This window comes from Pongo abelii, chromosome 17 (genome assembly GCF_028885655.2).
Source record: "Pongo abelii isolate AG06213 chromosome 17, NHGRI_mPonAbe1-v2.0_pri, whole genome shotgun sequence".
In the NCBI taxonomy this organism is placed as follows: Eukaryota; Metazoa; Chordata; class Mammalia; order Primates; family Hominidae; genus Pongo; species Pongo abelii.
Genome location: NC_072002.2, coordinates 13,109,585 through 13,181,673, shown reverse-complemented (window position 1 = coordinate 13,181,673; position 72,089 = coordinate 13,109,585).

Sequence of the window (72,089 nt, the reverse complement as noted above, 5' to 3'; positions counted from 1 at the left end):
AAGTTGAATATAATGGAATGTGGAATGGAGTGGAATGCAAAGTGGAATGGAATGGAATTGAATGTGGAATGGAATGAGGAATGGAATGGAATGGAATGTGGAATGGAATGGAATGTGAAATGGAATGGAATGGAATTGAATGTGAAATGGAATGGAATGGCATGTGAAATGGAAACAGAGTGAAATGTGAAATTCAAATAGAATGGGATATGGAATGGAATGAAATGGAATGTGGAATGGAATGGAATGGAATGTTGAATGGAATATGATATGAAATGGAGTGGAATGTGGAATGGAATGTGAAATGGAATGGAATGGAATGTGGAATGGAATGGAATGGAATGTCGAAAGGAATGGAGTGGAATGGAATGTGGAATGCAATGGAATGGAATTGAATGGAACGGAATGTGGAATGGAATGGAATGCAATGTGGAATTGAATGTGGAATGGAATGGAATGGAATGTGGAATTGAAAGTGGATTGGAATGGAATGGAATGTGGAACGGAATGTGGAATGAAAACGGGTATGGAATGGAATGGAACAGAATGGAATGAGGAATGCAATGTGGAATGTAAGATGGAATGGAACGGAATGGAATGGAATGGAATGTGGATTGGAATGGAAAGGAATAGAATGTGAAATGGAATTTGGAATGGAACGTGGAACGGAATTGAATGGAAAGGAATGTGGAATGGAATGGAAATCAATCTGGAAAGGAATGGAATGGAATTGAATGGAATGTGAAATGGAATGGAGTGGAATGGAACGGAAAACAGAATGGAATGCAGTGGAATGTGTAATAGAATGGAATGGAATGGAATGGAATGTGAAATGGAATGGAATGGGATGTGGAATGGAACGGAATGCAATGTGGAATGGAATGTGGGAAGGAATGGAAAGGAATGAGGAATGCAATGGAATAGAATGTGGAATGGAATGGAATGGAATGTGGAATGGAATCTAAAGGAATGTGGAATGGAATGGAATTGAATTTCGAATGGAATGCAATGTAAAGGAAAGGAAGGTGGAATACAATGGAATGGAATTTGGAATGTAATTGAATGGAATATGGAATGGAATGTAACGTGGAATAGAATGGAATGGAATGTGGCAAAGAATAGAATGTAATGTGAAATGGAATTTCAAAAGGAATGGAATGGATCGTGGAATGGAATATTGAATGGAATTGAATGTGGAATTGAATGGAATGTGGAATAGAATGTAGAATGCAATGGAATGGGGAATGGAATGGAATGGAACATGGAATGGAATGGAATGGAACGTGGAATGGAAAGTGGAAACGAACGTGTAATGGAATGTGGAATGGAATGTGGAAAGGAAACTGGAATGGAATGAGGAATGGAATATGGAATGGAACGTGGAATGGAATGTATAATGGAATGCTGAATGGAATGGAATGGAATGTGGAATGGAATGCAACATGAAATGGAAAGGAACGTGGAATGGAAAGGAAAGGAAAGTGGAATCGAATGCAATGGAATGTGGAATGCAATAGTATGGAAAGTGGAATGGAGTGGAATGCAACGTGGAATGGAATGTGGAATGGAATGGAGCGAACTAGAATGCAAATTGGAATGGAATGAAACGTGAAATGGAAAGGAAATGAATGTGGAATAGAATGTGAAATGGAATGGAATGTGAAATGGAAATAGAATGGAATGGGAAATGGAAATAAAATTGACTGTGGAAGAGAATGGAATGGAATGTGGAACGGAATGGAATGGAATGGAATGGGACATGGAATGGAATTGAATGGAATGTGGAAAGGAATGTGTAATGGAATGGAATGGAATGTTGAATGGAATGGAATGGAATGTTGAATGCAATGGACTGGAATAGAATGTGGAATGGAATCAAATGGAATCGAATGAAATGGAATGTGGAATGGAATGAAATTGTGTTAGGAATAGAATGGAATGCAATGTGGAATGGAAAGTGGAGTGAAACGGAATGGAATGTGGAACGGAATGTGGAATGGATAGTGGAATGCAATAGAATGGAATGGAATGGAATGTCGAATGGCATGTGGAATGGAACATGTAATGGAATAGAATGTAGCAGACTGGAATCTGGAATGGAATGCGGTATGGAAAGTGGATTGGAATGGATTGGAATGGAAAGGAATGTGGAATGGATTGTGCAATGAAACTTAGAATGGAATGGAAAGGAATGTAGAATGTAATGTGGAATAGAATGGAATGGAATGCAAAGAATGTAATGTGGAATGGAATGGTAAGGATTGTGGTATGGAATGGAATGTGGAATGGAAGGGAAATGAATGGAATCGAATGGAATGGAATGCAGAATGGAATGTGGAATGTAATGTAATGGAATGGAATGGAATGTGGAATGAAATGTGGAATGAAATCTGGAATGGAATGTGGAATGGTATGAAATGGAATTGAATGTGGAATGGAATGTGGATTGGAATGTGGAATGGAATGGAACGTGGAATGGAACGTGGAATGGAATGTATAATGGAACGTGGAAACGAATGGAATGCAATGGAATGGAAAGTGGAATGGAAAGAAATGCAATGGAATTTAATGTAGAATGAAATGGAATGGAATGTAGATTGTAATGTGGAATGGATTGGAATGGAATATTGAATGGAATGTGGAATGGAACGGAATGTGAATTGCAATGGAATGTAAACGAATGGAAAGTAATGGAATGTGGAATGGAATGGAATATGGAATGGAATGGAATATGAAATGGAATGGAATGGTATGGAATTGAATGTGGATTGGAATGGAATGTGGAATGGAATGGAATGGAATGTGGAATGGAGTGGAATGGAATGGAATGGAAAGGAATATGGAATGCAATGGAATGGAATAGAACGGAAAGTGGAATGGAAAGGAATGGAATGTGGAGTGGAAAGGAATGGAATGGAATATGGAATGCAATGGAATGGAATGGAATGGAAAGTTGAATGGAGAGGAAGGGAATGTGGAAAGTAATGGAATGTTGAATGGAATGGAATGTGGAATGGAATGGAATGGAATGTGGAATGGAACGGAATGGTATGTGGAATGGAACGGAATGGAATGGAATGGAATGTGGAATGGAATCGAATGGGATATGGAATGCAAGGGAATGGAAAGCAATGGAATGAGCAATGGGATGGAATGGAATGTGGAATGGAAGGGAATGGAATTGAATGGAACGTGGATTGCAGTGGAACGGAATATGGAATGGAAGATAGGATGGAATGGAATGGAATGTGGAATGGAACATGGAATGCAATGAAATGGAACGTGGAATGGAATGGAAAGTAATGTGAAAAGAAATGATGAATGGAATTGAATAGAAATGAATGGAATGTTGATTGTAATGGAATGGAAAGTGGAATGGAATGTGGAAAGGAATGGAATGGAACGTAGAATGGTATGCGGAACGGAATGGAATGGAATGTGGAATGGAATGGAATGCAACGTGGAATGGAATGTGCAATGGAATGTGAAATGGAATGGAATGGATAGTGGAACGGAATGAGGAATGGAACATGGAATGGAATGGAATGAAACATGGAATGGAACGTGGAATGAAACGTAGAGTGGAACGTGTAATGGAAAGTGAAATGGATCATAGAATGGAATGCGGAATGGAACGTGGAGTGGAATGGAATGTAATGGAATGTGGAATGGAATGGAATGGATTGTGGAATAGAGTGGATATGGAATGTAGAATAAAATGAATTTTAATGTGGAAAGGAATAGATTGGAAGGGAACGAATTGGAATGTGGAATGGAAGGGAGTGGAACGTGGAATGGAATGTGAAATGGAATGTGGAGTAGAATGGATTGGACTGTGGCATGGAATGGAAAGGAATGGAAAGTGAAATGGAAAGGAATGGACTGTGGAATGGAATTGTGTCGAATGTGGATTGGAATGTGGAACGGAATAGTATGGAATGTGGAAGGGAAAGGAATGGAACGTCTAATGGCATGTGGAATGCAATGGGGAAAGAAATGTAATGGAATGTGGAATGGAATGAGGAAAGGAACATGGAATGGAATGGAAAGGAACGTGGAATGGAATGTGGAATGGAGTGTGAATATAATGGAATGGAATGGAACGGAATGTGGACTTGAATAGAGAGGAATGTAACCTAATTTGGAATGGAATGCTAAGAAGTGTGGAATGGAATGTGGAATGGAATGGAATGGAATGAAATGGAATGTGGAATGGAATGTGGAATGGACTGGAAAAGAATGTGAAATGGAAAGGAATGGAAGGTGGAAGGGAATGGAATGTGGAATGCGTTGAAATGGAAAGGAATGTGGATTGCAATTGAATGGAAAGGAATGTGGATTGCAATGGAATGGAAAGGAATGGAATGTGGATTGGAATGGAATGGAATGTAATATAAAAGGGAATGGAATGGAATGTGGAATAGAAGGGAATGGAATGGAAAGGAATGTGGAATGGAAAGGAATGAAATATGTAATGGAATGAGGAATGGAAAGGAAAGGAATGTGGAATGGAACGTGGAAAGGAATGGAATGGAACGTGGAATGGAATTGAATGGAATGTGTAATGAAAAGAGGAATGGAATGGTAAAGAATGAAATGGAATATGGAACGTAATGGAATGGAATGTGGAATGCTATGGAGTGGAATGTGGAATGGAATGTGGAATGTAGTGGAATCGAATGTGGAATGGAGTGTGGAATGGAATAGAAAGGAACGTGGAATGGAATGGAATGGAATCTGCAATGGAATGGAATGGAATGGAATGAAGAATGGAATGTGGATTGGAATGTTGAATGGATTTCAATGGAATGTGGAATGGAAGGGAATGCAATGTGGAATGGAATGGAATGAAATGTGGAATGGAAGGGAATGGAAGGCGGAATGCAATGGAATGGAATGTGGAATTGAATGGAATCGAATGGAATGTGGAATGGAAGGGAATGGAATGTGGAATGGAATGGAATTTGGAATGGAATGGAATGGAATGGAAAGTGAAATGCAATTGAATCGAATGTGGAATGGAATGGAATAGAACGTGGAATGGAATGGAATGGAACAGAATGTGGAATGGAATGGAATAGAATGTGGAATGGATTAGAATGTAATGTGGAATGGAATGGAATGGAATGGAATATGGAATGGAATGGAATGGAATGTGCAAAGGAATGTGGAATGGAATGCAATCTGGAATGGAGTGGAATGGAATGGAATGTGGAATGGAATGGAATGGAATAGAATGTGAAATGCAATGGAATTGAATGTGAAATGCAATGGAATGGAATGTGAAATGGTAAGGAATGGATTGTGGAATGGAATGGAATAGAAGGTGGAAAGGAATTTGAAATTGAAGGCAATGGAATGTGGAATTGAATGAAGAATGGAATGCAATGTGGAATGGATAGGAATGGAAACTGCAATGGAATGGAATGGAATTCGGAATCGAATGGAATTGAATGGAATGTGGAATGGAATGGAAGGTAATGGAATAGAATGGAATGGTATGTGGAATGGAAAGGAATGGAATATGGTATGTAAAGTGTAAAGGAATTGAACGGTATGTGGAATGGAACGTAGAAAGAATGGAATGAAACCTGGAATGGAATGGAATGGAATGTGTAATGGAATGAGGAATGAAATGGAATGGAATGGAATGGAATGTGGAATGGAATGGAATGGAATGTAGAATTGAATGTTGAGTGGAATGGAATGGAATGTTAAAAGGAATGTGGAACGGAACGGAATGGAATCAGAAGTGGAATGGAATGGAACGATTAATGGAATGTAGAATGAATTGTGGAATGGAATGGAATGGAATGTGGAATGGAATGTGGAATGGTATGTGGAATGGAATGCAATAGAACGTGGAATGGAATGAGGCGTGGAAAGTGGAATGGAATGGAATGGAAAGTGGAATGGAACGTGGAATGGGACTTGGAATGGAAAGTGTAATGGAATGGAACGTGCAATGAAATGGAATTGAAAGTGGAATGTAATGGAACAGAGGGTGAAGTGGAGTGGAATGGAATGTGGAATGGAATGTGGAATGCAATGGAATGCACTGTTGAGAGGAATGGAATAGAATGTTGAAAGAAATGTTAAATAGATTGTGGAATGGAATGGAATGGAATGGAATGTGGAATGGAATGTGGAATGGAACCTGGAATAGAGAGGAATGGAATATGGAATGGAATGTGGAATGGCATGGAATGGAAAGTGGAATGGAATGGAATATGGAATGGAATGAAATGGAATGTGGAATGGAATGGAATGGAAAGTGGAATGGAATGTGGAATGGAATAGAATGGAAATGAATGTTGAATGGAATGTGAAATGGAATGGAATGGAATGTGGAATGGAATGGATTGGAATGGAAAGTTGAATGGAAAGGAATGGAATGTGGAATAGAATGGAATCGAAAGTGAAATGGGATTGAATGGAATGGAATGGAATGTAGAATGGAATGGAATGGAATATGGAATGGAACGGAATGGAACGTGGAATGGAATGGAATAGAATGAAAATTCGAATGGAATGGAAAGTCGAATGGAATGGAATTGAAAGTTCAATGGAAGGGAATGGAATGGAATGGAATGTGAAATGGAATGGAATGGAATATGGAAAGGAATGTGGAAAGGAATGGAATGGTATGTGGAATGCAACGTGGAAGGGAATGGAACGGAACGTGGAATGGAATGGAATGGAATGTGTTATGGAATGAGGAATGGAATGGAATAGAATGGAAAGGAATTTGGAATATAATGGAATAGAATGTGGAATGGAAAGTGGAATGGAATGGAAAGGAATATGGAAAGGAATGTGGAACAGAATGGCATAGAATGTGGAATGGAATGGAATTTATCGTGGAACCGAATGTGGAATGAAAAGTGGAATGTAATGGAATCGAATGTGAAATGGAATGGGGAATGGAAAGTGGAATGGAGTGGAATGGAAGGTGAAATGGAATGAGGAATAGAGTGGAATGCAATGTGGAATCGAATGCGGAATGGAATGGAATGAAATGTGGAATGGAATGTGGAATAAAATGCAATGGAACGTGGAATGGAATGAGGAATGGAATGTGGAATGGAATGAGGAATGGAACATGGAATAGAAGATGGAATGGATCGTGGAATGGAACGTGGAATAGAATGAGGAATGGAACATGGAATAGAAGATGGAATGGATCGTGGAATGGAACGTGGAATGGAATGTGGAATGGAATGGAATGAAAAGTGGAATGGAAAGTGGAATGGAATATAGAATGGAATGGAGTGGAACGTGGAATGGAATGAGGAAAGGAAAGTGGAATAGAATGCAATGGAACGTGGAATGCATCATGGAAAGGAATGAGGAATGGAACGAGGAATGGAAGGTGGAATTGAAAGTGGAATGGAATGGAACGGATAATGGAGTGGAATGGAACCTGGAATGGAATGTGGAATGCAATAGAAAGGAATGGAATGTTTAAAAGAATGGAATGGAATGGAAAGTGGAATGGAACGGAATAGAATGGAATGGAATGTTGAATGGTATTTGGAATAGAAAGCAATGTAATGTGGAACAGAAGGCAATGATGGAATGGAATGGAATGGAATGTGAAATGTAATGGAATGGAATGGAATGTTTAATGGAATGAAATGTGGAACGGAATGGAATGGAATGTGGAATGGAATGGAATGGAACGGAATGTGGAATGGAATGGAATATGTAATGTGGAATAGAATGGAATGAGGACTGGCATGGAATAGAATGGAATGTGGAATGCAAAGGAATGGAATGGAATATGGAATGGAATGGAATGGAATGTGGGATGGAATGTGGAATGGAAAGGAATGGAATATGAAATGGAATGTGGAATTGAATGGAAAGGAATGGAATGGAATTTGGTATGGAATGGAATGGAAAGTGGAATGGAATGGAATGCAATACAATGTGAAATGGAATGGAATTGAATGTGGAATTGAATGGAATTAAATATGGAATGGAATGGAAAGGAATGGAATGTGAAATGGAATGTAATGGAATGTGAAATGGAATGGAAAGGAATGTGGAATGGAATGGAATGGAATGTGGAATAGAATGTGGAATGGAATGTGGAATGGAATGGAATGTGGAATATGGAATAGAATGGAATACAGAATGGAATGGAATGGAATGTGGAATGCAATGGAAAGCAACGGAATATGGAATGTGGAACGGAATGGAATGGAATGTGGAATGGAATGTGGAATGAAATGTGGAATGGAATGTGGAATAAAATGGAATGGAATGTGGAATGGAATGTGGAATGGAATGGAATGGAATGGAATGCAAGTGAAATGGAATGGAAAGGAATGTGGAATGGAATGAAATGTAATTTGGAATGGAACGGAATGGAATGTGGAATGGAGTGGAATTTAACGCAATGTGATATGGAATGGAACGAAATGTGGAATGGAATGCAATGGAATTTCCAATGGTATGAAATGGAATGTGGAATGGAATGCTGAATGGAATGGAATGGCATGTGGAATAAAATGGAATGGAATGTGTAATGGAAAGAAGAATGGAACAGAATGGAATGTGGAATGGAATGGAATGGAATCTGGAATGGAATAGAATGGAATGGAATGTGGAATGGAAGGGAATGCAATATGGAATGTAAAGGAATGGAATTGAATGTGGAATGGAATCTTAAGCAATGTAATGGTATGTGGAATGCAATGAGGAATGGAATGTAATGACATGTAGAATTGGATTAAGAGTGCAATGGAATGGAATGTGGAATGGAATGGACTGGAATTTAGAAAGGAACGCTATGGAATGGAATGTGGAATGGAAAGGAATGGAATGTAATATGGAATCGAATGATATTGAATGGAAATTGTGATGGAAGGGAAAGGAATGTGGAATGGAATGGAATGGAATGTGGAATGCAATGGAAAGTAATGGAATGTGAAATGGAACGGAATGGAATGTGGAATGGAATTGAATGGAATTTTGCATGGTATGGAATGGAATGGAATTGAAAGTGGAATATAATGGAATGTGGAATGGAAGGGAAGGGTATATGGAATCAAATTGAATGGAATTTGGAAGGGAATGAGGAAAGGATTGAAATGGAATGTGGAATGGAATGTGGAATGGAATGGAATGGAATGGAATGTGGAATGGAAGGGAATGGAATGTGGAATGGAAGGGAGTGCAATGTGGAATGGAAAGGAATGGAATTGAATGTGGAATGGAATCTTAAGCAACGTAATGGTACGTGGAATGGAATGAGGAATGGAATGTAATGAAAAGTACAATTGGATTAAGAGTGCAATGGAATGGAATGTGGACTGGAATGGACTGGAATTTGGAAAGGAACGCTTTGGAATGGAATGTGGAATGGAAAGGAACGGAATGTAATATGGAATCGAATGGTATTGAATGGAAATTGTGATGGAAGGGAAAGGAATGTGGAATGGAATGGAATGGAATGTGGAATGCAATGGAAAGTAATGGAATGTGAAATGGAACGGAATGGAATGTGGAATGGAATTGAATGGAATTTTGCATGGTATGGAATGGAATGGAATTGAAAGTGGAATATAATGGAATGTGGAATGGAAGGGAATGGAATATGGAATCAAATTGAATGGAATTTGGAAGGGAATGAGGAAAGGATTGGAATGGAATGTGGAATGGAATGTGGAGTGGAATGGAATGGAATGGAATGGAATGTGGAATGGAATGGAATGGAATGTGGAATGGAATGTGGAATGGAATGGAATGTGGAATGAAACGTGGAATGGAACGGAATGCAAAGTGGAATGGAAAGAGGAAGGGAACATGGAAGGGAATGGAATGGAACGTGGAAACGAACGTGTAATGGAAGGTGGAATGGAATGGAATGGAACGTGGAATGGAATGTGGAATAGAATGGAATCTAATGGAATGAAATGCGGAATGGAAGGTGGAATGAAATTTGTAATGGAACATGGAATAGAATGGAATGGAAAGTGGAATGGAATGTGGAATGGAATGGAAGGTAACGTGGAATAGAATAGAATGGAATGTGGTGTGGAATGGAATGGAATTTGGAATGGAATGGAATTTCGAATGGTGAATGGAATGGAATGTAGAATGGAATGGAATGGAAGGTGGAAAGGAATGGAATGGAATGGAATGGAATTTGGAGTGGAATATAATGGAAAATGGAAATGAATGTTATGGAAATCAATGTCAAATTGAATAGAATGGAATGCGGAATGGAATGGATTGGAATGTGGAATGGAAAGGAATGGAATGGGGAAAAGTAAACAATGGAGTGTGGAATGCAATGTGGAATGGATTGGAAACGAAACCAAGGTGGAATGGAAAGGAATGGAATGTGGAATGGAGTGGAATGGAATATGGAATGCGATGGGGAAAGTAATGTAATGAAATGTGGAATTGAATGTGTGATGGAATGGAATGGAATGCAATAGAACGTGGAATGGAATTGTATGGCATATGGAATTGAATGGAATGGAAAGCTATGTCAAATGGAATGGAATGGAATGTGGAATGCAATGGAATGGAATGGAATGCGAAATGAAATGGAATTGAGTGTGAAATTGAATGGAATGTAATGAGGAATGGAATTTAATGGGATGTGGAATGAAACGTGGAATGGAATGGAATGGAATGAGGAATGGAATGTGGAATGGATTGGAATGGAATGTGGAATGGAATGGAATGTGGAATGTGGAACAGAATTGAACGTGGAATTGAATGAAATGTAATATGGAATGCAATGGAAATGAATGAAATGTAGAATGGAATGGAATGGAATGAAATGAAATGTGAAATGGAATGGAATGTGGAACGTGGAATGGAAAGGAATGGAATGTGGAATAAAATGTGGAATGGAAAGGAATGGAATGGAAGGTGGAATGGAATGTGGAATGGAAAGTGGAATGAAATGGAAAGGAATGTGGAATTGAATGTCGTATGCAATGGAATGGAATGTGCAATGGAATGGAATGGAATGTGGAATGGAAAGTGGAATGGAATGGAATGGAATGTGGAATGAAATAGAAAGGAATGGAATGGAATGGAATGTGGAATGGATATTGCAATTCAATGGAATGGAATGTGGAATGGAATGTGGAATGGAATGGAAAAGCATGTGGAATGGAATGTGAAATGGGTTAGAAAGGAATGTGGAATGAAATGTAATGTGAAATTGAACGTGGAATGGAATGGAATGGAAGGTGGAATGGAATTTGAAATGGAATGGAATTGAAGGTGCAATGGAATGGAATGGAATGTGGAATGGAATTGAATGGAATGGAACGGAACGGAATGCAAAGTGGAATGGAATGGAAAGTGGAATGGAATGTGGAGTGGAATGCAATGGAATGTGGAATGGAATGTGGATTGTAAACGAACGGAAAGTGGAATGGAATGTGGAATGGAATGGAATGTGGAATGGAATGGAATGGAACGTGGAATGTCACGGAATGGATTTGGAATGGAACGTGGAATGGAATGGAATAGAATTCAGTGGAATGGAATGTGGAATGGAAGGTGGAATGGAATGTGGAATAGAACGTGGAATGGAAAGGAATGGATCATGGAATGGAAAGGAATGGATGGTGGAATGGAATGGAACATGGAATGGAATGGAATGGAATGTGGAATGGAAACGAATGGAATGGAAGGTGGAAAGGAATGGAAGGTAATGGAATGGATTGTGAAATTTAATGGAATGGAATGGAATGTGAAATGGAATGGAATGCAATGTGGAAGGGAATGGAATGGAATTTGGAATGGAATTTGGAGTGGAATGGAGTGTGGAATGGAATATGGAAAGTAATGGCATGTGGAAAGGCATGGAATGCATTATGGAATGGAATGGAAAGGAACTTGGAGTGGAATGGAATGGAAAGGGATGTGGAATGGAATGTGGAATGGAAAGGAGTGGAAACTGGAATGGAATTGAATGAAATGTGAAATGGAAAGTGGAATGCAATGGAACGAAAAGTAGAATGGAAAGTGGAATGGAATGGAATGGAATGTGGAATGGAATGGAATGGAATGTCGAATGGAATGGAGTGGAATGGAATGTGAAATGCAATGGAATGCAATGGAGTGGAATGGATTTGAATGAAATGTGCAATGGAATGGAATGGATTGTGTAATGGAATAGAATGGAATGTGGATTGGAAGGTGGAATGAAATGGAATGGAAAGTGGAATGGAACATGCAGTGGAATGGAATGGAACAGAATGGAATGGGGAATCAAATGTGGAATGGAACGTGGAATGGAATGGAATGCAATGTGGGATGGAGTGTGGAATGGAACGTGTAATGGAACGGAAAGGAATGTGGAATGGAATGTGGTATGGATTGGAATGGAATGTGGAATGGAATGTAATGGAATGTGGATTGGAAAGTGGAATGGAATGGATTGGATTGTGGAATGGAATGCGGAATGCAATATAATGGAATGTGCAATGGAAAGGAATTGAATGTGCAATGTAATGGAATGTGGAATGCAATGGAATGGAACTGAATGGAATGGAATTTGGAATGGAAAGTGGAATGTAATGGAATGGAATGTGGAATGGAATGTGAAATTGAATGTGGAATGGAACGTGGAATGCATCGGAAAGGAACGGAATGGAATGTGGAAAGGAATGTGGAATGGAACGTGGAATGGAATGGAATGGAGTGGAATGGAATGGAATTTGGAATGGAAAGTGGAATTGAACGTGGAATGGAATGGAAAGGAATGTGGAATGGAATGTGGTATGGATTGGAATGGAATGTGGAAATGAATGGAGTGGAATGTGGAATGGAACGTGGAATGGATTGGAATGGAATTTGGAATGGAAGGTGGAATGGAATGGTATGGTATAGGCAATGGAATGGAATGAAATGTGGAATGGAATGGAAAGGAATGGAATGTGGACTACAAAGTAATGGAATGGAAAGGAATGGAATGGAATGTGGATTGGAAAGTGGAATGGAATGGAAAGGAATGTGGAATTTAATGTGCTACGGAATGCAAAGGAATGTGGAATGAAATGGAATGGAATGTGGAACGGAATGGAATGGAATGGGATGTGGAATGCAATGAAAAGGAATGGAATGGAATGGAATGTGGAATGGAATGGAATGGGGAATAGAATGTGGAATAGAACGTTGAATGGAATGGAACGGAATATTATGGAAAGTTTAACGGAATGTGGAGCAGAAAGTGTAATGGAATGTAAAGGAATGTGGAATGCAAAGTGGAATGGATGGGAATGGCATGTGGAATGGAATGGAATGGAATGTGCAATGGAATGGAATGGAAAGTGGAATGGAATGGACTGCAAAGTGGAAAGGAATGGAATTGACTGCAAAGTGGAAAGGAATGTAATGGAATGTGGAACGGAATGCAGAGGAATGGGTAGTGGAATGTGGAATAGACTGGAATTAAATGGAATGGAATGTGGAATGGAATGGAATGGAATGGGGAATGGAATGGAATGTAATTTGAAATGGAAATACAATGGAATGGGGAATGGTATGGAATGAAGTGTGGAATGGAATGGAATGGAATGTGGAATATAATGAGGAATGGATTGCGGAATGGAATGGAATGGAACTTGGAATGAAACGTCGAATGGAACGTGGAGTGGAACGTGGAATGGAAAGTGGAATGGAATGTGAAATTGAATGTGGAATGGAACGTGGAGTGGAAAGTGGAGTGGAAAGTGGAATGGAATGGAGTAGAACATAGAATGTAAAGGAAGGTTGAATGGAATGGAATGGAAAGTGGAAAGGAATGGAATGGAACGTTGAATGCAATGGAAAGGAAAGAGAAATGGAATGGAACGTGTAATGGAATATGGAATGGAATGGAATGGCAGGTAGAATGGAATGTGGAATTGGAAGGAATGCAATGTGGAATGGGATGGAATGCAATGTGGAATGGAACGTGGAACGCAATGGAATGGAACGTAGAATAGAATGAGGAATGGAACTTTGAATGGAAAGGAATGGAATGTGGAATGGAATGGAATGGAATGTCGAATCGATTAGACTGGAATTGAATATGGAATGCAATGGAATGGAAAGAAATGGAATGTGGAATGGAATGGAATGGAATGTGGAATGGAACGTGGAATGGAATGGAATGGAACATGGAATAGACTGTAGAACGGAATGGAATGGAACATGGAATGGAAAGTGGAATGGAATGTTGAATGGAAATTGGAATGGAATGTGGAATAGAAAGGAATGGAATGTGGAATGTAATGTGGAGTGGAATGGAATGGAACATGGAATAGACTGTAGAACGGAATGGAATGGATCGTGGAATGGAAAGTGGAATGGAATGTGGAATGGAAATTGGAATGGAATGAGGAATGGAATGGGATGTGGAATGGAATGGAATGGAATGTGGAAAGTCATGAGGAATGGATTGTGGAATGGCATGAGGAATGGAACGCGGAGTGGAATGTATTGGAATGTGGAATGGAACGTCAAATGGAACGTGGACTGGAACGTGGAATGGAAAGTGGAATGGAAACTGAAATGGAACGTGGAATGGAACATGGAGTGGAACGTGGAATGGAAAGTGGAATGGAATGGAATGGAACACGGAATGGAATGGAAGGTGGAATGGAATGGAATGGAATTTGGAAAGGAATGGAATGGAATGTGGAATGGAATGGAAAGGAAAGAGAAATGGAATTGAACGTGGAATGGAATGTGGAATGGAATGGAATGGAATGTGGAAATGAATGAGGAATAGAAAGGAATGGAACGTGGAATGGAGTGGAATGGAATGTGAAATGGAACTTGGAATGGAATGGAATGGAATGTGGAATGGAATGGAGTTGAAAGTGGAATGGAAAGTGGATGGTATGTGGAACTGTACGTGGATTGGAATGGAATGAAATTTGTAAATGAATGTGGAATGTAATGGAATGGAATGTGGAATGGAATGGAATGCAATGTGCAATGGAAAGGAATGGAATGTTGAATGGAATGGAAAGGAATGGAATGGAATGGAATAGAATGTGGAATGGAACGGAATAGAATGTGGAATGAAACGGAATGGAATGTGGAATGGAATTGAACGGAATTTTCAATGGAATGGAATGGAATGAAACGCATAATGGAATTGAATGGACTGTGTAATGGAATGGAATAGATTGGAATGTGGAATGGAATGGAATGTGGAATGAAATGTGGAATGGAATGGAATGGAATGTGGAGTGGAATGTGGAATGGAACGCGGAATGGAATGGAATGGAATGTGGAATGGAATGTGTAATGTAATTAAATCAAATATGTTATGGAAGGAAATGGAACGGAATGTTAACTGGAATGGAATGGAATGGAATGTGCAATGGAATGAAATTGAATGTGGAATGTAATATGGAATGGAATGGAATGTGAAATAGAATGTGGAATGGAATAGAATGGAATGTGGAATGGAATGGAATGTGGAATGGAATGGAATTGAACGGAATGTGGAAAGGAATGGAATGGAATAGAATGTGGAATGGAAATTAATTAAATGGGACGGAATTTGGAATGGAAAGGAATGGAATGGAATGTGGAATGGAATGGAATGGAAAGGTATGGAATAACGAACGGAATGGAAGGGAAGGTGGAATGGAAAGTGGAATGGAATCTAATGGAAAGTGGAATGGAATCTAATGGAATGTGGAATGGAATGGAATGTTTTGGAATGGAATGAAAAGGAATGTGGAATTTAAAGGAATTGAATGTGGAATGGCATGCGGAATGGAATGGAAAGGAATGTGGAATTGAATGGAATGGAATGTGGAATGGAATGGAATGGAATGTGGTATGGAATCGAATGGAATGTAGAATGGAGTGGAATGGGGAATGGAATGTGGAATAGAATGGAATGGAATGTGGAATGGAATGGAATGGAATTTGAAATGGAAATAGAATGGAAAGGAATGTGGAATGGAATGAAATGTAATTTGGAATGGAATGGAATGGAATGTGGAATGGAAGGGAATGCAATGTGGAATGGAAAGGAATGGAATTGAATGTGGAATGGAATTGAATGCAATGTAATGGTATGTGGAATGGAATGAGGAATGGAAAGTAATGGAATGTAGAATTGTATTAAGAGTGCAATGGAATGGAAAGTGGAATGGAATGGACTGGAATTTGGAAAGGAACGCTATGGAATGGAATGTGGAATGGAATGGAATGGAATGTAAAATGGAATGGAATGTTATTGAACGGAAATTGGGATGGAAGGGAAAGGAATGTGGAATGGAATGGAATGGAATGTGGAATGCAAGGGAAAGGAATGGAATGTGAAATGGAACGGAATGGAATGTGGAATGGAATTGAATGGAATTTGGCATGGTATGGAATTTAATGGAATGAAAAGTGGAATATAATGGAATGTGGAATGGAATGGAATGGAATATGGAATCAAATTGAATGGAATTTGGAAGGGAATGAGGAAAGGATTGGAATGGAATGTGGAATGGAATGTGGAATGGAATCTGGAATGGAATGGAATGGAATGGAATGTTTAATGGAATGAAATGGAATGTGGAATAGAATGTGGAATGGAATGGAATGTGGAATGGAATGTTGAATGGAATGGAATGCAACGTGGAATGGAATGTGGAATGAAATGTGGAATGGAACGGAATGCAACATGAAATGGAAAGAGGAAGGGAACGTGGAAGGGAATGGAATGGAACGTAGAAATGAACGTGCAGTGGAAGGTGGAATGGAATTGAATGGAACGTGGAATGGAATGTGGAATAGAATGGAATCGAATGGAATGAAATGCGGAATGGAATGTGGAATGGAATTGAACGTGGAATGGAATGTGGAATAGAATGGAATCGAATGGAATGAAATGCGGAAGGGAATGTGGAATGGAATTTGTAGTGAAACGTGGAATAGAATGGAATGGAATGTGGAATGGAATGGAATGGAAAGTTGAATGGTATGTGGAATGGACTGGAATTGAATGTGGAATTGAATGAGGAATGGATTGGAATGGAATGGAATGGAATGGAATGTGGAATGGAACATGGAAAGAAATGGAAAGGCTAATGGAATACACCGGATTGTGATGTGTAATGGAAGGAGGAATGGAATGGAATGGAGTGGAAAGGAATGTGGAATGTGGAATGGAATGAAATGTGGAATGGAATGAGGAATGGAATTGAATGCAATGTGGAATGGAAGGGAGTGGAATGTGGAACGGAATGTGGAATGTAGTGGAATGCAATGTGGAATGGAGTGTGGAATGTAATGTACAGGAATGTGGAATTGAATAGAATGGAATCTGGAACAGAATGGAAAAAAATGGAATGGAATGTGAACTAGAATAGAACGAAATGGAATGGAATGTGGAATGGAAAGGAAAGGAATGTGAAATGGAATGTGGAATGGAATGTGGAATGGAATAGAATGGAATGTGGATTGGAAGGGAATGGAATGGAATGGAATGTGGAATTGAATGGAATGGAATGTGCAATGGAACGTGGAAAGTAATGGAATGGACAGTGGAATGGAATGAAATGTAATGTGTAATGGAATGAGGAGTGGAATGGAATAGAATGGAATGGAATGTGGAATGTGGAATGAAATGGAATGTGCAATGGAATGTGGAATGTGGAATAGAATGGAATGTGCAACGGAATGTGGAATGGAATTGAATGGAATGTGGAATGGTAGAGAGTCGAATGCGGAACGGAATGTGGAATGTAGTGGAATGGAATGTGGAATGGAGTGTGGAATGTAATGGACAGGAATGTGGAATTGAATGGAATGGAATCTGGAATGGAATGGAATGGAACGGAATGTCGGCTGGAGTGGAATAGAATGGAATGGAATGTGGAATGGAATGGAGTGGAAAGTGGAATGGAATCTGGTAAGGAACGTGTAATGGAATGGAATGGAATGGATTGGAACGGAAAGGAAAGGGGAATGTATTGGAAAGGAATTTGGAAGGGAATGGAATTTAATGGAATAGAATGGAATGTGGAACGGAATGTAGAATGGAATGAAATGGGATGTGGAAAGGAATGTGGAATGGAATGGAATGTGAAATGGAATTTGGTATGGAATCTGGAATTTAATGTGCAATGGAATGGAAAGGAATGGATTGGGATCAGTAATGGAATTGAAAGTAATGTGGAATGTAGGGGAATGGAATGTGGAATGGAGAGTGGAAAGGAATAGAAAGGAATGTCGAAAGCAATAGAATGGTATCTGGAATGGAATTGAATCGAATGGAAAGGGGCCTGGAATGGAATGTAATTGAATGTGGAATGGAATGGAATGGAATGGAATGTGGAATGGAATGAAATGGAATCTGGAATGGAAAGTGGAATGGAATGTGGAAAGGAATAGAATGGAATGGGAAAGAAATGTGCAATGGAATGGAATGTGATGTGAAATGGAATGTGGAATGGAATGGAATGGTATGGAACGTGGAATGGAAAGGAAAGGAATGGAATGGAATGTTGAATGGAATGGAATTTAAGGTGGAATGTATTGGAATGGAATCTGGAATGGAATGGAAAGGAAAAGAATCGAATGTGGAATGGAATGTGGAAACGAATGGAATGGAATGGAACACAAAGTGGAATGGAATGGAATGGAATGTGGAATGGAAAGGAATGTGGAATGGAATGGAATTGAATGGAATGGAATGGAATGGAATGGAAGAGGATGGAATGGAATGGAATTTGAAGGAATTGAATGTGGAATTGAATGTGAAATGGAATCCGGAATTGACTGTGGAATGGAATGTGGAAAGGAATGGAATGTGGAATGGAATGTGGAATTTAATGGAATGGAATGGAATGGAATGTGGAATGGAATGGAATGGAATGGATTGTGAAATGGAATGGAATGGAATGGAATGGCATGTGGAATGGAATAAAATGGAATGGAATGTAATTGAATGTGGAATGGAATGGAATGTGAATTTGAATGGAATGGAATGTGGAATGGAATGGAATGGAATATGGAACAGAATGTGGAGTGGAAAGGAATGGAATGTGGAATGGAATGGAATGGAATGGAATGTGGAACAGAATGTAATAGAATGTGGAATGCAATGGAGTGGAATGAAATGTGGAATGCAAAGCAATGAGGAATGGAACGTTTAATGGGATGGAATGGAAGATGGAATACAACATGGAATGGAACATAGATCGGAACGTGGAATGTATCGTGGAATGGAGTGGAATGGAAAGTGGAATGGACTGGAACGTGGACTGGAATGGAAAGGAATGTGGAATGGAATGGTTTGGAACGTGAAATGGAATATTATGGAAATTGGAATGGATTGGAATGGAACGTGGATGGAATGTGGAATGGAATGGAACAGAATGGAATGCAAAGTGGAATGGAATAGATTGTAAAATGGAATGGAAGTGAACGTAGAATGGAATATGGAACGTAATGGATTGGAATGTGGAATGGAATAGTATGTGAAATGGAAGTAGAATGGAATATGAAATTGAAATAAAATGGAATGGAATGGAATGCAGAATATAATGCAATGGAAAGTGGAAAGGAACGTGGAATGGAACGGAATGGAATTTTGAATGGAAGGAATGGAATGTCAAATGGAATGTCGAATGGAATGGACTGAAATGGAATGAGGAATGCAATGGAATGGAATGGAGTGGAATGAAATATGGAATGGAATGGAATAGAATGTGGAATGGAATGTGGAATGGAATGTGGAATGGAATGGAATGGAATGGAAAGTGGAATGGAATGGAGTGGAATGGAATGGAATGGAATGTGGAACAGAACGGAATGGAATGTGGAATGAAATGAGGAATGGAATGCAATGGAATGTGGAAAGGAATGGAATGGAATGGAATGTGGAATGGTATGGAATGGAATGTGGAATGGAATCTGGAATGGAATGGAATGGAATGTAGAAAGGAATCTAGAATGGAATGGATTGGAATGTGGAATGAAATGGAATGGAATGAGGAATCGAATGTGCAATGGAATGGAATGTGAAATGAAAATAGAATGGAATGTGAAATAGAAATAGAATGGAATGTGGAATGGAATGGAATTGAATGGGGAAAGGGATGCAATGGAATGTGGAATGCAACATGGGATGGAATGGAATAGAAAGTGGAAAGGAATGTGTAATGGATTTGAATGGAATGTGGAATGGAATGGAATGGAATGTCGAATGGAATTGACTGGAATGGAATGTGGAATGCAATGGAATGGATTGGAATGGAATTTAAAGTGGAATGGAATGGAATGGAATGTGGAATGGAACTTGGAATGGAATGGAATGGAATGGAATGTGGAATGTTATTTTGAATGGAACGTGGAATGGAATCTAATGGAACGGAAAGGAATGTTGAATAGAATGTTGAATGGAACGTGGAGAAGAATGGAATGGAATGGAATGGAAAGAGGAGTGGATTGTGGAATGGAAGTTGGAATGGAATGGCATGGAATGGAATGTGGAATGGAATGGAATTGAACGGAAGTAGGAAAGGAATGGAATGGAACGTGGAATAGAATGGAATGGATAGTGGAAGTCAAAGGAATGGAAAGTGCAATGGAATGGAATGGAACGTGGAATATAATGGAAATGAATGTGGAATGGAATGGAAAGAAATGGAATGTGGACTGGAATAGCACGTGGAATGTAATGGAATTGAAGGTGCATTGGAATATGGAATAGAACGGAACGCCAGGTGGAATGGAATGTGGATTGGAATGTGGAATTGAATGGAACAGAATGTGGAATGGATCGTGGAACGGAACATGGAATGGAATCTAATGGAATAGAATGGAATGTGGAATGAAATGGAATGGAAAGAGAACTGGAATGGAATGGAATGGACACATGGAATAGAATGGAATGGAATGTGGAATGGAATGTGGAATGGAATGGAATGGAATATGGAGTGGTATGGATTGCAATCTGGAATGGAATGTGGAATGTAGTGGAATGGAATGAGGAATGGAATGTTGAATGGACTGGAAAGGAATGTGGAATGTAATGAAATGGAATCTGGAATGGAATGGAATGGAACGGAATCTCGAAAGGAATGGAATGGAAGGTGGAATGGAATGTGGAATGGAATGTGGAATAGAATGGAATGGAAAGTGGAATGGAATGTGGAATGGAATGGAATGGGATGGAATGTGGGACGGAATGTGGAATGGAAACTGGAATGGATTGTGGAATAGAATGGAATTTAATGGAATGTGGACTGGAATGGAATGGAATGAGAAATGAAATAGAATGTGGAAAGGAATTGAATTGAAAGTAATGGTATCTGGAACGGAATGTGGAATTGAATGGTATGGAAGGGAATTGAGTGGAAGGGAATGTGCAATGGAACGTGGAATGTAACATGGAATGGAATGTGGAATGGAATGGAATGCAATGTGGAATGGAATGGAATGGAATGTGGAATGGAATCTGGAATGGAATCTGGAATGGAATGTGGAATGGAATGGAATGAAATGGAATGTGGAATGGAATGGAATGGAATGTGGAATGGAATGGAAAGGAATGTGGAAAAGAATTGAATGGAATGTGGAATGGAATGGAATGGAATGTGGAATGGAATGGAATGGAATGGATTGTGCAATGGAATGGAATGGAATGGATTGTCGAATGGAATGGAATGCAATGGAATGGAATGTGCAATGGAATCTGCAATGGAATGTGGAATGGAATGGAATGTGGAATGGCATGGAATGTAATGGGATGGAATTTGGAATGGAACGTGGAATGGAATGTGATATGGAATGGAATGGAATGGAATTGAGTGGAATGGAATGTGGAATGGAATGGAATGGAATGTGGAATGGAATGTAACGGCATGTGGAATGGGATGCGGAGTGGAACGGAAAGGAATATGGAATGGAAAGTGGAATGGAATGGAATGTGGATTGCAATGGAATGGAATCGAGTGGAATGTGGAAAGGAATTGAATGGAATGTGGAATGAAATGGAATGGAATGGAATGTAGAATGGAATGTGATGGAATGTAGAATGGAATGCGGATTGGAATGGAATGTGGAATGGAATGGAATGGAACGTGGGATGGAATGGAGTGGAATGTGGAATGGAATGTGGAATGGAATGGAATGGAATGTTGGAATGGAATAAAAAATTGAAAGTGGAATGGAATGCAATGGAACGTGGAATGGAAAGTGGAATGCAAGACGGAATGGAACTTGGAATGGATGGTGGAACGGAATGGAATGGAACGTGGGATGGAATGGAACGTGGAATGGAATGGAATGGAACGTGGAATGGAACGGAACGTGGAATGGAATGGAATGGGACGTAGAATGGAATAGAATGTGAAATGGAGTGGTATGTAACGTTGAATGGATTTTGTAATGGAATGGAATGGAAGGTGGAATGGAATGAGGCACGGAATATGGAATACAATGGAATGGAACATGGAATATAACGTGGAATGGAACACGGAATGGAACGTGGAATGTATCGTCGAATAGGATGGAATGGATCGTGGAATCGAATGGAACGTGGAATGGAATGCAATGGAATGTGGTATGGAATGTGGAATGGATTGGAATGGAATGTGGAATGGAATTGAATGGAATGTGCAATGGAAAGGAATGGAATGCAATGTGGAATGGAATGGAATGGAATGGATTGTGGAATGGAATGTTGCATGGAAAGGAATGGAACGTTGAATGGAATATTATGGAAAGTGGAATGTAGTGGAATGCAACTTGGAATGGAATGTGGAATGGAATGCAACGGAATGAAAAGCAAAGTGGAATGCAATCAAAAGTGTAATGGAATGGAATTTAATGTGGAATGGAATGTGGAATGTAATGGAATGGAAAGTGGAATGGCATGTGGAATGGAACCTGGAATGGTATGTAATGGAATGTGGAATGGAATTTGGAATGGATTGGAATGGAAAGTGGAATGGAATGGAATGGAATGGAATGGAGTGGAATGTGGAATGGAATGCAATGGAATGGAATGGAATGGAGTGTGGAATGGAATGTGGAATGAAATGGAATGGAATGGAATGTGGAATGGAATGGAATGGAATGCTATGGAGTGTGGAATGGAGAGGAATGGAATGGAATGGAATGGAATGTGTAATGAAATGAAATGTGGAATGGAAAGGAATTCAATGTATAATGGAATTCCATTCCATTCCATTCCAGTCCGAATTCCATTCCATTCCATTCCATTCCACATTCCGTTCCACATTCCATTCCATTCCGTTTCACATTCCATTCCATTCCATTCCACATTCCGTTCCACATTCCATTCCATTCCGTTTCACATTCCATTCCATTCCATTCCACATTCCATTCCACTCTCCATTCCATTCCACATTCCATTCCACTTTCCATTCCTTTCCATTCCATATTCCATTCCACTTTCCATTCCAATCCATTCCACATTCCATTCCACATTCCATTCAATTTCATTTCACTTTCAATTCCTTTCCATTCCACATTCCATTCCACATTTAATTCCATTCCATTCCGTATTCCATTCCATTCCATTCTGCAGTCCATTCCTTTCCATTCCACTTTGCATTGCATTCCATTCAATTCCACATTCCTTTCAAATCCATTCCACATTCCATTCCACCTTCCATGCCATTACATTCCGATTTCCTTTCCACATTCCATTCCTTTCCATTCCACAATCCATTCCTCATTTCATTCCATTCCATTCCTCATTCCATTCCACATCCCATTCCATTCCATTCCACATTGCATTCTTTTCCATTCCAGTTTCCATTCAATTGCATTCCACGTTCCATTCCACATCCCATTCCATTCCATTCCACTTAGCATTCCACATTTCATTCCACATTTCCTTCCACATTCTATTCCACATTCCATTCCAGTCCATTCCACCTTCCATTCCACATTGCATTCTATTCAATTCCACATTCCGTTCCACATTCCATTCCACATTCCATTCCATTCCATTCTATTCCACATTCCTTTCCATTCCATTCCACATTCCATTCCATTCCACATTCCACTCCATTTCATTCCACTTTCCATTCCATTTCACTCCACATTCCATTACAGTCCATTCCACATTCCATTCCTCATTCCATTCCACATTCCATTCCACATACCATTCCAAGGCATTCCACATTCCATTCCATTCCATTCCACATTCTATTCCACGTTCCATTCCACGTTCCATTCCACGTTCCATTCCACCATCCATTCCACATTCCATTCCATTCCATCCCACATTCCATTCCATTCAATTCCACATTTCATTCCATTCCATTCCTTTCTGTTCCATTCCACATTCCGGTGTACATTCCATTCCATTGCATTCCACATTCCATTCCATTCCATTCCACATTCAATTCTATTCCACTCCACATTTCATTCCACTTTCCATTCCATTCCATTCCACATTCCATTCCACTTTTGATTCCATTCCATTCCACATTCCATTCCACTTTCTGTTATATTCAATTCCATTCCACATTCCAATCCACATTCTATTCCATTCTATTACATTCCATTCCGCATTCCATTGCACATTCCATTCCGTTCCATTCCACATTCCATTCCATTCCATTCCATTCCACATTCCATTCCATTCCACGTTGCATTCCATTCCACATTTCATTCCATTCCATTCCACAATCCATTCAACATTCCATTCCATTGCATTCCACATTGTATTCTAGATTCCATTCCACGTTCTATTCCACATTCCATTACGTTCCATTCCAAGATCCATTCCACGTTCCGTTCTACAATCAATTCCACGTTCCATTCCACTTTCCATTCCATTGCATTCCACTTTCCATTCCATATTACATTCCATTCCTTTCCACTTTTTATTCCACATTCCATCGCACATTCCATTCCACGTTCCATTCCTCATTCAATTCCATTCCATTCCACATTCCATTCCATTGCATTCCACATTCCATTTCACATTCCATTCCATTCCATTCCATTCCCCATTCCATTCCACATTCCATTCCATTCCATTGCACATTCCATTCCACTTTCCATTCCATTCCATTCCTCATTCAATTCCACATTCCTTTCCAAGTTCCAGTCCATATTCTATTCCACGTTCCATTCCATTCCATGTTGCATTCCACATTCCATTCCACATTCCATTCCACATTCCACTCCATTCCATTCCAGATTCCATTGCACTTTCCATTCCATGCTACATTACATTCCACATTCCATTCCATATTTCATTTCACATTCTATTCCATTGCATTCCGCATTCCATTCCATTCCATTCCACATTCCATTTCATATTCCGTTCCATTCCTTTCCACATTCCTTTCCACATTCCATTCCACGTGCCATTCCATTCCAAACCACGATCCATTCCACGTTCCCTTCCATGATCCATCCATTTCATTCCACGATCCATTCCACATTCCATTCCATTCCATTTCACTTTGCATTCCACATTCTATTCCACATACCTTTCTGTTCCATTGTGCATTCCATTCCAAACTCCATTCCACATTCCATTCCTCTTTCCATTCCATTCCATTACACATTCCATTCCACATTCTATTACACATTCCATTCCGTTCTATTTCACGTTAGTTTTCACATTCCATTCCACATTCCGTTCTATTCCATTCCACATTTCTTTCCATATTCCATTCCACTTTCCATTCCACTTTCCATTCCATTCCATTCCATTCCATTCCACGTTGAATTCCATTCCATTCCTTCCAATTCCATTCCACATTCCATTCCATTCCATTCTATTCCACATTCCTTTCCATTCCATTCCACATTCCATTCCATTCCACATTCCTTTCAACATTCCATTCCACATTCCATTCCATTCCGTTCTATTCCACTTTGCCTTGCATTCCACGTTTTATACCATTTCATTCCACATCCCATTTCATTCCATTCCACATTCCATGCCATTCAATTGCTTATTTCATTCCATTCGTTTGCATTCCACATTCCATTCCATTCCATTTCCTTGCCATTCCATTCCATTGTATTCCACTTTCCATTTCACATTCCATTACACATTCCATTTCATGTTCCAGTGTGCATTCTATTCCACGTTCCATTCAATTTCATTCCACTATCCATTCCATTCCATTCCACATGCCATTTCATTCCATTCCTCATTCCATTCCACATTCCATTCCACATTACATTCCATTCCATCCCACATTCCTTTCCATTCTATTCCACATTCCATTCCTTTCCATTCCACATTGCATTCCACATCCCATTCCATTCCATTCCACATTCCATTCCACATTTGTTTCCTTTCAATTCCACTTTCCATTCCACATTCCATTCCACTTTCCATTCCACATTCCTTTCCATTCCATTCCACATTCCATTCCATTCCATTTCACATTCCATTCGACATTTCATTCCTTCCCATTCCATTCCACATTTCATTCCATTCTATTCCATATTCCATGCCATTCCATTCCACATTCCATTCCATACCATTCCACTTTCCAATCCACACTCCTTTCCACATTCCATTCCATTCCATTCCTTTCCATTGCACGTTCCATTCGACGTTCCATTCCACATTCTCTTCCATTCCGTTACACATTCTATTCCACATTCCTTTCGATTCCATTACACTTTCCATTCCACATTCCATTCCACATGACATTGGGTTCCATTCCACATTCCATACCACATTCCATTACACATTCCTTTCCATTTCATTCCACATTCCAATCCACATTCCATTCCATTGCATTCCACATTCCAATCCATATTCCATTCCATTCTATTCCACATTACCTTAAATTCCATTTCACTTTCCATTCCATTCCATTGCATTCCTCATTACAGTCCATTCCATTCCGCATTCCCTTCCATTCCATTCCACTCCATTCCATATTCCATTCCATTCCATTCCTTTCCACATTACATTTTGTTCCATTCCACATTCCATTCCGTTACTTTCCAATTTCCATTCCATTCCACTCCACATTCCATTTCATTCCATTTCATTCCATTCCACGTTCCATAGGATTCCTTTCCTTTCCACATTCCATTACTTTCCGTTCCGCATTCCTTTCCACTTCATTCCACATTTCATTCCACATCACTTTCCATTCCAGTCCACATTCAATTCCATGCTCCATTCCACGTTAATTTCCAGGTTCCATTCTATATTCCATTCCACATTCCATTCCTTTCCACATTCCATACCGTTCCATTGAATTCCATTCCACTTTCCATTCCATTACATTCCACATTCCATTCCATATTCCATTCCACTTCAGTCCACATTCCATTCCACATTCCATTGCATTTCATTCCACATTCCATTCCACATTCCATTCCATTCCATTCCACATTCCTTTCCACATTCTATTCTATTCTTATACACATTCCATTGTATTCCATCCGACCTTCCATTCCATTCCACATTCCATTCCACATTCCATTCCACATTCGATTACATTCATTTCCACATTCCATTCCATTTCATTCCACATTCCATTCCATTTCATTCCACATTCCATTGCACATTCCATTCCATGTTCCATTCCATTCCATTCAGCGTTGCATTCTACCTTCAAATCCACGTTCCATTCAACGTTACATTCCACGTTCCATTCCATTCCATTCCACCTTCCATTCCACATTCCTTTCCATTACACTCCACATCCCATTTCACATTCCAGTCCAGCACATTCCACATTGCATTCCTCATTCCATTGCATTCCTTTCCACTTTCCATTCCATTCCCCTCCACATTCCATTCCACATTTCATTCCATTGCATTCCATTCCATTCCACGTTCTATTGCACATTCCATTACATTCCATTCCACTTTCCATTCCACTTTCCATTCCATTCAATTCCACATTCCTTTCCACATTCCCTTCCACATTCCATTCCACTCCACATTCCACTCAATTCCATTCCACTCAACATTACACTACATTCTACAACTTTTCTCATTGCATACCTTTCAATTCCACATTTCATTCCACGTTCCGTTCCACTTTCCATTCCACATTACATTCTACACTCCATTCCATTCGTTTCCACATTCCATTCCACATTTCATTCCACATTCCATTGCAGGTTGCATTCCACATTTCGACCGCATTCCATTCCAGTATATTTCTCCTTCCATTCCACATTCCTTTCCATTCCATGCCACATTGCATTCCACATTCTATTTCATTCCATTCCACATTTAATTCCACGTTCAATTCTACATTCCACTCCACGTTCCATTCCACGTTTCATTCCACATTCCTTACCACGTTCCAGCCCATTGCTTTCCACATTCCACTGCACATTCCAATACATTCCATTCCACATTCCATTCCACATTCCATTCCACATTCCATCTCACATTCCATTCATTCCATGCCACATTCCATTCCAAATTTAATTTCACATTAAATTCTTTGTTCCACTCCAAGTTCCATTCCACGATTCATTCCACGTTCCATTCCATGTTCCATCCCATTGCATTCCACATTCCACTGCACATTCCAATACATTCCATTCCACATTCCATTCCACATTCGATCTCACATTCCATTCCACATTCCAATAAATTGCATTCCTCATTCCATTCTACGTTCCATTCCACGATCCTCTCCACGTACCATTCCATTCCATTCCACTTTTCATTTCATTCCATTCCACATTCCATTCCACATCCCATTTCACATTCCATTCCACATTCCATTTCACTTTCCATTGCAATTCATTACATTCAATTACATATTGCATTCCATTACAGTCCACATCCCTTTCCGTTCCATATTCCATTCCTTTTCATTCCACATTCCATTCCACATTTCATTCCATTCCATTCTTTTCCACATTCCATTCGATTCCACTCCACATTCGATTCCATTCCATTCCACGTTCCATTCCACATTCCATTCCACGTTCCATTCCACCTTCCATTCCATTCCATTCCATTCCACATTCCATTCCATTCCATTCCACATTCCATTCCATTACATTGCATTCCACATTCCATTCCATTCCATTCTACATTCCATTCCTTTCCATTCCATTCTATTCCACATTCCATTCCATTCCATTCTTTTCAACATTCCATTCCATTCCATTCCACTTTCTTTTCAATTACATTCCACATTCCATTCCGCATTCCATTCTACATTCTCTTCCACATTCCGTCCGACACTGGGTTCCACATTCCATTCCTTTCCATCCCACATTCCATTACATTTTCCATTCCATTCCTTTCCACATTCCATTCCACAATCCATTCCATTACTTTCCACCTTCCATTCCGTGTTCCATTGCACTGTCCATTCTACGTTACTTTCCACGTTTCATTCCAATTTCCATTACATTCCATTCCATATTCCATACCATTCCATTCCATTCCTCATTCCATTCCACATTCCTTTCAACATTCCCTTCCACATTCGATTCTATTCCATTCCACATTCCAATCCACATTCCATTGCATTCCATTACACATTCCATTCCATTCCCCTCCACATTCCATTCCACATACCATTCCATTCCTCTCCACATTCCATTCCAGATTCCATTCCATTCCATTCAAAATTCCATTCCACATTCCATTCCATTCCATTCCACCTTCCATTCCACGTTTCATTCCATATTCCATTCCACATTCCATTCCACATTCCATTGTGTTCCATTCCACATTCCATTCCTCATAACTTTCCACAATCCATTCCACATTCCATTCTATTCCATTCCACATTCCTTTCCATTCCACTCCACATTGCATTTCACATTCCAGTCCAGCACATTCCACATTGCATTCCACATTCCATTGCATTCCTCCCCACTTTCCATTCCATTCCACTCCACATTCCATACCACATTCCATTCCATTCCATTCCATTCCATTCCATTCCACGTTCTATTGCACGTTCCATTAGATTCCGTTCAATATTCCTTTCCACATTCCTTTCCACTCAATTCCACATTCCATTCCACATTCCATTCCACATTTCATGCCATTCCACTCCTCATTCCACTCAACTCCATTCCATTTCACATTACATTGCATTCTACACCATTTCACATTCCATTCCATTCCATTCCTTTCCATTCCACATTCCATTCCACATTACGCTCCACTTTCCATTCAACATTCCATTCTACACTCGATTCCATTCGTTTCCACATTCCATTCCACATTTCATTCCACAGTCCACTGCACGTTCCATTCCACATTCCAACCACATTCCATTCCACTATATTCCTCCTTCCATTCTACATTCCTTTCCATTCCATGCCACTTTCCATTCCACATTCCATTCCATTCCATTCCACATTTAATTCCATGTTCAATTCCATGTTCCACTCCATGTTCCATTCCATGATCCATTCCACTTTCCATTCCACGTTCCATCGCATTGCATTCCACATTCCACCGCACATTCCAATACATTCCATTCCACATTCCATTCCACCTTCCATCTCACATTCCATTCCACATTCCAATCAGTTCCATTCCGCATTCCATTCTAAGTTGCATTCCATGATTCATTCCGCGTTCCTTTCCACGTTCCATTCCGTTCCATTCCACTTTCCATTACACATTCCATTCCACATTCCATTTCACATTCCATTCCATATTCCGTTTCACTTTCCATTCCATTCCATTCCATTCCAATACACGTTGCATTCCATTACAATCCACATTCCTTTCTGTTCCATTCCACATTCCATTCCGTTCCACTTTCCATTCCTTTCCTTTCCATATTGCAATCCATTTCATTCCACATTCCATTACACATTTCATTCCATTCCATTCTATTCCACATTCCATTCGATTTCATTCCACATTCCATTCCATTCCATTCCACGTTCCATTCCACATTCCATTCCATGTTCCATTCCACAATCCATTCCATTCCAATCCACATTCGATTCCATTCCATTCCACTTTCCATTCCATTGCATTCCACATTCCATTCCATTGAATTTCCCATTCCATTACATTACATTGCATACCACATTCCATTCCATTCCATTCTGCACTCCATTCCTTTCCATTCCATTCTATTCCACATTCCGTTCCATTCCATTCTATTCCACATTCCATTCCATTCCCTTCCACTTTCCATTCAATTACATACCACATTCTATTCCACATTCCTTCTACATTCTATTCCACGTTCCATCCCACATTGAATTCCACATTCCATTCTTTTCCATCCCACATTCCATTACATGCTCCATTGCATTCCATTCCACATTCCATTCCACTTTCCATTACATTACATTCCACCTTCCATTCCATGTTCCATTGCACTTTCCATTCCACGTTACTTTCCACGTTCCATTCCACATTCCATTCCATATTCCATACCATTCCATTCCATTCGTTTCCACAATCCATTCCATTCCATTCCTCTTTCCATTCCACCTTCCGTTCCATTCCACGTACCATTGCACTCTCCATTCCGCATTCCATTCCACATTCCACTCCGTTACATTCCACATTCTATTCCACACTGGATTCCACATTCCATTCCACATTCCATTCCTTTTCATTCCACATTCCATTCCACATTCCATTCCGTTCCATTCCAAATTCATTTCTACATTCCAATCCATTCTCTTATATATTCCATTCCATTCCATTCCATATTTCATTCGACATTCTATTCCACATTCCATTCCACATTCCATTCCATTCCGTTCCACATTCTATTCCACATTCCATTCCACATTCCATTCCGTTAAATGCCGTGTTCCCTTCCACATTCAATTCCACATTCCATTCCACATTCCTTTCCACATTCCATTCCACATTCCATTCTACGTTCCATTCCATTCCATTCCAAATTCCATTCCATTCCATTCCACTTTCCATTCCATTCCATTCCACATTCTATTCCATTCCATTCCAAATTCCATTCCATTCCATTCCACTTTCCATTCCATTCCATTCCACATTCTATTCCATTCCATTCCATTGTCTTCCATATTCGATTCCATTTCATTCCACATTCCATTCTGTTACATTCCGCATTGCATTCCACATTCCATTCCACATTCTATTCCACGTACCATTCCACTCCATTCCACATTCTATTCATTTCCATTCCACATTCCATTCCATTCCATTCCACATTCCATTCCATTCCATTCCATTCCACATTCCATTCCATTCCATTCCATTCCACATTCCATTCCATTTCATTCCACGTGTCATTTCATTCCAATGCACATTCCATTTCACATTTCATTCCACATTGCATTCCACATTGCATTTCACATTCCATTCCACTTTGCATTCCATTCAATTACACATTCCATTCCACATTCCATTTCATTCCATTCCACATTCCATTCCATTCCCATCGACATTTCATTGAACGTTCCATTCCGCGATGCATTCGATGTTCCAATCCGCTTTCCATTCCATTCCATTCCACATTTCATTCCATATTCCATTCCATTCCATTCTACATTCCGTTGCAAATTCCATTCCATTCCATTCCAGATTCCATTCCATTAATTTCCACATTCCAATCATTTCCAAATTCCATACCAAGTTTCATTGCACAATCCATTCCACTTTCAATTCCGTTCCATTCCACAATCCATTCCACATAGCACTCCACATTGCATTCCACATTCCCTTCCACATTCCCTTCCGCATTCCATTCCATTCCATTCCACATTCCATTCCATTCCATTCCACATTCCATTTAACATTCCATTCCGTTCCATTCCACCTTCCTTTCGAGATTCCGTTCCACATTGCATTCCACATTCCGTTCCACATTCCTTTCCATTCCATTCCTTATTCCATTCCATTCCATTCCACATTCCATTCCATTCAATTCCACATTCCATTTCATATTACATTCCATTCCATTCCACATTTCATTCCAGATTCCATTCCTCTTTCCATTCCACATTCCGTTCCACGTTCCACTCCATTGCATTCCGCATTCCATTCCATTCCATTTCATATTCAATTTCACTTTCCATTCCGCTTTTCATTTCACATTCCATTCCATTCCATTTCCCATTAAATTGCATTCCATTCCACATTCCATTCCACTTTTCATTCCATTCCATTCCACATTCCATTCCTCTCTACATTCCATTCCACATTCCATTCCATGTTCCATTCTGCATTTCATTATACATTCCATTCTACTTTCTATTGCGCTCCATTCCACATTTGATTCCACACTCCACTCGACATTGCATTCCACATTCCATTCCACATTCCGTTCCACATTCCATTCCATTCCATTGCACATTCCATTCCACTTTCCATTCCATTTCATTTCACATTCCATTCCCTTCTCTCCCACATTCCATTAAATATTCCATTCCATGTCCCATTCCACGTTCCATTCCACGTTCCTTTCCATTCCATTCCTCATTCCATTCAACATTGATTTCCATTCCATTCCACTTTCCTTTACAAATTCCATTCCACATTCCATTCCACATTACATTCCGTTCCATTCAACATTCCATTCCACATACCATTATATTCCATTCCACATTCCATTCCGCGTTCCATTCAACATTCCATTCCACATACCATTATATTCCATTCCACATTCCATTCCACGTTCCATTCAACCTTCCATTCCACTTTCCAGTCCATTTCATTCCACATTCAATTCCACATTCCATTCTGTTTGATTCCACGTTGCATTAAAGATTGAATTCCACATTCCATTCCATTCCATTCCTCGTTTCATTACAGGATCCACTCCATTCTATTCCACTTTCCATTGCACTATCCATTCCACATTCCATTCCACATTCCATTCCACATTCCATTTCACAATCCATTCCAAATTCCGTTTCACATTCCATTCTATTCCATTTAACATTCCATTCCACATTCCATTCCATTCCACATTCCATTCTACATTGCATGCTACATTCCATTCCATTCCATTCCACATTCCACTCCAATTTCCATTCCACATTCCATTCCATTCCATCTAACATTCCATTCCACATTCCATTCCATTCCATTCCGGGTTGCATTCCACGTTGCATACCACATTCCATTACACGTTCCTTTCCACATTGCATTCAATTCCGTTCCACATTCCATACCATTCCATTCCATTTCATTTCACAATCCATTCCATTCCATTCCACATTCCATTCCATATTCCATTCCACATTCCTTTCTGTTGCATTACACACTGCATTCCGCACTCCATTCCACATTCCATTCCACATACCATTCTTTTCCACTCCACATTCAATTCCACATTGCATTTCAGTTTCTGTTGCATTCCATTCCACATTACTTTGCATTCCATTCCACATTCCTTTCCATTACATTCCACATTCCGTTCCACATTTTATTCCATATTTCTTTCCACTTACCATTCCGTTGCATTCCACATTCCATTCCACTTTCCATTTCACTTTCCATTCCATTCTATTACACATTTCATTCCATTCCATTCCACATTCAATTACACGCTCCAGTCCACGTTACATTCCATTTTCCTTTCCACTTTCCATGGCATTCCACTTCACGTTCCATTCCACTTTGCATTACATTACATTCCACTTTCATTTCCACATTCAATTCTACAATTCATTCCACTATATATTCCGTTCTATTCCACATTCCATTCCACATTCCATTCCACATTTCATGTCATTCCATTCAACATTGCATTCCACATTCCATTCAACAGTCCATTCCACATTTTATTCCATTCCATTCCACATTCCTTTCCACATATGATTCCATTCCATTCCACATTCCATTCCACATTCCGTTCCACATTCCATTCCACATTCCATTCCATTCCTATTCCATTCCTATTCCATTCCATTCCATTCCATTCTATTGCACATTCCATTCCATTGCATTCCACTTTCCATTCCATTCCATTCCACATTCCACTCCACATTACAGTACTTTTCATTCCACATTTCATTCCACATTCTGTTCCATTCCAGTACGCATTACATTCCACATTCCATTCAACATTCCATTCCACATTCCATTCCATTCCATTCCACATTCCGTTCCACATTTCATCGCATTCCATTCCACATTCCTTTCCATTCAACTCCACCTTCCATTCCACATTCCTTTCCACTCCATTCCACATTCCATTGCACATTCCATTCCACATTATATTGCATTCCACATTCCATTCCACATTCCATTCCATTCCATTTCACATTCCATTTCATTCCATTCCACATTCCATTCCAAATTCAATTTCTCTTTCCATTCCATTCCATTCAAATCCACATTCCATTCCATTCAATTCCACATTCCATAACATTCCATTTAATTCCATTCCACATTCCATTCCATTCCACTCCACATTCCATTACACATTCCATTGAAATTTCCATTCCATTCCATTCTATTCCACATTGCATTCCATTCCATTCCACATTCCATTCTATTCCACATTGCATTCCATTCCATTCCACATTCCATTCCATTCCATTAAACATTCCATTCCACATTTCATTCCACGTTCCATTCCACATTCCATTCCTTTCAAATTCACGTTCCATTCCTTTCCATTGCATTCCACATTGCATTCCACATTCCATTCCATTCCATTCCACATTCCATTCCACATTCCATTGCATTCCATTTCACATTCCTTTCCATTCAACTCCTTCTTCCATTCCACTTTCCGTTCCATTCCATTCCAGATGCCATTGCACATTACATTCCACATTCCATTCAATTCCATTCCACATTTCATTCCACGTTCCATTCCATTCCTTCCCAAGTTCCATTGCACTTTTATTTCCACTTTCCATTCCACATTCCATTCCGTTCCATTCCACATTCCCTTCTGTTCCATTCCACATTCCATTCTACATTCCGTTCCATATTCCATTCCACATTCCACTCCACATTCCATTCCACATTCCATTCCATGATCCACTCCATTCCTCTTTCCATTCCACATTCCATTCCACATTCCATTCCATTCCATTCCACATTTCATCCCATTCCATTCCAATCCACATTGCTTTCCATTCCTTTCCAAGTTCAATTCTGTTCCACATTCCATTCCATTCCATTCCACATTCCATTCCACATTCCATTGCACATTCCATTATATTCCATTCTATTCCTACTTCCATTCCATTCCATTCCACATTCCATTCCATTCCCTTCCACATTCCATTCCACATTCCGTTCCTTTCCATTCCACATTCCATTTCACATTCCATTCCACATACCATTCTCCATCCATTCCATTTCATTCCACATTCCATACCATTCCATTCCAATCCAAATTCCATTCCTTTCCATTCTACATTCCATTCCATTCCTTTCCACATTCCATTCTTTCAATTGTGCATTCCATTCCATTATATTGCATTCCAATTTCCATTCCATTCTATACCGCATTCCATTCCATTGCATTCCATTCCATACCACATTACATTCCACATTCCCTTCCAAATTCCATTCCACGTTCCGTTCCATTCTATTCCACATTCCATTCCATTCCATTCCCATTCCATTCCACATTCCATTCCATTGCATTCCACGTTCCATTGCATTCCATTCCATTCCACGTCCCATTCCATTCCATTTCACACTCCATTCCATTCCATTCCACATTCGATTCCATTCTATTCCACTTCACATTCCATTCAATTCCACATTGCTTTCCATTCCATTCCATTCCTTTCGATTCTACATTCCATTGCATTCCATTCTACATTCCATTGCATTCCATTCCACATTCCGTAAAATTCCATTCCACATTCCATAAAATTCCATTCCACTGCGAATTCCATTCCTTTTCATCCACATTCCATTCCCTTGATTGCATATTCCATTCCACGTTCCATTTCACAATCCTTAACTTTCCATTCCAATTTCATCAATTTATATTCCATTCCACTCCAGATTCCATTCCTTTCCCTTCCAAATTCTATTCCACATTACATTCCTTTCCATTCCACATTACATTCCACATTCCATTGCACTTTCCATTCCTCTTTCAATTCCACATTCCATTCCACTTTCCATTCCATTCCATTACACTTTCATTTGCACGTTCCATTCTACATTACCTTCCACATTCCGTTGCACGTTTAATTCCATTCCATTCCATGTTCCATTCCACGTTCCATTCCAAGTTCAATTTCACGTTCCATTCCATTCCATTCCTCGTTCCTTTTGACATTCCATTCCTTTAAGTTCCACTTTCCATTCCAAATTCCGTTGTACATTCCATTATAGTTTCCATTTCGCTCCATTCCACATTCCATTCCACATTCCATTCCAAATTCCATTACATTCCTTTCCACATTCCATTCCATTCCATTCCACTTTCCATTCCATATTGCATTCCATTCCAGTCCACATTCCATTCCACATTCCATTCCATACCATTCCACATTTCATTCCATTCAATTCCACTTTACATTACATTCCATTAAACATTCCATTTCCACATTCCATTACTTTCCATTCCACATTCCATTCCACATTCCATTCCAGATTTCATTCCACGTTCCATTCCATTCCATTCCATGTCCCTTTCCACTTTCCATTCCTTTCTATTCCACGTTCCATTGTATTTTAAATTGCCCATTGCATTCCACGTTCCATTTTATGTTCCATTAAACTTTCCTTTCCATTCCACTCCACGTTCCATTCCGTGTTCCATTCCATTCAACTCCACTTTCCTTTGCACATTGCATTCCACGTTCTATTCCACATTGCATTCTGTTCCATTCCACATTCCATTCCAAATTCCCATCCACATTCCATTACACATTCCTTTGCATTCCTTTCCACATTCCATTACACATTCCATTCCACACTCCATACCACATTCCATTCCATTCCCTTCTGCATTCCATTCCACATTCCATTTCATCCATTCCACATTGCATTCCACATTCCTTGCCACATACCAGTCCGTTCCATTGCACATTCCATTCCACATTCCATTCCATTCATTCCACGTTGCATTCCACGTTCCATTCCTCATTCCATTCCGTATTCCTTTCCACGTTCCATTCCATTACATTCCATGTTCCATTCAACGTTCCATATAATTCTATTTCACGTTGCATTCCATATTCCATTCCTCATTCCTTTCCACATAACATTCCACGGTCGATCCCACTTTCCATTCCACGATGCATTCCACGTTCCATTCCACGTTCCATTCCATTCCATTCCACATTCCTTTCCACATTCCATGGCACCTTCCATTCCCTTCTATTCTATTCCACGTTCCCTTCCTTTCCATTCCACATTCCACTGCATTCCATTCCACGTTCCATTCCACTTTCCATTCCACATTCCATTCCACGTTCTACTACACGTCCCATTCCTTACCATTCCATGTTCCATTCCACGTTCCATTCCATTCCATTCCACTTTCCATTTCAAATTCCATTGCAATTTCCATTCCATTCCATTCCACATTCCCTTCCACATTCCATTCCATTCCATTCCACATTCCATTCCATTCCATTCCACCTTCCATTCCATTACATTCCACGTTACATTCCGCTTTAAATTCCACGTTTCGTTCCATTCCAATCCACGTTCCATTCCATTCCATTTCACGTTCCATTTCATTGAATACCACGTTCCATTTCATTCCATTTCACATTCCATTCCACATTCCATTTCACATTCCTTTCCATTCCATTCCATTGTATTCCACATTCCATTCTATTGCCATCCATATTCCATTCCATTCCTATCCACGGTCCATTCCATTACACTTTCCATTCCATTGCTTTCCATGTTCCCTTCCATTCCATTACACTCTCCATTCCCAATTTCATTCCACCTTCCATTCCATTCCATTCTATTCCACATTCCATTCCATTCCATTACATTCCACATTCCATTCCACATTTCATCCCACGTTCCATTCCATTCCATTCCACGTTCCATTCCACGTTCCAGTAGGCAGTCTATTCCACGTTCCGTTCCATTCCTTTCCATGTTCCATTTCATATTCCATTCCATTCTATTCCACATTCCATACCACTCCATTCCATGATCAGTTTCATTACATTCCACGTTCCATTCCACATTCCATTTCACATTCCATTTCACATTCCTTTCCACCTTCCATTTCATTCCATTCCATTCCATTCCACATTTCATTTCATTCCATTCCACTTCACATTCCATTCAATTCCACATTGCATTCCATTCCGTTACATTCCATTCCACATTCCGTTCCATTCCAATACATTACATTACACATTCCATTACTTTCCATTACATTCCATTCCACACTCCATTTCATACGATTCTGAGTTCCCTTCCATTCCATTCCATTCCACATTCCATTTCATTCCATTCCATCTTCCATTCCATTGAAATTCACTCCATTCCACATTCCATAATATTCCTTTCCATTCCGCATTCCATTCTCTCTAAATCCACATTCCATTCCGTTTCCTTCCACATTCCATTCCAGTCCTTTCCGTTCCATTCTATTCCACATTCCATTCCACAGTCCATTGTCTTCCATTGCACATTCCATTCCATTCCATTCCACATTCCATTCCACGTTCCATTCCAAGTTCCATTCAAACTTCCATTCCACGTTCCATTCCATTTCATTTCATGTTCCACTCGACATTCCATTCAATTCCATTCCACTTTCCATTCTACATTCCAACGCACATACCATTCAATTCCATTCCACATTCTATTACACATTCCATTCCATTCCATTCCACTTTCCATTCCTTTCCATTCCATTCCAGATTCGATTCCATTGCATTCCACATTCCATTCCACATTCCATTACTCCTTACATTCCACGTTCCATTCTGTTGCATTCCACCTTCCATTCCAGATTCCATTCCTCATTAGTTTCCATTCTATTCCATTCCACATTACAATCCATTCCACTCAACATTCCATTCCATTTCTTTCCACCTTCCTTTCCATTCCATTCCGCATTCCATTACATTCCATTTCACATTCCATTCCACTTTCCATTCCATTCCATTCCACATTCCATTCCACTCCATTCCACATTGCATTCCATTCCATTCCAAAACATTCCACATTCCATGCCATTCCATTCCACATTCCTTGACATCCCATTCCATATTCCATTCCATTCCATTCCATTCCTCATTCAATTCCATAGCACATTCCATTCCCTTCCAATCCACGTTCCATTCCATTCCATTGCATTCCATTCCTCATTCGATTCCATTCCATTCCACATTCCATTGCATTCCACATTCCATTCCATTCCATTCCACATTCCATAGCATTAGATTCCACATTCAATCCACATTTCGTTCCACATTTCTTTCCGTTCCATTCCACATTCCATTCCTTTCACTTCCATTTCATTTCACATTCCATTCCCCTTGCCCTTCCACATTCCACTACATTCCATTCCATCTTCCTTTCCGTTTAACTTTCCATTCCACATTCTCTTCGATTTCATTCCACATTCGATTCCATTCCACATTCCGTTTCATTCCATTCCAGTACGCATTCCATTCCATTCCATTACACATTCCACTTCATTCTACATTCCAAACCATTACGTTCCACATTCAGTCCACATTTCACTCCACATTGCATTCTATTCCATTCCTCATTCCATTCCACTTTCCATTCCATTGCATTCCATTCCTTTCCACATTCCATTCCATTCCATTGCATTCCATTCCACATTCCCTTCTACATTCCATTCCACTTTCCATTCCATTCCATTCAATATTCCATTGTATTCCATTTCACATTCCTTTCCATTCCACATTGCATTCGTTTCCATTCAGCATTCCCTTCCACTTTCCATTTCGAATTCCATTGCACATTGCATTTCACATTCCATTTCACATTCCATTCCTTCCTGTTCCACTCCACATTCCATTCCATTCATTCCTTTCCACATTCCATTCCGTTTCATTCCACATTCCATTTCACATTCCATTACGTTTCAATCCACATTCCTTTCCACCTTGCATTCCACTTTCTCTTCCACATACATTCCTTTCCATTGCACATTCCATTCCATTTCATTCCACATTCCATTCCACATTCCATTCCACATTCCCTTCCATGTTCCATTACATTTCATTCCACATTCCATTCCACATTCCATTCCATTCCTTTCCACATTCCATTCCACATTCCATTCCATTCCTTTCCACATTCCATACCACTTTCCATTCCATCCTATTCCACATTCCATTCCATGACATTCCACTTTCCATTCTATTCCACATTCCATTCCATGACATTCCACATTCCATTCCACATTCCATTCCACATTCCATTCCATTCCATTCCAAGTTCCTTTCCACGTTCCATTAGACGTTCCGTTCAACATTCCATTCCACGTTCCATTCCATTGCATTCCACATTCCATCCCATTTCATTCTAATTTCCTATCCATTCCATTCCGCATACCATTCCATTCCATTTCACATTCATTTCCACATTCCATTCCACATTCCATTCCACATTACATTCTTCTCCATTCCACATTCCATTCCATTCCATTCCATTCTGCATTCCATTGCATTCCATTCCACATTCCATTCCATTCCATTCCATATTCCATTCCATTGCATTCCATTCCACATTCTGTTCCATTGCACATTCCATTCCTTTCCAAGCCACATTCAATTCCATTCAATTCCATTACATTCCCCATTCCATTCCATTCCATTCCACATTCGATTCCGTTTCATTCCATTCCAGTTACTATTCCATTCCACATTGCATTCCATTCAATTCCACATTCCATTCCGATCCATTCCATTCCAGTTCACATTGCTTTCCATTCCGTTCTCTTCCACATTTTATTCCATTCCGCATTCCATTCCATTTCATTCCACATTCAAATCCATTTCATTCCCTTCCATTGCACATTCCATTCCTTTCCACATTCCTGTTCATTCCATTCCATTCCAAAATCTATTCCATTCCACATTCCATTCCACATTCCATTCCACATTCCATGAGACGTTCCATTCCACGTTCCATTCTCCATTCCTTTAAATGTTGCATTCCAGGTTGCATTCCACATTCCATTCCTCTTTCCATTCCATGTTCCATTCCAGTTTCCATTCCCTGCCGTTCCACATTCCATTCCATTCCAGTCCATATTCCATTCCACATTCCATTCCATTCCATTACACATTCCTTTCCAATTTCCTTTACATTCCATTCCACATTCCAACCCATTCCATTCCACTTTCCATTTCACTTTCCAGTCCATTCCATTCCACATTCCATTCAACATTCCATTGCATATTCTATTCCATTGCATTCCATTCCACAGTGCATTCGGCATTCCATTCCACTTTCCATTTCACATTCCGGTCCATTCCATTCCACATTCCTTTCCACATTCCATTGCATATTCTATTCCATTCCATTCCATTCCACATTGCATTCGGCATTCCATCCCATTCCACATTCCTTTCCACATTCCATTCGATTCCACATTACATACACCATTCCACTCCATTCTATTCCACATTCCATTCCATTGCATTCCACTTTCCATTCTAATCCATTCCACCTTCCATTCCACGTTCCATTTCACATTCCATTCCACATTCTATTAACCATACCATTCCATTCCATTCCACGTTGCATTACACATTCCATTGCAATCCATTCCACATTGCAGTCTACCTTCCATTCCCAATTCCAGTCCACATTCGAATACAATCCATTCCACGTTCCTTTTCACATTGCACTCCATTCCACTCCACTTTCCATTCCACACTCAATTCGACATTCCATTACACATTCCATTCCATTCCATTCCACTTTCCATTCCATGTTCCATTCCACATGCCATTCCATTCCTTTCCACATTCCATACCATATTTCATTCCATTCTATTCTACATTCCATTCCATGACATTACACTTTCCTTTCCATTCCACATTCCATTCCATGATATTCCACATTCCATTCCATATTCCATTCCAGATTCCATTCCATTCCATTCCAAGTTCCTTTCCACATTCCATTATACGTTCCATTCAACGTTCCATTCCACGTTCCATTCCATTCCATTCCACATTCCATCCCATTTCATTCCAATTTCCTATCCATTCCATTCCACATTCCATTCCACTCCATTCCACATTCCTTTTCAAATTCTATTCCATTGCATTCCACATTACATTCCTCTCCATTCCACATTCAATTCCATTCCACTCCATTTTGCATTCCATTGCTTTCCATTCCACATTCCATTCCATTCCATTCCATATTCCATTGCATTGCATTCCATTCCACATTCTGTTCCATTCCACATTCCATTCCTTTCCAATCCACATTCAATTCCCTTCAATTCCATTACATTCCTCATTCCATTCCATTCCATTCCACATTCAATTCCATTTCATGCCATTGCAAATTCTGTTCCATTCCACATTGCATTCCATTCAAATCCACATTCCCTTCCAATCCATTCCATTCCAGTTCACATTGCTTTCCTTTCCATTTTATTCCACATTTTATTCCATTCTGCATTCCATTCCATTTCATTCCAGATTCCAATCCATTTCATTCCTTTCCATTGCACATTCCACTCCATTACATTCCACATTCCAGTCCATTCCATTCCATTCCACAATCTATTCCATTCCACATTCCATTCCACATTCCATTACACGTGCCTTTCCACGTTCCATTCTGCATTCCTTTCCACGTTGCATTCCATGTTGCATTCCACATTCCTTTCCTCTTTCCATTCCATGTTCCATTCCAGTTTCCATTCCATTCCATTCCACCTTCCATTCCATTCCACTCCATATTCCATTCCACATTCCATTCCATTCCATTCCACATTCGATTCCAATTTCCATTACATTCCATTCCACATTCCATTCCATTCCAATCGACTTTCCATTTCACATTCCAGTCCATTCCATTCCACATTCCATTCCACATTCCAATGAACATTCTGTTCCATTCCATTCCATTCCACATTGCATTCGGCATTCCATTCCCTTCCACATCCCTTTCCACATTCCATTCCATTCCGCGTTACATAAACATACCATTCCGTTCCATTCCACATTCCATTCCATTGCATTCCACTTTCCATTCTAAACCATTCCACCTTCCATTCCACGTTCCATTCCACGTTCCTTTACACGTTCTATTAACCATACCATACCATTCCTTTCCACTTTCCATTACACATTCCACTGCAATCCATTCCACATTGCATTCCACTTTCCATTCCAAATTCCAGTCCACATTCCGTTCCATTCCATTCCACATTCCATTTCACATTGCATTCCATTCCATTCCACGTTCCATTCCACACTCTATTCGACATTCCATTCCACATTCCATTCCATTCCATTCCACTTTCCATTCCACCTTCCATTCCACATTGCATTCCCTTCCATTCCACATTCCATTCCGCATTCCATTCCATTGCGTTCCACATTCCATTCCATTCCACTCCACATTCAATTCCACATTTCCTTCCATTCCATTGCACATTCTATTGAAAGTTAAATTCCATTCAATTCCTCGATCCATTCCACGTTTCATTACACATTCCATTCCACATTACATTGCATTCCATTCCACATACCATTCCATTCCATTCCACATACCATTCCATTCCATTCCACATTTCATTCCACATTCCTTTCCACATTCCATTTCGCATTCCATTCCGTATTCCATTCCATTCCATTCCACATTCCATTCCACCTTGCATTCCATTCCATTCCACATTCCATTCCACATTCCATTCTGCATTCCATTCCATTCCATTCCACATTGCATTCTGCATTCCATTCCATTCCATTCCATTCTTGTCCATTCCGCATTCCATTCCACATTCCATTCCTTTCCATTAAACATTCCTTTCCATGTTCCATTCCACGTTCCTTTCCATTCCATTCCACATTGCATTCTGTTCCATTCCACATTCCATACAATTCCATTCCATTCCATTCCGCATTCCACTCCATTCCATTTCATGTTCTCTTCCAGACTGCATTCCATGCCATTCCGTATTCAAATACACAGTCCATTCAATTCCATTCCACATTTCATTCAATTCCATTCCATTCGGCATTCCATTCCATAGCATTCCACATTCTATTTCTCATTCCATTCCATTCCATTCCACATTTAATTCCAGATTCCATTCCATTCCATTCCACATTCCCTTCCATTCCATTGCACTTTCCATTCATTTCCATTCCACATTCAATTCCACATTCCATTCCACGTTCCATTCCATGTTCCATTCCACTTTCCATTTCACGTTCCATTCCACGTTCCATGCCATTCCATTCCATATTCCTTACCAATGCATTCTGTTGCATTCCGCATTCCATTCCATTCAATTCCACATTGTCCTCCACTATCAATATCATTCCCTTCCACATTCCACTTCATTCCATTCCACATTCCAGTCCATTCCATTCCACTTTCCATACTTTTCAATTATAGATTCCATTTCACATTCCATTCAACTTTCTATTCCACATTCCATTCCTCATTCCAATCCAAGTTCCATTAAATTCCATTCCACTTTCCATTCCATGATCGATTCCACAGTCCACTCCACAACTCATTCCATTCCATTCCATGTTCCATTCCACGTTCCATTGCACTTTCCATTCCATTCCATTCCACGTTCCATTCCACATTCCATTCCACATTCCACTACACGTTCCATTCCACTTTCCATTCCACATTCCATTCTACGTTTCAATCCAAGCTCCATTCCACGTTTCATTCCATTCCATTCCACGTTCCATTCCACAATCCATTCCATTCCATTACACTTTCCATTCCACATTCCAATCCACATCCCATTCCACATTCCAATACGTTCCATTCGACATTCCATTTCACATTCCATATCACATTATATTACATTCGGTTCCACATTACGTTTCACATTACATTCCACATTCCATGCCGTTATATTCCACATTCCATTCCACATTGCTGGCCACATTCCATTCCACGTTCAATTCCACATTCCTTTCCACATTCCATTCCATTCTATTCCACGTTCCATTCCACCTTCCCTTACACATTCCATTCCACATTCCATTCCACTTTCCATTCCACTTTTCATTCCATTCCATGCTACCTTCCATTCCGCATTCCATTGTACATTCCACTTCTAGTTCCTCTCCACATTGCATTCCAAGTTCCTTTCCATGTTCTATTGAACGTTCCATTCCATTCCATTCCATGGAATGGAATGGAATGTGGAATGGAACTGGTATGGAATGGAAAGTGGAATGTAATGGAATGGAATGTGGAATGGAATGTGGAATGGAACGGAATGGAAATGAATGTGGAATGGAATGTGGAATGCAATGGAATGTGGAATGCAATGTGGAATGGAACGGAATGGAAATGAATGTGGAATGGATTGTGGAATGCAATGGAATTGAATGTGGAATGGAATGTAATGGAAAGTGGAATGGAATGTGCAATGCAATGTGGACTGGAATAGGATGGAATGTGGACTGGAATAGAATGGAAGGTGGAAGTGAATGGAATGGAATGTGAAAAGGAACATGGAATAGAACGTCAAATGGAATGTGGAATGGAACATGGAATGCAATGTGGATAGGAATGGGGAATGGAAGGTGGAATGGAATGTCTGATGGAATGTGAAATGGAATGTGGAATGGAATGTGGAATGGAATAGATTGTGGAATGGAATGGAATGGAATGTGGAATGGAATGTAATGGAATGGAATGGAATGGATTGGATTGTGGAATGTAATTGAATGGATTGGAATGTAGAATTGAATGGAAAGGAATGTTGACTGGAATAGAATGTGGAATAGATTGGAATGGAAGGCAAGTGAAATGGTATGGAATGGAATGGAATGGAATATGGAATTGAATTGTATGGAATGTGTAACGGAATAGATTGTGGAATGGTATGAAATGGAATCGAATGTGGAATAGGATGGAATGGAATGAGGAATGCATTGTAATGGAATGGAATGGAACGTGGATTCGAATTGAGTGGAATGTGGAATGGAACAGAATATGGAATGGAATGGAATGGAATGGAATGTGGAATGGAATCAAATGGAATGTGGAATGGAATGCAATTGAATGCGGAATGGAATGGAATGGAATGGAATGGTGAATGGAGTGGAATGGAATGTGGAATGGAATATGGAATGGAATGGAATGGAATGTGGAATGGAATGGATAGGAAATTGGAATGAAATGGGAAGGAATGTGGAACGGAATGGATTCTAATGTGGAATGAAAAGGAATGGCAAGTGGAATGGAAAGTGGAATGTAATGGAATGGATTGGAATGTGGAATGGAACATGGAATGGAATGGAATGAAACGTGGAATGGAATGAACAATGAAATGTGGAATGTCATGAAATGGAATGTGGAATAGAATGGAAAGGAATGTGATATGGATTGTGGAATGGAATGGAATGGAATGTGGAATGGAATGTGGAATGAAATGGAATGGAATGTGGAATTGAATGTGTAATGGAATGGAATGGAATGTGAAAGGGAATGTGGAATGGAATGTGAAAAGGAATGTGGAATGAAATGTAATGGAATGTGGAATTAAATTGTGGAATGTAATGGAAGGGAATGTGGAAAGGAAAGGAATGGAGTGTGGAATGGATCGGGATGGAATGGAACTTGAAATGGAATGTGAAATGCAATGTGGAATGGAATTTGAAATGGAATGTGGAATGGAATGTGCAATGGAATGTAATGCAATGTGGAATGGAATGGAATGTGAAATGGAATGCAAAGAATTATGGAATGGAATGGAATTAAAGGTGGAATGAAATGCAGAAGGGAATGTGGAATGGAATGGAATGCAATGTGGAACTGTATGGAATGCAATGGAATGGAATGTGGAATGGAATGGATTGGAAAGTGTAATGGAATGGAATGTGGAATGGAATGTAATGGAATGTGAAATGGAATGGAATGCAAAGGAATGTGGAATGGAATGCAATGTGGAATGAAATGGAACGGAATGTGGAATGGAAGGTTAAATGGAAAGGAATGTTTAATGGAATGCATTGGAATGTGGAATGGAATGGAATGGAATGTGGAAGGGAAACTGGATTTGATTGTGGAATGGAATGAAACGGAATGTGGAATGAAACGGAATGGAATGTGGAATGAAAGGTGGATTGAATGTCGAATGGAATGGAATGGAATGTGGAATGGGATGGAATGGAATGTGGAATGCAATGTAGTGTGGAATGGAATAGAATGGAATGGAAAGAGGAATGGAATGGAATGGAAGGTGGAATGGAATGTGGAAAGGAATGTGGAATATAATGGAATGGAATGATGAATGGAATGTGGAATCGATTGAAATGGAACGTGGAATGGAATGGAATGCGGAATTGATAGAGTAATGGAATGGAATGGAAGGTGGAATGGAATCTGGAATGGAACATGGAATTTAACGTGGAATGGAACGTGGAATGCAATGGAATTTAATGCAAGTGTTATGGAATGGAATGGAAAGGAATGTGGAATGGAATCGAATGTGGAATGGAACGTGGAATGGAATGTGGAAGGGAATGTGCAGTGGAATGTGGAATGGAATGGAATGGAATGTGGAATGGAATAGAATGTGGAATGGAATGGAATGGAAATTGGAATGGAATGGAACTGAATGGAATGGAGAATGCAATGGAATGGAATGTGGAATGGAAAGGAATGTGGAATGAAATAGAATGGAATGGAAATTGAATGGAATGGAATGGAATGTGGAATGGAGTGGAATGGAAATGATTGGAAAGGGAATGGAATGGAATGGAATGTGGAATGGAATGGAATGGAATGTGAACTGGAATGTGCAATTGAATGGATTGGAATGGAATGGAATGTGGAATGAAATGGAATGGAAAGTGGAATGGAATGGAATGGAATGTGTAACGTAACGGATTGGAATGCAATATGGAATAGAATGCAATGGAATGTGGAATGGAACGTGGAATGGAATGTAATGGAAAGCGGAATGGAACGTGGAATGGAACGTCTAATGGATCGTTGAATGGAACTTGGAATGGAATGGAATAGAACGTGGAATGGAATGTGAAATGGAATGTGGAATGTAATGGAATGGATTGTGGAAAGGAATGGAATGGAATGTGGTATGCAATGTGGAATGGAATGGAATGGAATGTGGAATGGAATGTGGAATGTAATTTAATGGAATGTGAAAGGGAATGTGGAATGGAATGTGGAATGGAATGTGGAGTGGAATTGAATGGAATGTGGAATGAAATGGAAAGGAATGTTGAATGGAATGGATTGTAATGTGGAATGAAATGGAATGGAATGTGGAATGGAAGAGAATGGAATGTGGAATGGAATGGAATGGAATGGAATGGAATGTGGAATGGAATGGAATGGAATGGAATGTGGAATGGAATGGAATGGAATGGAATGTGGAATGGAATGTGGAATGGAATGCAATGGAATGTCGAATGGAATGCGGAATGGAATGTGGAATTGATGGAAAGGGATGTGAAATGGAATGGAATGGAATGTGAAATGGAATGTGGAATGGAACAGAATGGAAAGTAATGTGGAATGGAAAGTCAAATGGAATGGAATGTGGAATGGAATGTGGAATGAAACGGAATGGAATGTGGAATGGAAGGAGGAATGGAATGTGCAATGGAATGTGGAGTTGAATTTAATGGAATGTGGAGTGCAATGTGGAATGGAATGGAATCAAATGTGGAATGGAATGTGGAATGGAATGGAATCGAATGGAATATGTAATGGAATGGAATGGAAGGGAAAGTTGAATGGAATGGAATAGAATGTGGAATGGAAAATGGAATGTAATGGAATGGAATGTGTAATGGAATGTGGAATGGATTGGAATGGAAAGTGCTGTGGAATGGAATGTAATGCGGAATTGAACGTGGAATGGAATGAATTGGAAGGTGGAATGGAATGTGGAATGGAACGTGGAAAGAAACGTTGAATGGAACATGGAATGAAATGTTGAATGGAACGTGGAACGGAATGGAATGTAAAGGAAAGTGGAAAGAAATGGAATGGAAAGGAATGTGGAATGGAATGGAATAGAATGTGGAGTGGATTGGAATGGAATGTCGAATGGAACGTGGAATGCAACGTGTAATGGAAATTGGAGCGGAATGTGGAATGCAATGTGTAATGGAACAGAATGGAATGGAATGTGGAATGGAAAGGAATGTCGAATGGAATGGAATGTGGAATGGAATGGAATTGAATGGAATGTGGAATGGAATGGAATGGAATGGAATGTGGAATGGAAAGGAATGTGGAATGGAATAGAATGGAAAGGGAAAGAAATGGAATGGAATGGAATGTGGAATGGAGTGGAATATGGAATGGAGTGGAATGGAATGGAATGGAAAGAGTATGGAATGTAATGGAATGGAATGGAATGTGGAATGGAATGGAAGGTGGAATGGAATGGAATGGAATGTGGAATGGAATGTGAAATTGAAAGAAATGGAATGGTATGGAATGTGGACTGTAATGGAATGGAATGTGGAATGGAATGGAATGTCATGTGGAATGGAATGGAATGGAATGTGAAGTAGAATGGAATGGAATGTAATATTGAATGGAATAGAAAGGAATGTGAAATAGAACGTGGAATGGAATGGAATGGAACGTGGAATGGATCGTGGTAAGGAACGTCTATAAGAAGGTGGAATGGGCCTTGGAATGGAATGGAATGGAAAGTGGAATGGCATGTAGAAAGGAATGTGGAATGGAATGGCATGGAATGTGGGATAGAATGGAAGGGAATGTGGTATGGAATGTGGAATGTAATGGAATGGAATGTGTAGTGGAATGCGGAATGTAATTTTTTGGAATGTGGAAAGTTTTATGGAATGGTATGTGTAATTAAATGGAATGGAATGTGGAATGGAATGGAAAGGAATGTCAAATGGAAAGAAATGGATTGTGGAATGGAATATAGAAGGGAATGCAATGGAACGGAATGTGGAATGGAATGGAATGGAATGCAGTATGGAATGTGGAATAGAATGGAAATGAATGTCAAATGGAAAGAAATGGACTGTGGAATGGAATATGGAAAGGAATGGAATGGAATGGAATATTGATCGGAATGTGGAATGAAATGGAATGGAATGTGGAATAGAATGGAATGGAATGGAATGGAATGAGGAATAGAATGTGCAATGTAATGTGTAATGTAATGCAGTGGAATGTGGAATGGAAAGGAATGGAATGTGGAAAGGAATGGAATGGAATGGAAGGTGAAATGGAATGTGCAATGGAATGTGAAATGGAATGCGGCATGGAATGTTTAACGGAATGAAATGGAACGTGGAATGGAATGGAATGGAAGATGGAATGGAATGGAATGGAATGGAACGTGCAATGGAACCTGGAATGGAACATGGAATGGAAGTTGGAATGGAATGTGGAATGGAATGTAGAAAGCAATGGAATGGAATGTGGAAAGAAATGTGGAATGAAATGGAATTGAATGCGGAATGGAATGTGGAACGGAATGCAATGTATTGCGGAATGGAATGTGGAAAGAAATGGAATGGAAGGTGGAATGAAATAGCAAGTGGAATATAACGGAATGGAATGTGGAAAGAAATGGAATGGAAGGTGGAATGAAATAGCAAGTGGAATATAACGGAATGGAAAGTGGAATGGAACATGAAATGGAACGTCTAATGGAACGTGGAATGGAAAGTGGAATGGAATGTGGAATGGAATGTGGAATGGAGTGGAATCCAATGTGTAATTGAATGTGAAATGGAGTGGAATGCAATGTTTAATGGAATGGAATGGAGTGTGGAATGAAATTTGGAATGCAATGGAATGGAATGGGGAATAGAATGTGGAGTGGAATAGAATGGAATGTGGAATGGAATGTTGAGTGACATGTGGAATGGAAAGTGGAATGGAATGGAAGGGAATGTGGAATGGATTTTGGAATGGAATGTGAAATTGAGCAGATTGTAATGTGGAATGGAAATTGGAATGGAATGTGGAAAAGAAAGTGGAATGGAATGGATTTGAATGGAATTTGGAATGGAATGTGGAATGGAATGTTAAATGGAATGTGAAATGGAATGTGGAACTGAATGTGGAATGGAATGTGGAATGCAATATGGAATGGAATTTAATGGAATGTGGAATGGAATGGTATGGAATGTGGAATGGAATAGAATGTGGAATGGAATGAAATGGAATGGAATGTAGAATGGAATGGAATGGAATGGAATGTTGAGTGGAATGGAATGGAATGGAATGGAATGTGGAATGGAATGGAATGGAATGGGATGGAATGTGGCATGCACTCATCCCAAAGAAGTTTTTATGTGAAGATATTTTCTAGACAGAAGCATTCTCAGAAACTTCTTTGTCATTTGGGTTTTGAACTCACAGAGTTGAAACTTCCTTTTCATAGAGTAGTTCTGCAACACTCTTGTTGTGGAAACTGCAAGTGGATATTTAGTTCGATTACTGCATCTAGTGGAAAAGCAAATACATTCAGATGAAAACTAGATAGAACCATTCTCTAGAAACTTCTTTGTGATGTGTGTATTCTACTCACAGAGTTGAACCTTCCTTTTGATAGAACAGTTTTGAAACACTCTTTTTGTGGAGTCTACAAGTGGATATTTGGAGCGCATTGAAGCCTATGGTGGAAAAGGAAATATCTTCATATAAAAACTAGATAGAAGCATTCTCAGAAACTTCTTTGTGATGTGCGCATTCAACTCACAGATTTGAAGCTTCCTTTTGATATAGCTGTTTTGAAACACTCTTTCAGTAGAATCTGCAAGTGGATATTTGGAGTGCTAAGAGGCCAACACTGGAAAAGGAAATATCTTCACATAAAAACTAGACGGAAGCATTGTCAGAAACTTCCCTGTGCATTATGCATTCAAGTGACAGAGAGGAATCTTCCTTTTGAAAGCACAGTTTTAAAACACTATTTTTGTAGAATTTGCTAATGTATGTTTGGAGCGATTTGAGGCCTATGCTGGAAAACGAAATATCTTCTCATAAAAACTAGACAGAAGCATTCTCAGAAACTTCTTTGTGATGAGTGCATTCAACTCACACACTTGAACCTTCATTTTGAAAGAGCAGTTTTGAAAAACTCTTTTTGTAGAATCTGCAAGTGAATATTTTGAGCGTTTTCAGGCCTTTGCTGGGAAATGAAATATCTTCACCTGAAAACTACACAGAGGCATTCTCAGAAACTGCTTTGTGATGTGAGCATTCAACTCAGCGAGTTGAACCTGCCTTTTGATAGAGCAGTTTGGAAACAATCTTTTTGTAAAATCTGAAAGTAGATATTTGGAGCCATTTGTGGCCTATGCTGGAAAAGGAAATATCTTCACAGAAACCCTAGACAGAAGAAGTCTCAGGAACATCTGTGTGATGAGTGCATTCAACTCAAGGAAGTGAACCTTCCTTTTGATAGAACAGTTTTGAAACACTCCTTTTGTAGAATCTGCAAGTGTTTATTTGGAGTGCTTTGAGGTCTATGATGGAAAAGTAAATATCTTCACATAAAAACGAGACAGAAGCATTCTCAGAAGGTTCTGTGTGATGAGTGCATTCAGCTCACACACTTGAACTTTCCCTTTGATAGAGCAGTTTTGAAACACTCTTTTAGTAGCATCTATAAGTGGATATTTGGAGGGCTTTTATGCCAATGTTGGAAAACGAAATATCATCACATAAAAACTAGGCAGAAGCATTCTCAGAAACTTCTTCGTGATGAGTGCATTCAACTCACAGAGTTGAACGTTACTTTTGATAGAACAGTTTTGAAACACTCCTTCTGTAGGATCTGCAACTGTTTATTTGGAACGCTTTGAGGCCTATGTTGGAAAAGGAAATACCTTCACATAAAAGCTAGACAGAAGTATTCTCAGAGACTTCCCTGTGCTATGTGCATTCAACCCACATAGATGAACCTTCCTTTTGATAGAACAGTTTTGAAAATCTCTTTTTGTAGAATCTGCAAGTCAAAATTTGGAACGCGTTGAGGCCTATGCTGGAAAAGGAAATATCTTCACATAAAAACTACATAGAAGCATTCTCAGAAATTTATTTGTGACATGCACATTCAACTCACGGAGTTGAAGCTCCCTTTTGATATAGCTGTTTTGAAACACTCTTTTACTAGAATCTTCAAGTGCATATTTGGAGTGTTAAGAGGCCAACACTGGAAAAGGAAATATCTTCACATAAAAACTAGACAGAAGCATTCTCAGAGACTACCCTGTGCTTTCTGCATTACACCCACATATGTGAACCTTCCTTTTGATAGAACAGTTTTGAAAATCTCTTTTTGTAGAATCTGCAAGTCTACAGTTGGAACGCTTTGAGGCCTATGCTGGAAAAGGAAATAGCTTCACATAAAAACTAGATGGAAGCATTCTCAGAAACTCCTTTGTGAGGTGCACATTCAACTCACAGTGTTGAAGCTTCCTTTTGATATAGCTGTTTTCAAACACTCTTTTAGTAGAATCTTCAAGTGGATATTTTGAGTGTCAAGAGGCCAACACTGGAAAAGGAAATATCTTCACATGAAAACAAGACGGAAGCATTCTCAGAAACTTCCCTGTGCTTTATGCATTCAAGTCACAGAGAGGAACCTTCCTTTTGAAAGCGCAGTTTTGAAACACTCTTTTTGTACAATTTGATAGAGGACGTTTGGAGCGATTTGAGGCCTATGCTGGAAAATGAAATATCTTCCCATGAAAACTAGACAGAAGGATTCTCTGAAACTTCTTTGTGCTGTGTGCATTCAACTCACAGAGTTGAACCTGCCTTTTGAGAGAGTAGTTTGGAAACAGCCTTTTTGTAAAATCTGCAAGTGGATATTTGGAGCGATTTGAGACCTATGCTGCAAAAAGAAATGCCTTCACATGAAACCTAGACAGAAGGATTCTCAGAAACTTCTTGGTCATTTGGGGATTGAACTCACAGAGTTGAACCTTCCTTTTCATAGAGCAGTTCTGCAACACTCTTTTTGCGGAAACTGCATGTGGATATTTGGTGCAATTTTGGCATCTAGTGGAAAAGGAAATACATTCAGATGAAAACTAGATAGAACCGTTCTCAGAAACTTCTTTGTGATGTGTGCATTCTACTCACAGGGTTGAATCTTCCTTTTGATAGAACAGTTTTGAAACACAATTTTTGTGGAGTCTGCAAGTGGATATTTGGGGCGTTTTGAAGCCGATGCTGGAAACGGAAACATCTTCACCTAAAAACTAGATAGAAGCATTTTCAGAAACTTCTTTGTGATGTGCACATTCAACTCACAGAGTTAAAGTTTCCTTTTGATATAGCTGTTTTGAAACTCTCTTTCAGTAGAATCTGCAAGTGGATATTTGGAGTGCTAGGAGGCCAACACTGGAAAAGGAAATATCTTCACATAAAAACTAGATGGAAGCATTCTCAGAAACTTCCCTGTGCTTTATTCATTCAAGTCACAGAGAGGAACCTTCCTTTTGAAAGCACAGTTTTGAAAAACTATTTTTGTAGAATTTGCTAGTGGATGTTTGGAGCGATTTGAGGCCTATGCTGGAAAACGAAATATCTTCCAATAGAAACTAGACAGAAGCATTCTCAGAAACTTCTTTATGATGAATGCATTCAACTCACAGAGTTGAACCTTCATTTTGAAAGAGCAGTTTTGAAACACTCTTTTTGTAGAATCTGCAATTGGATATTTTGAGCGTTTTGAGGCCTTTGCTGGGAAATGAAATATCTTCACCTGAAAACTACACAGAAGCATACTCAGAAACTTCTTTGTGATGTCTGCTTTCAACTCACAGAGTTGAACCTGCCATTAGATAGAGCAGTTTGGAAACAGCCTTTTTGTAATACCTGCAAGTGGATATTTGGAGCGATTTGAGGCCTACGCAGCAAAAGGAAATATCTTCACAGAAACCCTAGACAGAAGCATTCTCAGGAACTTCTGTGTGATGAGTGCACTCAACTCACGGACTTGAACCTTCCTTTTGATAGAACAGTTTTGAAACACTCCTTTTGTAGAATCTGCAAGTGTTTATTTGGAGCACTTTGTGGCCTATGATGGAAAAGGAAATATCTTCACATTAAAAACGAGACAGAAGCATTCTCAGAAACTTCTGTCTGATGAGTGCATTCAACTCACACATTTGAACTTTCCTTTTGATAGAGCAGTTTTGAAACACTCTTTTAGTAGCATCTGTAAGTGGATATTTGGAGGGCTTTTATGCAAATGCTGGAAAACGAAATATCATCACATAAAAACTAGGCAGAAGCATTCTCAGAAGCTTCTTCGTGATGAGTGCATTCAACTCACAGAGTTGAATGTTCCTTTTGATAGAACAGTTTTGAAACACTCCTTTTGTAGGATCTGCAACTGTTTATTTGGAGCGCTTTGAAGCTTATTTTGGAAAAGGAAATATCTTCACATAAAAACTAGACAGAAGCATTCTCAGAAACTTCCCTGTGCTTTCTGCATTCAACTCACATAGTTGAACCTTCCTTTTGATAGAACGGTTTTGAAACACTCTTTTCATATAATCTGCACGTCGACATTTGGAACGCTTTGAGGCCTATGCTGGAAAAGGAAATATCTTCACATAAAAACTAGATAGAAGCATTCTCAGAAACTTCTTTGTGATGTGCACATGGAACTCACAGAGTTGAAGCTTCCTTTTGATATAGCTGTTTTGAAACACTCTTTCAGTTGAATCTTCAAGTGGATATTTGGAGTGTTAAGAGGCCAAAACTGGAAAAGGAAATATCTTCACATAAAAACTAGATGGAAGCATTCTCAGAAACTTCCCTGTGATTTATGCATTCAAGTCACAGAGAGGAACCTTCCTAATGAAAGCACAATTTTGAAACACTCTTTTTGTAGAATTTGCTAGTGGATGTTTGGAGCGATTTGAGGCCTATGCTGGAAAACGAAATAGCTTCCCATAAAAACTAGACAGAAGCATTATCTGAAACTTCTTTGTGCTGTGTGCATTCGACACACAGAGTTGAACCTGCCTTTTGAGAGAGTAGTTTGGAAACAGCCTTTTGGCAAAATCTGCAAGTGGATATTTGGAGTGATATGAGACCTATGCTGAAAAGAGAAATATCTCCACATAAACCCTAGACAGAAGCATTCTCAGAAACCTGTTGGTCATTTGCGGGATTGAACTCAGAGAGTGGATCCTTCCTTTTCATAGAACAGTTCTGCAACACTCTTGTTGTGGAAACTGTAAGTGGATATTTGGTGCAATTGCGGCATCTTGTGAAAAAGGAAATACATTCAGATGAAAACCAGATAGAACCATTCTCAGAAACTTCTTTGTGATATGTGCATTCTACTCACAGAGTTGAACCTTCCTTTTCATAGAACAGTTTTGAAGCAGTCTTTTTGTGGAGTCTGCAAGTAGATATTGGAGCGCTTTGAAGTCTATGGTGGAAAAGGAAACATCTTCACCTAAAAACTAGATAGAAGCATTCTCAGAAACTTCTTTGAGATGTGCACATTCAACTCACAGAGTTGAAGCTTCCTTTTGATATATCTGTTTTGAAGCACTCTTTCAGTACAATCTGCAAGTGGATATTTGGAATGTTAAGAGGCCAACACTGGAAAAGGAAATATCTTCACATAAAAACTAGAAGGAAGCATTCTCAGAAACTTCCCTGTGCTTTATGCATTCAAGTGACGGAGAGGAACCTTCCTTTTGAAAGCGCAGTTTTGAAACAATCTTTTTGTACAATTTGATAAGGGACATTTGGAGTGATTTGAGGCCTATGCTGGAAAATGAAATAGCTTCCCATAAAAACTAGACAGAAGCATTCTCTGAAACTTCTTTGTGCTGTGTGCATTCAACTCACAGAGGTGAACCTGCCTTTTGATAGAGTAGTTTGGAAACAGCCTTTTTGCAAAATCTGCAAGTGGATATTTGGAGTGATATGAGACCTATGCTGAAAAAAGAAATATCTCCACATAAACCCTAGACAGAAGCATTCTCAGAAACCTGTTGGTCATTTGGGGGATTGAACTCACCGAGTTGATCCTTCCTTTTCATAGAAGAGTTCTGCAACACTCTTGCTGTGGAAACTGTAAGTGGATATTTGGTGCGATTGCGGCATCTTGTGGAAAAGGAAATACATTCTGATGAAAACTAGATAGAACCATTCTCAGAAACTTCTTTGTGATATGTGCATTCTACTTACAGAGTTGGACCTTCCTTTTCATAGAACAGTTTTGAAACAGTCTTTTTGTGGAGTCTGCAAGTAGATATTGGAGCGCTTTGAAGTCTATAGTGGAAAAGGAAACATCTTCACATAAAAACTAGATAGAAGCATTCTCAGAAACTTCTTTGAGATGTGCGCATTCAACTCACAGAGTTGAAGCTTCCTTTTGATATATCTGTTTTGAAACACTCTTTCAGTAGAATCTGCAAGTGGATATTTGGAGTGTTAAGAGGCCAACACTGGAAAAGGAAATATCTTCACATAAAAACTAGACGGAAGCATTCTCAGAAACTTCCCTGTGCTTTATGCATTCAAGTGACAGAGAGGAACCTTCCTTTTGAAAGCGCAGTTTTGAAACACTCTTTTTGTACGATTTGATAGGGGACGTTTGGAGCGATTTGAGGCCTATGCTGGAAAATGAAATATCTTCCCATAAAAACTAGACAGAAGCATTCTCAGAAACTTCTTTGTGCTGTGTGCATTCAACTCACAGAGTTGAACCTGCCTTTTGATAGAGTAGTTTGGAAACAGCCCTTTTGTATAATCTGCAAGTGGATATTTGGAGCGATTTGAAACCTATGGTGCAAAAAGAAATGTCTTCACATAAACCATAGACAGAAGCATTCTCAGAAACTTCTTGATCATTTGGGGATTGAACTCAAAGAGTTGAACCTTCCTTTTCATAGAGCAGTTCTGCAACACTCTTGTTGCGGAAACTTCATGTGGATATTTGGTGCAATTTTGACATCTAGTGGAAAAGGAAATACATTCAGATGAAAACTAGATAGAACCGTTCTCAGAAACTTCTTTGTGATGTGTGCATTCTACTCACAGGGTTGAATCTTCCTTTTGATAGAACAGTTTTGAAACACTCTTTTTGTGGAGTCTGCAAGTGGATATTTGGGGCTCTTTGAAGCCGATGCTGGAAACGGAAACATCTTCACCTAAAAACTAGATAGAAGCATTTTCAGAAACTTCTTTGTGATGTGCACATTCAACTCACAGAGTTGAAGCTTCCTTTTGATATATCTGTTTTGAAACACTCTTTCAGTAGAATCTGCAAGTGGATATTTGGAGTGCTAAGAGGACAAAACTGGAAAACGAAATATCTTCCCATAAAAACTAGACGGAAGCATTCTCAGAAACTTCTTTGTGCTGTGTGCATTCAACTCACAGACTTGAACCTTCATTTTGAAAGAGCAGTTTTGAAACACTCGTTTAGTAGAATCTGGAAGTGGATATTCTGAGCGTTTTGAGGCCTTTGCTGGGAAATGAAATATCTTTACCTGAAAACTACACAGAAGCATTTTCAGAAACTTCTTTGTGATGTGTGCATTCAACTCACAGAGTTGAACCTGCCTTTTGATAGAGCAGTTTGGAGACAGCCTTTTTGTAAAATCTGCAAGTGGATATTTCGAGCAATTTGAGGCCTATGCCGCAAAAGGAAATATCTTCACAGAAACCCTAGACAGAAGCATTCTCAGGAACTTCTGTGTGACGAGTACATTCAACACACGGACTTGAACCTTCCTTTTGATAGAACAGTTTTAGATCACTCCTTTTGTTGAATCTGCAGGTGTTTATTTGGAGCGCTTTGAGGCCTATGATGGAAAAGGAAATATCTTCACATAAAAACGAGACAGAAGCATTCTCAGAAACTTCTGTGTGATGAGTGCATTCAACTCACACATTTGAACTTTCCCTTTGATAGAGCAGGTTTGAAACACTCTTTTAGTCCCATCTGTAATTGGATATTTGGAGGGCTTTTATGCCAATGCTGGAAAACGAAATATCATCACAGAAAAAGTAGGCAGAAGCATTCTCAGAAACTTCTTCATGATGAGTGCATTCAACTCACAGAGTTGAACGTTCCTTTTGATAGATCAGTTTTGAAACACTCCTTTAGTAGGGTCTGCAACTGCTTATTTGGAGTGCTTTGAGGCCTACGTTGGGAAAGGAAATATCTTCACATAAAAACTAGACAGAAGCATTCTCAGAAACTCCCCTGTGCTTTCTGCATTCAACCCACATAGTTGAACCTTCCTTTTGATAGAACAGTTTTGAAAATCTCTTTTCGTAGAATCTGCAAGTCGACATTTGGAACGCTTTGAGGCCTATGCTGGAAAAGGAAATATCTTCCCATAAAAACTAGATAGCAGCATTCTCAGAAACTTCTTTGTGATGTGCGCATTCAACTCACAGAGCTGAAGCTTCCTTTTGATATAGCTGTTTTGAAACACTCTTTTAGTTGAATCTTCAAGTGGATATTTTGAGTGTTAAGAGGCCAAAACTGTAAAAGGAAATATCTTCACATAAAAACTAGACGGAATCATTCTCAGGAACTTCCCTGTGCTTTGTGCATTCCAGTCACTGAGAGGAACCTTCCTTTTGAAAGCACAGTTTTGAAACACTCTTTTTGTAGAATTTGCTAGTGGTTGTTTGGAGCGATTTGAGGCCTATGCTGGAAAACGAAATATCTTCCCATAAAAACTAGACAGAAGCATTCTCAGAAACTTCTTTGTGCTATGTGCATTCAACTCACAAAATTGAACCTGCCTTTTGATAGAGTAGGTTAGAGACAGCCTTTGTGTAAAATCTACAAGTGGATATTTGGAGCGATTTGAGACCAATGCTGCAAAAAGAAATATTTCCACATAAACCCTAGACAGAAGCATTCTCAGAAACTTCTTTGTCATTTGGGGATTGAACTCACCGAGGTGAACCTTCCTTTTCATAGAGCAGTTCTGCAACACTCTTGTTGTGGAAACTGCAAGTGGATATTTGGTGTGATTGTGGAATCTAGTGGAAAAGGAAATACCTTCAGATGAAAACTAGATAGAACCATTCTCAGAAACTTCTTTGTGATGTGTGCATTCTACTCACAGAGTTGAACCTTCCTTTTGATAGAACAGTTTTGAAACACTCTTTTCGTGGATTCTGCAAGTGGACATTTGGAGCGCTTTGGGGCCTTTGCTGCTAAATGAAACATCTTCACCTGAAAACTAGACAGAAGCATTCTCAGAAACTTCTTTGTGATGTGTGCATTGAACTCACAGAATTGAAGCTTCCTTTTGATAGAGCTGTTTTGAAACACTCTTTCAGTAGAATTTGCAAGTGGATATTGGGATTGTTAAGAGGCAACACTGGAAAAGTAAATATCTTCACATAAAAACTAGACGGGAGCATTCTCAGAAACTTCCCTGTGCTTTATGCATTCAAGTCACAGAGGGGAACCTTCCTTTTGATAGCACAGTTTTGAAACACTCTTTTTGTAGAATTTGCTAGTGGATGTATGGAGCGATTTGAGGCCTATGCTGGAAAACGAAATATCTTCCCATAAAAACTAGACAGAAGTATTCTCAGAAACTCCTTTGTGGCGAGTGCATTCAACTAACAGACTTGAAACTTCCTTTTGAAAGAGCAGTTTTGAAACACTCTTTTTGTATAATCTGCAAGTGGATATTTTGAGCGTTTTGAGGCTGGGAAATGAAATATCTTCACCTGAAAACTACATGGAAGCATTCTCAGAAACTTCTTTGTGATGTGTGCATTCAACTCACAGATTTGAACCTGCGTTTTGATAGAGCTATTTGGAAACAGCCTTTTTGTAAAGTCTGCAAGTGGATGTTGAAGCAATTTGAGGCCTATGCTGTGAAAGGAAATATCTTCACAGAAACCCTAGACAGAAGCATTCTCAGGAACCTCTGTGTGATGAGTGCATTCAACTCATGGACTTGAGCCTTCCTTTTGATAGAACAGTTTTGAAACACTCCTTTTATAGAATCTGCAATTGTTTATTTGGAGTGCTTTGAGGCCTATAATGGAAAAGGAAATATCTTCACATTAAATACGAGACAGAAGCATTCTCAGAAACTTCTTTGTGCTGTGTGCATTCAACTCACGGAGTTGAACCTGCGTTTTGATACAGTGGTTTGGAAACAGCCTTTTTGTAAAACCTGCAAGTGGATATTTTGAGCGATTTGAGACCTATGCTGCAAAAAGAAATATCTCCACATAAACCCTAGACAGAAGCATTCTCAGAAACTTCTTTGTCATTTGGGGATTGAACTCACAGAGTTGAACCTTCCTTTTCATAGAGCAGTTCTGCAACACTCTTGTTGTGGAAACTGCCAGTGGATATTTGGTGCGATTGCGGAATCTAGTGGAAAAGGCAATTCATTCAGATGAAAACTAGATAGAACCATTCTCAGAAACTTCTTTGTGATGTGTGCATTCTACTCACAGAGATGAACCTTCCTTTTGATAGAACAGTTTTGAAACACTCTTTTCGTGGTGTCTGCAAGTGGACATTTGGAGCGTTTTGAGGCCCTTGCTGGGAAATGAAATATCTTCACTTGAAAACTAGACAGAAGGATTCTCAGAAACTTCTATGTGAAGTGCACATTCAACTCATAGAGTTGAAGCTTCCTTTTGATATAGCTGTTTTGAAACACTCTTTCAGTAGAATCTGCAAATGGATATTTGGTGTGTTAAGAGGCCAACACTGGAAAAGGAAATATCTTCACATAAAAACTAGATGGAAGCATTCTCAGAAACTTCCCTGTGCTTTATGCATTCAAGTCCCAGAGAGGAACCTTCCTTTTGAAAGCGCAGTTTTGAAACACTCTGTTGTAGAATTTGCTAGTGGATGTTTGGAGCGATTTGAGGCCTCTGCTGGAAAACGAAATATCTTCCCATAAAAACTAGACAGAAGCATTCTCAGAAACTTCTTTGTGATGAGTGCATTCAACAAACAGACTTGAAACTTCGTTTTGAAAGAGCAGTTTTGAAACACTGTTTTTGTAGAATCTGCAAGTGGATATTTGGAGCGTTTTGAGGCCTTTGCTGGGAAATGAAATATCTTCAACTGAAAACTACACAGAAGCATTCTGAGAAACTACTTTGGGATGTGTGCATTCAATTCAGAGAGTTGAACCTGCCTTTTGATAGAGCAGTTTGGAAACAGCCTTTTTGTGAAATCTGCAAGTGGATATTTTGAGGGTTTTGAGGCCTATGCTGCAAAAGGAAATATCTTCACAGAAACCCTAGATAGAAGCATTCTCAGAAACTTCTGGGTGAATAGTGCATTCAACTCACGGACTTGAACCTTCCTTTTGATAGAACAGTTTTGAAACACTCCTTTTGTAGAATCTGCAAGTGTTTATTTGGAGCGCTTTGAGGCCTGTGATGGAAAAGGAAATATCTTCAAATAAAAACGAGACAGAAGCATTCTCAGAAACTTCTGTGTGATGAGTTCATTCAACTCACACACTTGAACTTTCCTTTTGATAGAGCAGTTTTGGGACACTCTTTTAGTAGCATTTGTAAGTGCATATTTGAAGGGACTTTATGCCAATGCTGGAAAACGAAATATCATAATTAAACTAGGCAGAAGCATCCTCAGAAACTACTTCATGATGAGTGCATTCAACTTACAGAGTTGAAAGTTCCTTTTGATAGAACAGTTTTGAAACACTCCTTTTGTAGGATCTGCAACTGTTTAATTGGAGGGCTTTGAGGCCTATGGTGGAAAAGGAAATATCTTCACATAAAAACTATACAGAAGCATTCTCAGAGACTTCCCTGTGCTTTCTGCATTCAGCTCACATAGTTGAATCTTCCTTTTGATAGAACAGTTTTGAAAAACTCTTTTCGTAGAATCTGCAAGTCGACATTTGGAAAGCTTTGAGGCCTAGGCTGGAAAAAGAAATATCTTCACATAAAAACTAGATAGAAGCATTCCCAGAAACTTGCTTGTGATGTGCACATTCACCTCACAGAGTTTAAGCTTCCTTTTGTTATAGCTGTTTTGAAACACTCTTTTAGTAGAATCTTCAAGTGGATATTTGGAGTGTTAAGAGGTCAACACTGGAAAAGAAAATATCTTCACATAAAAACTAGATGGAAGCATTCTCAGAAACTTCCCTGTGCTTTATGCATTCAAGTCACAGAGAGGAACCTTCCTTTTGAAAGTGCAGTTTTGAAACACTCTTTTTGTAGAATTTGCTAGTGGATGTTTGGAGCGATTTGAGGCCTATGCTGGAAATTGAAATATCTTCCCATAAAAACTACAAAGAAATATTCTCAGAAACTACTTTGTGATGAGTGCATTCAATTCACAGACTTGAACCTTCATTTTGAAAGAGCAGTTTTGAAACATTCTTTTTGTAGAATCTGCAAGTGGATATTTGGAGCGTTTTGAGGCCTTTGCTGGGAAATGAAATATCTTCACCTACAAATTATACAGAAGCATTCTCAGAAACTAATTTGCAATGTGTGCATTCAACTCACAGAGTTGAACCTGCTTTTTGATAGAGCAGTTTAGAAACAGCCTTTTTGTAAAGTCTGCAAGTGGATATTTGGAGCGATTTGAGGCCTATGCTGCAAAAGGAAATATCTTCACAGAAACCCTAGACAGAAGCATTCTCAGGAATTTCTGTGTGATGAGTGCATTCAACTCACGGACTTGAACCCTGCTTTTGATAGAACAGTTTTGAAACCCTCCTTTTGTAGAATCTGCAGGTGTTTATTTGGAGCGTTTTGACGCCTGTGATGGAAAACGAAATACCTTCACATAAAAATGAGACAGAAGCATTCTCAGAACCTTCTGTGTGATGACTGCATTCACCTCACACACTTGAACTTTCCTTTTGATAGAGCAGGTTTGAAACACCCTTTTAGTAGCATCTGTAAGTGGATATTTGAAGGGTTTTTATGGCAATGCTGGAAAAGGAATTATCATCACATAAAAACTAGGCAGAAGCATTCTCAGAAACTTCTTCATGATGAGTGCATTCAATTCACAGAGTTGAACATGCCTTTTGATAGAACAGTTTTGAAACACTCTTTCAGTAGAATATGCAAGTGGATATTTGGATTGCTAAGAGGCCAACACTGGAAAAGGAAATATCTTCACATAAAAACTAGACAGAAGTATTCTCAGAAACATCCCTGTGCTTTCTGCATTCAATCTACATAGTTGAACCTTCCTTTTGATAGAAAAGTTTTGAAAATCTCTTTTCGTAGAATCTGCAATTCGACATTTGGAACGCTTTGAGTCCTATGCTGGAAAAGGAAATATCTTCACATAAAAAATAGATAGAAGCATTCTCAGAAACTTCCCTGTGCTTTATGCATTCAAGTCACAGAGAGGAACCTTAATTTTGAAAGCACAGTTTTGAAACACCCTTTTTGTAGTATTTGCTAGTAGATGTTTGGAGCGATTTGAGGCCTATGCTGGAAAACGAAATATCTTCCCATAAAAACTAGACAGAAGCGTTCTCAGAAACTTCTTTGTGATGAGTGCATTCAACTCACAGACTTGAACTTTCATTTTGAAAGAGGAGTTTTGAAAACACTCTTTTTGTAGAATCTGCAAGTGGATATTTTGAGCGTTTTGACACCTTTGCTGGGAAATGAAATATCTTTACCTGAAAACTACAGAGAAGCATTCTCAGAAACTTCTTTGTGATGTGCACATTCAACTGACAGAGTTGAAGCTTCCTTTTGATATAACTGTTTTGAAACACTGTTTCAGTAGGATCTGCAAGTGGATATATGGAGTGTTAAGAGGCCAACACTGGAAAAGGAAATATCTTCACATAAAAACTAGATGGAAGCATTCTCAGAAACTTCCCTGTGATTTATGCATTCAAGTCATAGAGAGGAACCTTCTTTTTGAAAGTGCAGTTTTGAAACACTCCTTTTCCAACATAGGCCTCAAAGAGCTCTAAACACTTGCAGATTCTAAGAAAACAGTGTAGAGTGGATTGGAGATTCCAATCCATTCCATTCCATTGCATTCTACTCACAGAGTTGAACTTTCCTTTTGATAGAACAGTTTTGAAACACTCTTTTTGAACAATCTGCATGTGTTTATTTGAAGCGCTTTGAGGCCTAAGTTGGAAAAGGAAATATCTTCCCATAAAAACTAGACCGAAGCATTCTCCGAAACTTCTTTGTGATGAGTGCATTATTCTCACAGAGTTGAACCTTCCTTTGATAGAATAGTTTTGATACACTCTTTTTGTAGATTCTGCAAGTGGATATTTGTGCGCTTTGAAGCCTATGTTGGAAAAGGAAATTTCTTCCCATAAAAACTATATCGAAGCATTCTCAGAAACTTCTTTGTGATGAGTGCATTCTACTCACAGAGTTGAACCTTCCTTTTGAGAGAACAGTTTTGAAACACTCTTTTTGGAGATTCTGCAAGTGTTTATTTGGAGCTCTTTGAGGCCTATGCTGGTAAAGAAATTATCTTCACATAAAAACTAGACAGAAGCATTCTCAGAAACTTTTTCTGATGTGTGCATTCAACACACCAAGTTGAACCTACCTTTTGGTATAGCAGTTTTGAAACACTCTTTTTCTAGAATGTGCAAGTGGATATTTGGATTGTTAGGGGGCCAACACTGGAAAAGGAAATATCTTCCCATAAAAACTAGACAGAAGCATTCTCAGAAACTTCTTTGTGATGAGTGCATTCAACTCACAGACTTTAACTTTTATTTTGAAAGAGCAGTTTTGAAACACTCTTTTTGTAGAATCTGCAGGTGGATATTTTGTGTGCTTTGAGGCCTAAGGACCAAAAGGAAATATCTTCACATAAAAACTAGACAGAAACATTCTCCAAAACCTCTTTGTGATGTGTGCATTCAAATAACAGAGTAGAACCATCCTTTTGATAGTGCAGTTTTGAAACACCCTTTTTGTAGAATCTGCAAGTGGATATTTGGAGAGATTTGAGGCCTATACTGAAAAAGGGATATCTTCACATAAAAACTAGAGAGAAGCATTCTCAGAAACTTCTCTGTGCTTTATGCATTCAACTTACAGACTTTAAACTTCCTTCTGAAAGAGCAGATTTGAAACACTGTTTTTGTAGAAACTGCAGGTGGATATTTGGAGCGCTTTGAAGCCTATGTTGGAAAAGGAAATTTCTTCCCATAAAAACTATATCGAAGCATTCTCAGAAACTTCTTTGTGATGAGTGCATTCTACTCACAGAGTTGAACCTTCCTTTTGAGAGAACAGTTTTGAAACACTCTTTTTGGAGATTCTGCAAGTGTTTATTTGGAGCTCTTTGAGGCCTATGCTGGTAAAGAAATTATCTTCACATAAAAACTAGACAGAAGCATTCTCAGAAACTTTTTCTGATGTGCGCATTCAACACACCAAGTTGAACCTACCTTTTGGTCTAGCAGTTTTGAAACACTCTTTTTCTAGAATGTGCAAGTGGATATTTGGATTGTTAGGGGGCCAACACTGGAAAAGGAAATATCTTCCCATAAAAACTAGACAGAAGCATTCTCAGAAACTCCTTTGTGATGAGTGCATTCAACTCACAGACTTTAACTTTTCTTTTGAAAGAGCAGTTTTGAAACACTCTTTTTGTAGAATCTGCAGGTGGATATTTTGTGTGCTTTGAGGCCTAAGGAGCAAAAGGAAATATCTTCACATAAAAACTAGACAGAAACATTCTCCAAAACCTCTTTGTGATGTGTGCATTCAAATAACAGAGTAGAACCATCCTTTTGATAGTGCAGTTTTGAAACACCCTTTTTGTAGAATCTGCAAGTGGATATTTAGAGAGATTTGAGGCCTATACTGAAAAAGGGATATCTTCACATAAAAACTAGAGAGAAGCATTCTCAGAAACTTCTCTGTGCTTTATGCATTCAACTTACAGACTTTAAACGTCCTTCTGAAAGAGCAGATTTGAAACACTGTTTTTGTAGAAACTGCAGGTGGATATTTGGAGCGCTTTGAGGCCTATGCTGGAAAAGGAAATATCCTCACATAAAAACTAGACAAAAGCATTCTCTGAAACTTGTTATGATGAATGAATTCAGCTCACAGAGTTGAACCTTCCTTTTGATGGAACAGTTTTGAAACCCTCTTTTTGTGGAATCTGCAAGTGGGTATTTGGAGCGCTTTGTGGCCTATGTTGGAAAAGGAAATATCTTCACATAAAAACTAGACGGAAGCATTGTCAGACACTTCTCTGTGATGAGTGCATTCAACTCACAGAGTTCAACCTTCCTTTTTGTAGAACAGTTATGGAACACTCTCTTTGTAGAATCTACAAGGGATCATTTGGAGTACATTGAGGCCTATGCCGGAAAAGGAAGTATCTTCCCATAAAAAAATAAGCAGAATCATTCTGAGATACTTTTTTGTGATGAGTGCATTCGACTCACAGACTTGAACCTTCCTTTTGATAGAGCAGTTTTGAAACACTCTCTTTGTAGAATCTGCAGGTGGATATTTGGAGCACTTTGAGGCCTGTGCTGGAAAAGAAAGTATCTTCCCATAAAAACTAAGCAGAATCATTCTCAGAAACATTTTTGTGATGAGTGCATTCAACTCACAGACTTGAACATTCTTTTTGATAGAGCAGTTTTTAAACACTCTTTTTGTAGATTCTGCAAGTGGGTATTTCAAGCGCTTTGAGGTCAAAGATGGAAAAGGAAATATCTTCATATAAAAACTAGACAGAAGCATTCTCAGAAATTACTTTGGGATGAATGCATTCAACTCAAAGAGTTGAACCTTCCTTTTGATAGAACAGTTTTGAAACACTTTTTTTTGTTGAATCTGGAAGTGGATATTTGGGGCAACTTGAGGCCTATGCTGGAAAAGGAAATATCTTCACATAAAAACTAGATGGAAGCATTCTCAGAAATTTCTTGGTGATGAGTGCATTTAACTCACAGGTTTGAACTTGCCTTTTGATAGAAGAGTTTTGAAACACTCTGTAGAATTTGCAAGTGGATATTTGGAGAGATTTGTGGCCTGTGCTGCATAAAGGGAATATCTTAACTTAAGAACTAGACAGAAGCATTCTCAGAGACTTCCCTGTGCTTTATGCATTCAAATCACAGGCTTGAACCTTCGTTTTGATAGAGCAGTATTGAACCACTCCTTTTGTATAATGTGCAAGTGGATATTTTGAGCGATTTGAGGCCTATGATGAAAAAGGAAATGTCTTCACCTAAAAGCTAGACAGATACATTCTCAGAAACTTCTGTGGGATGAGTACATTCAACCAACAGAGTTGAACCTTCCTTTTGATAGACTAGTTTTGAAACACGCTTTTTGTAGAATCTGCAAGTGGATGTTTGGAGGGCTTTGAGGCCTATGCTGGAAAAGAAAATATCTTCACCTAAAAACTAGACAGAAGCATTCTCAGAAATTTCTTTGTGATTAGTGCATTCAACTCACAGGGTTGAAAGTTCCTTTTGATAGAGCAATTCTGACACAATCTTCTTGTAGAATCTGCAAGTGGATATTTGGATCGCTTGAGGCCTATGCTGGAGTAAGAAATAATTTCACATAAAAACTATATTGAAGCATTCTCAAAAACATCTTTGTGATGTGTGCCTTCAACTCAAGAATTGAAACTTCCTTTTGATAAAGCAGTTTTGAAACACCATATTGTAGAATCTGCAAGTGGATAGTTTTAGCACTTTGAGGCCTAGCCTGGAAAAGGGTATATCTTCACATAAAAACCAGACAGAAGCATTCTCAGAAACTTCCCTGTGATTTATGAATTCAACCCACACACTTGAACCTTCCTTTTGATAGAACAGTTTGGAAACACACTTTTTGTAGAATCTGGAAGTGGATATTTGGAGCGCTTTGAGGCCTATGCAGGAAAAGGAAATACCATCACATAAAAACTAGACAGAAATATTCTCAGAAACTTCTTTGTGATGTGTGCATTCAACTCACAGAGTTGAACCCTGCTTTTGAAAGAGCAGTTATGAAACACCCTTTTTGTAGGATCTGCAGGTGGATATTTTTGGTGCTTTGAGGCCAATGCTGGAAATGGAAATATGTATTCATAAAAACGAGACAGAAGCATTCTCAGAAACTTCTCTATGTTTTATGATTTCAACTCAGAGTGTTGAACCTTCCTTTTGATAGCGCAGTTTTGAAACACTCTTTTTGTAGAATCTGCAAGTGGATTTTTGGAGTGCTTTGAAGACTCTGCTGCAAAAGGAAACATCTTCATATAAAAATTGGACAGAGGCCTTCTCGGAAACTACTTTGTGATGAACGCATTCAGCTCACAGGGTTGAACCTTCCTTTTGATAGAACAGTTGTGAAGCACTCTTTTAGTAGAATCTTCAAGTGGATATTTCGAGCTCTTTGAGGCTTATGATGGAAAAGGAAATATCTTCACATAAAACCTAGACGGAAGTATTCTCAGAAACATCATTATGATGAGTGAGTTCAACTCACAGAGTTGAACCAACCTTTTGATTGAACAGTTTTGAAACACTCGTTTTGTAGAATCTGCAAGTGGATATTTGGAATGCTTTGAGGCCTATGCTCGAAAAGGAAATTTCTTCATATAAATACTAGACAGAAGCATGCTCAGAAACTTCTTTGTGATGAGTGCTTTGTACTTACAGACTTTAAATTTCCTTTTGATAGAGCAGTTTTGAAACAGTCTTTTTGTAGAATATGCGAGTTTATATTTGGTGCGATTTGAGGGCTAAGCTGGAAAAGGAAATATCTTCACATAAAAACTGGACAGAAGTATTCTCCTATCTTCTTTGTGATGTGTGCATTAAACTAACAGAGTAGAACCTTCCTTTTGATAGAGCAGTTTTGAAACACCCTTTTTGTAGACTCTGCAAGTGGATATTTGGAGCGATTTGAGGCCTATGGTGAAAAAGGGGATATCCTCGCATAAAAACTAGATAGAAGCATTCTCAGAAACTTCCCTGTGCCGTATGCATTCAACTCACAGATTTAAAACTTCCTTTTGAAAGAGCAGATTTGAAACACTTTTTTTGTAGAAACTGCAGGTGGATATTTGGAGCGCTTTGAGGCCTACGCAGGAAAAGGAAATATCCCCACATAAAAAGTAGACAAAAGCATTCTCCGAAACTTCTTTGTGATGAATGCACTCACCTCACAGAGTTGAACCTTCCCTTTGATGGAAGAGTTTTGAAACACTCTTTTTGTAGAATCTGCAAGTGGATATTTGGAGGGCTTTAAGGCCTATGCTGGAAAAGGAAATATCTTCACATAATAACTAGACGGAAGCATTCACAGAAACTTCTCTGTGATGAGTGCATTCAACTCACAGAGTTCAACCTTCCTTTTGGTAGAACAGTTATGAAACACTCTCTTTGTAGAATCTACAAGAGATTATTTGGTACTCATTGAGGCCTATGCTGGAAAAGAAAGTATCTTCCCATAAAAACTAAACAGAATCATCCTCAGAAATATTTTTGTGATGAGGGCATTCAACTCACAGACTTGAACCTTCCTTTTGATAGAGTAGTTTTGGAACACTCGTTTTGTAGAATCTGCAAGTGGATATTTGGAGCACTTTGAGGTCTATGCTGGAAAAGGAAATATCTTCACATCAAAACTAGACAGAAGCATTCTCAGAAATTTCTGTGTGATGAGTGCATTCAACTCACAGACTTGAACATTCCTTTTGATAGAACAGTTTTGAAACATTCTTTTTGTAGAATCTGCAAGTGGGTATTTGGAGTGATTTGAGGCCTATGCTGCAAAAAGTGAAATCTTCACATAAAAACTAGACAGAAGCATTCCCAGAAACTTCCCCATGCTTCATGCATTCAACTCACATACTTGAACCTTCCTTTTGATAGAGCAGTTTTGAAACACTCTTTTTGTAGAATCTGCAATTGGATATTTGGAGCGATTTGAGGCCTATGATGAAAAAGGGAATATCTTCACCTAAAAACTAGACAGAAGCATTCTCAGAAACTTGTTTGTGATGAGTTCATTCAACCCACAGAGTTGAAACTTCCTTTTTTTAGAACAGTTTTGTAACACTCTCTTTGTAGAATCTGAATGTGGATACTTG